Source organism: Ylistrum balloti, unplaced genomic scaffold (genome assembly GCF_031769215.1).
Source record: "Ylistrum balloti isolate Yb309-2 unplaced genomic scaffold, AGI_CSIRO_Ybal_v1 Utg369934, whole genome shotgun sequence".
Lineage (NCBI taxonomy): Eukaryota > Metazoa > Mollusca > Bivalvia > Pectinida > Pectinidae > Ylistrum > Ylistrum balloti.
Genome location: NW_026782045.1, coordinates 436,382 through 493,980, shown reverse-complemented (window position 1 = coordinate 493,980; position 57,599 = coordinate 436,382). Strand labels below are relative to the sequence as shown.

Here is a 57,599-nt window from a genome sequence, read left to right as displayed (position 1 = left end):
TAATTTACAACATCACATTTCGTTCTGTAAAATCTATTGTTTGTGTCCATCAGTAAAATATATATATATAAAAAAAAAACAAAGACACACACGTGAAATGCATTTCTGAAATTTTAATAGAATAAGACACATTCGGGGCAAATGATGAAAAAAACTGTATCGTCCTTCTAAGACTCGTCAGTGGCGCTAAACCAAGAAGCAACTGCGACAAATAGAAAGAAATATCACTATGTATTTGGAGAGGTGTACTAACGGCAGAATTCCATAGTTTTCGTAAATTTAATATATTTTATAATTTCAGAAGAATTTCAGGTACATGTGTATATTCTGAACACTTAATAGATGAAAAATACATGGCAAACCTCTGGGACTTTACCAACCAGCAGTTGTACAAAAGACACGCGGAACACTTTCTCGCATGCAATAATTTACCAAGTAAAGGGAAATAACTCGTGAAATCACTCCAACGACTCGCGTGTCAATTTTTCTGTACAATTGGTGTACTTCATTCAGACACGAGTAAAGTGTAAAGGCGCACAATATTTTGAATATTTAATGATATTCTGTTACGTATAGCGTTTTTCTGAAGACGAAAAGAAGGTCTCCCTTCGAATTTTATAGAATGATTAGGTCTTCATTTTCTTACGAATGACAAAATATGAAGTAAATTTTTATTTACCTACTTATCTATGAATGAATAGTTTGTTACAAATTTCACATTTAACTTCGTGGTACCCCTGTTTGTTTTATATATTCTTAATCGTCGTTATATTTTCCTTCTTTATTTCAATATTGTATCCTCCAAGCGTCACTGAAGACTCCTTAAAGACGGAAACGACTGTATGACGTCGACCGAGTCTCGGTTTCAATCTCTTTTTCTATGTCTCTGACAGTTGTACACATCGATGTTTTCTTTAGAACTTCATGTCACTTTAAACTCTTCGGAATGGTTATACGAAAAAAGGGAGTTCCAACGTTAAAGTGAAGTTTGCAAGGAATACAAGAGGCAGGCCTTAAATAGACTTATCAATGTGTAAATATGACCAATTTGGTAATATTTCTTGTCATTTGATAATTAAAATCTAAAATTATTTGATTTAATCTGATGACGCCACCCCAAAAGTGTCAAAACCAGTCAACATCCTAAATGCCGATAAACCCAACCAGACGTTGACATGGTCATTTTTACCTATTAAGAACGCTAGACAATATTTGCAGTTATTTGATTAAAATAATTAATTGATTAAATTGAAATGTATTTCACTTACCTTTTCTTATATTAGTCATTAAAACTTGTGACACTTTTGTTATAAAATAAATCAAGTTGCTAAATGCATCAATATAACTACGGACTTTTTCAAATATTAGTTTTTTTCCACTTGGACAACAGCAGAATAGATTTGTCGAATTATGGTTATTGATGATACAAAGGATTGTATCAAAAAGACACACAAAAGATTAAAACCTTCCTATATAATTTAAACTACAACGTAAAGCTGTTTCCTCCCTCTACAGGACTTTTCAGTGCTACTTGGCTTCTCAAACCTAAGAGACAACCGCGAGAAATAAGTATTTATCAAAGGAAATATTAAAATCTACATCGGAGGTACGTTAGTAAAATGAACTATTTAAACATGTGATTCGTTGTTTTGTGTTACAATGGTAATTCTGTATCCCCATTTAGTGACGGTTGAAATTTTCACTGTCTTGTTAAAAAATCTAAATAAATCATGAAATGGACAATAGGTTTTCTGTATGTATTAAAGCAATCCGTTTCTCACGATTTTATTTCTTCCCCAGAAAATATCACCTCTCTCTATAAAATATAAGTATACTGCATGTCTCTTAATTCGGCAGAAAATAGTTACTCACCTGTCTTTGATACGACATGTCGATAAGTTCTGCAATTTAATATCAGTGTACCCGCAAAAGTTTTTCATATCTCTTACAACCATGTCTAACATGACGGAGCTGACTTTAACTCTCCTAGATTTCCACTGTTCTTCCATACCGTCACTCACGGGACATAGATGGACGAAAAGGGTTTATTTTTCATTTTAATTCGCAATATTCCGGCATATAAATATACATACATACAGATTCAATTGCAAGGTGCTCCTCTCGAGTGCATTTATTTAATAATTTAAGAGACAATTAAGGAATGTGGCGCTAGATACCGGGGTGTTGATTACTAGGGTACTCGTGTAATCGGATTTACGTTAAAGTGTACCAACGTGTTACAAGCCCAGCTATCTGTTATACATATTAATAACAACTCCATGTTTGCCATAATATATTCAATAAATTATATCTCGTGAAATATTATTTAATTCACTCTAATAACAAGCATCAAATTTCCCTTTAAATAATTCAGTTATATTTAACATTTCGTATTGTTATCATTATTATTATTATGACATTCCGAGTTAACGGGACGTCAACACATTAAAGGTCATTAGGGCCATCAACCGGTAAACACACATATTGGTTATGATATAACTATATATAGACTTAATTCATTTCAACAAAACCCAACAACCTTGTCGAAATTTTTTTATAGCTCTGTTGTGGGTTTTTTTTTTAATCTAAATATTGTTTTATGCGGTACCATTTTTGTACATGTTTTAACTTGAATAATACGACCAATTTTATAGTCGTCTGTGACAATTGAGGAGTGGGGATGTAGGGGGGGGGGTGTTTCTGAAATCTGAACTAAATATCCATTTAACTATTCAATTCGTGAGAATTCAAGATTCACCTCAACAATCATCATAGTATGCACTGTTTAACACATGGCACTAATGGTGACCGACGCCTGCCGAAAGGCACCACCTAATAAGCTGAATATGACACTAATGATGACCGACGCCTGCCGAACGGTAGCGTTAATGGTCTGAACCTGATCTGCACTTGGTGACCCGCCGGAACAACGACCTAGGACAAACCCGTGTTATCTCTGAAAACTTATTGAAAATAGTTGACACTTTTTTATTGCTTTTCACAGTCATGCAGATGACTATCAGCGTTATTGGGGGTAAAATTAGTGTGAATGAAGATATTATCAGCAAATAATACATCTAACTGTATATATATATATATATATATATATATATTTTTTAATTTTAAACTTGTGGCATTTGGAATCATCGATCACTATTGATTTTTAAGACTAATTGATATCGTCACATTTCTCTTATCTCTGTTCATTGGAATTGAATTACCAGATTTTTACTTCTCAAAAAAAAAAAAAAAAAAAATTAAGTGCGTTTTAAATTATTTTTTTAGATTAATTGAAGGCAGGCGTAATTGACACTTCAGAATAATGATAGCAATTTATTTATATCAGTATTCATAGAAAATTTTATTGTAGATGTGCTGCACTTAACTCATCAAATTCCACTTACGAAACATCGATAATTAGAACAACCCAAGACGGATCTTGTCTGGTCAGTTTAAGTCTATAAATGCCATTAAATTTTGGTTTAATTGCATAAGCTTGTAAATGTTGACTAGCTGTTCAGATATCAACGCCAGTTTGAAAGTTTTCTCGCTGATTGTGATGTCTGGAAATCTGTTTTATATGAACTCATTAACAAGAAAAATGTTTCATAATGTGATTTTTTTCTTTATGAATGCAAGGTTAACACATCTACAGGTACAGCGAGAGATAATGTTTATTTATCTATCTAATTAAATCGAGACCTTCCCCTTGTAACATAAAATTGTGTTATATGTAACAAGGTGCTCGTCTTAAATGTAGTTTTTGTCATTTTTGGGGGGAAAAGAAAAAATGTCACTTAACAGAGAGACCTTCAAGACAAAGAGATAAAAGATATTGCTCCTTTCAGGAAAACAACTTTTACTTTTCATTCTGTAAATGAAGAAAATTTAATATTTACCTTCGTTTGAAATTGATAATCCTGTCATATGACCCAGTCAAGAAGCTAGCAAACGATGTCTAGGAATAAGAGCGAAAATACAAGATAGATATACCATACAACTTCCTCCAACCGATTCTTTTTATAACTGATTAACTCTTACAATAGAACCAAGTGGCGATAGACGGAATGTTGTCTTCTTTACTATAATTATTAAAAGACTTTCCAAAACCGCTTTCTCTCAGTTTTGAATCCATTTTTGTCTGAAATTATTTTAAAATACTGAAAATTACTTCTGAAAGCCGGCCTCACCTGAGCTATCAAGACTCGAATTGAATGTCGAATTTAAATGGAGATCCTATGAAAGGAATCAGCACTGTAGAATAAGATCAAATGTTTCGGAAGAATAAGCGTCTTCTGTTTCATCGACAACACCCGCCATGTAAATTTTGGATCAATACAATAACGTATTTCATGCTCTCGTGGAAAACACATGGATTTGTGGCCCTGAAGAGACAACAGTTTATCAACACTTAATCAACGAACAAACTACAAAGGACGAAATATGAACTAGGATAACATCAGTCATTTAAATAGCTTGATCGTAGCGGTGGGAATCTGTGAGAATATTTCTGCATTATATCAAAGAAGACGGTAGCTTGTTGGAACAAATTGCGACAAAATCCATGTCATGGATATTCTTTGATAAAAAGTAGAAACGGAAATAAAAAATCAAGTACAAGCTACCTCGAGAATCTTTCTCATGAGTAAACAAGATTACAGTGCATTCTTGAACATTGTCATAATTTATCCTTTTTTGATTTGTATGTTATTCTTATCTATTGCATTGTTATGTTTTTATTCGCTGTGTTATATCTAAATATTCCACTACTTTTGTATATTCTTATATGTATTCCTTTATTTTGAATATTATTGATTTAAGAGTGGTCAAGGAGAACGATTGATCCCAGCATCAATCCCAGGACATGATTTTATCCTTCCGTAACGAAACTGGACATAACAATAACAATGCTGATTAAAGAAAGGGTTTCAACTGTACAAGAAGATCTGCATGCATCTAAAACATCCTCACTCATAAATCTGAATTTCACTCTAATCTTCTACTGGTTGTGTTATAAGATGAAGGTGACCGTGTAGTCATCAGAACGTCACACTCTAATCTTCTACTGGTTGTGTTATAAGATGAAGGTGACCGTGTAGTCATCAGAACGTCACACTCCAATCTTCTACTGGTTTTGCTTAAAGAAGTTTTATTCTATATATCTATATTACTACCTAAGAAGATTAAAAATTAATTATTCTTTTGTATAGTGGTAGATAGACATTTTAGACTTCCTCAATATAGAGTTTGTCCGGGATCGAAATAATTTATTTTTAATGAAAAAATCCATGAAGTTTAATGAAAAAAATTATCAGTGTGTCGTACTCAAGTGTTTAAAGAGTATCTGTGCTTGAGTAATATCGTTACTCGCATTTAATTCCTACAACGAGTTGAAGGCATATCATTTAGTGTTATGTGATGGCCCTTTAATTTTCCCTCCAAGTTTGTCACCGTTGTTTTTGTTACATGTATCAACCGACTGTAAAATTTGTAATAGTATGCCTGTCCGGACGACGTGAATTAATACAAAGCATGCTGATAATGGCATTGTCATACAAAAACTGTCAATTGTTCACATTTTTTCTGACGACTGGTGTATGTACTTTTAAGGGTTCATCGCATCCGAGTACGTCATCACATATCAGTTACCGACCTTGAAATCTAACTGGAAGGCATGAACAGCTTATTCTACTCTATGGAGAAAGGTCGATGTGACACATAAATACATTGTAATTTGAAATAAGAATATATATTAGAATATATATACATATATTGTGCATCAAAAAGCAAATTTTAAGGTGACATTTCTTAAAAATAAAAAATAAGAATTTAAAAATCCGTTTCTTTCCCGTTTTATTCGTTTGTAGCAGGCATGTTATTTATCAAATTTTCAACACAATAGAACGATTTTTTTATTATTCTTATGAACAAATTCTTAAATTAATCAAGTTACTATTAAAATTGCTGGAAATTTTTATATAATTCATTTTAAACAACTTTGACGCGATATGTCAAAGGTTAAATATCATTTCGGTACAAACAATCGATTTTACCGTACAGGTGAAATTCGTGTCTTGACAGAACAGTGAATGGGAGTTAGAAGTGCTGTTCTGACTTGGGGATCATTTTGTGTTAAAGTATTAAGGACCCACCCCCATCCCCACCCCCACCCCCAACCCACTCCCTTTCCCCACCCCCTTACCCCACCATTTTTTTTTAAAGTAAGTAAGGTTTTAAGTAACATCTTTAATGGATTTATAGTCCCATTTGAGTGGTTGCTACTCAGAATATGTTTATTAATATTCTTAATTCTCACAATCGTTTTGATATACTGCTTACATACAGTATATCTTACACACCCATAATGTAAAGATTAAGGATGAACTTGAAGTTACTACGAACAAGTTTTCTCTCACATATTAAATCTAGGTATCTTAACAAACATCAGCTATAAACATACTCAACCATTATAAAAATTGTTATCTTTAAGACATCCAGCAGGTAGCAACATGAAAGTTCATTGATTAAAAAAAAAACCAGTTGGTATCTTATCGTCAAAACCAAAACAGACGACATGGAGACATGCAGCTTAATGTAATGAAAGCACGGAATAACCATACCATACACATCAGTCTGTCGGATGCCGTAAAGCGGGAAAGATGGGCTCTTATTGGCTGTGATGTGGATATATAGTCAGATATGCTCCAGCGGACTTTTATAACCGAGGTGAACATTATAATGAAACTGGGTACCTGATAGAAATGTCATTTATCGCGATATCTCACCCGTCTCCCCATGTTTCGGTGTCAGGGGAATTTGCTACCCACATAAAAATATTGTGATTGAATAATATGCCAGGAGTTTAATTCACATGTTTTGCTCAATCACATTATTAATTTTGTCAGTTGTAGGTTAAATGTGTTACCGTAATATGTCAGTTTTGGTTTGTTTTATAATAATATCTGCCTAGATCAAATTCGTTTTGTGTATTATACAGAAATATGGAAAGTTATTGCAGTCAAAATTGAAGCGTGACATTTATTATCTACGTACCATAACGCGTAGTTATTTAACTATCTTTCACGAAATATCGCGTAACTCTTTTATTGTACAACACAGAATAACGCGTAACTGTTTTATTATCTAACGCGGGATGACGCGTTACTAGTTTATTATCTAACGCGGAATGACGCGTTACTAGTTTATTATCTAACGCGGAATGACGCGTAACTGTTTTATTATCTAACACGGAATGACGCGTTACTAGTTTATTATCTAACGAGGAATGACGCGTTACTATTTTATTATCTAACGCGGGATGACGCGTAACTGTTTTATTATCTAACGCGGAATGGCGCGTAACTGTTTTATAATCTAACGCGGAATGACGCGTTACTGTTTTATTATCTAAGGCGGGATGACGCGTTACTAGTTTATAATCTAACGCGGAATGACGCGTTACTGTTTTATTATCTAACGAGGAATGACGCGTTACTAGTTTATTATCTAACGCGGGATGACGCGTAACTATTTTATTATCTAACGCGGAATGACGCGTAACTGTTTTTTTATCTAACGCGGGATGACGCGTTACTAGTTTATTATCTTAAGCGGAATGGCGCGTAAATGTTTTATTATCTAACGCGGGTGGACGCGTAACTATTTTTTTTACTAACGCTAACTGACGCGTAACTGTTTTATGTTCAACCACAGGATGACGTGTAGCTATTTTATCATCTTACACAAAAATAACGCGTATCTCAGTTATGACCTATTCAGAGCCAATCTCACGAACTCTGCATCTTGCTCCTGCGGACATCCCTCCGAATACTCCTTTCATTACTTACTTCGCTGTACCAACTATATACAAATTCATAACACCCTATTTACCGAACTGTCGTGGTATCCGGGTGATATTTTGATAAACGTTCTTTTAAACGGGGACGTAAGGCTAAGTTCAGCTGAAAACTCTCTTTTAGCTAGAACTGTTCAATAATTTATTGATACATCTGAGCGATTTGGCTAGTTATCTGCATTCCTTTCCTCCTTTGTACTATATACTCCCTTCTTCCTTCCTCACCTACCCTCCTCACCTACCCTCCTTCCTTCTCTTCAGGCCTTCCGTTTTGTTTCGATCAAAAATGATTATCATATGCATATATTGTCACATTGCTTGTTGTTTAAGTATTGGTATATAAACTATGTAATGGAGAGGGCTTTATAAGTTGGTAAAATTTGTGTCCAATCCTATTGTACGAACTTTCTGCAATAAAATAAATAAAAAAAAAAAAAAAAAAAAACGCGTACCTATTTTATTGTACAACAGGGAATGACGCGTAACAGTTGATTTTAACATATTTTATCATCAGTAGCAGATAAATGGATCAGAGGCAAGTTCTAGTAACTTATAAACTCTTCTCCATAAAGAAAATTACAAATAATTAATATACTGCACGTGACAAAGACTTATACTATAAACAAAAAGATAAGTAATTCGTAGACGTACAATTGTATGTTTAAATCATTTTGTCAAAAGGAAGAAAAGATGATAAGAGAGAAAGAATAATGTATAAGAGAAAAAGAGATAAGATAGATTTTATATCAATTAAAAATAAATTCAGTGCCAACTACAAACAGCTCATAATTAGGTAGTGTTAAAACGCTTTGTTTTATGAACTTATGAACATATCTTACATATTACAATTAGTTTCATATAAATAAGTATCACTGTCGCCCCATAAGATAGTTTCTATGCTAAAATATACGTCCCAATCATACAAAGTATCAAACAGTATGCGTCTATAATTAGAAAAATAATGACCATATAAGGAAATAATGACTTACGTCTTCAATTCCATCACAACACGGACAATTCGGGGATTGACAAATACCTACCCTATATAAATCTGAACGTAAGACACTACACTAATGTCTAATGCGGCCATGAATGACAGAGAGGTATCTATTATTAGAATGTAAATAATCGGAAAATGAAGAGCGTATGCGGGTTCAGAATGTTTATACAGCCGATTTTGTAGAATTGTCTAAATTATTCCACAAATTTATAGACGACGGAACAAAAGACTTTTTCATAATATCAAGACGACTTCTGGGGACTTAATAGTCACGCCTATTAGGTGGTATCAAGCTCTCTAAGTATAGAGGGACGATTTTGTTATGTATTTTGTACAATGTGGTAAGCTTTGACTCTTCTATGTTTGAGCGGATTCCAACCTGTTTCAGTATATAAAGAGTCACGAGAAGCAATGGAGGTGAAGCCAGAGACGATTCTAACTGCTTCTAACTGAACTTCTTCTAGGGAGTCGGACAAGTGTTCCGAACATCCATCCAAACACACGAGACATATTCAATCATAGGTCGTGTAAATGATACATATATAGTATTGAGAATAGACGTATCTACTTAATAATTAAGTTTTTTCAAAGCAATAACTTTTGGAGAAGAAGATTTGATCAAATGGTTTATGTGGTCTTCTATTTGCAATTATTACTGTGAGTTACTCCTAAATGACAATGTGAGTTGTTGAACTCAATCGGCTCACCGTTGCATACCAAATTTGGCTTAATTGGGATATGTTTAGAAGGGAAGATAACTGCCTCTGTATTTGCAGGATTTAACTGCATAATCCATTGACCAGACCAAGTTTGAAGATGGTGCAAATCCCGATTTATTTTTTGCTCGATTTCATTAAATTTTCAGACGATTTTTGAAGAGCAGAATCATCAGCATATAGTCTAGCTATGGAATCACCGGAACCCTTTTAAACTGGCTATCCGATTACTTTCAAAATTGTTCCCAATAGGTCTTTATTCATAATGTTACTTCTCGTACCAAAACAACAATTGCTGGTGTACCACAGGGTTCTGTCTTAGGTCCACGTCTTTTTTTTTTTTTTTTTTTGTATATAAATGATATAACGGATAATCTCGACAGTGTTTCACGCCTATTTGCTGATGATACTTCCCACTCCCTAATCGAACAGGAAACCACCACTAACAGAGATCCTGAAACAATTCAAAACTGGGCAGAAAATTGGCTTGAAAAGTTTAATCCCGATAAAACGGAAGCACTTCTTATTTCAAATACCAGTACGGAACTTGACATAAATTTAGTTTTTGTTAATTATTTCGATTTTATTGAGCATTATAAACATTTAGGCATTTTCCTAGATGCCGGTTGTAAATGGATTCATCATATAGACAACATTTGTAAAAATGTCACGAAGCATATTGGGATACTTCGTAAGTTAAAATATACTTTGGATCCCAAGACTTTGAATAAAATCTATCTTACTTTTATATTGCCTCTGCTCGAATATTGTTGTGAAGTTTGGGACGGATGTACGATTGCGAATGCTGATAAACTGGAAAAACTACAGCTTGAGGCGGCGTATTGTCACTGGTCTGCCTTCATGTGCTAGTAGAGCATCGCTTTCTTTCGAACCTGGTTGGAAGTCTTACCTTAACGACGCACTCGCCGCAAACTTCAACTTTACTATAAAATTCACAACAATACGACTCCCTCATAACTAACAGACCTTCTTCCCCTTTTAGTATCTTCATTAACTCAATACAACTTCAGAATGCATGTGGTAGATATAACGACCAACGTCTGGCCATGTTCTGAAACCATCATAGATATTTGGCGTTAAGATTAGATAAATTATGAATTGGCCATGAAGACTACTCAAATGATGATAATAAGGATTTATTTATACATGTCCAACAGTACATATTGAGTACTCATAGGTTTTAGACATGTCACATTCCATGTTCTTGTGTCTCTCTATGAAATCGTATAATCATTTCTTTCCAATTAGTTTAATTTTGTGTCCTAATTTTCATGGCTTGCTAGCATGCTTGTGTTGTGTGATAGCATGATTCAGTTGGTGCAGTTAAATGTATCATATAGTTTAAAATATATTTAAGATGTATTTTGTAAGAATGTATTTATTTAGCCATGAAATTCGAGTAAATCTCTTTCTCTCTCTCTCTCTCTCTCTCTCTCTCTCTCTCTCTCTTAATTAAAAATGATATGTATATAATTATTTTCAGCCATCTTGAAATGTATATATGTAATTGGTTTATTTCTAAGGGAATGGGCGTTATTGTAACTTGTGCCCAATCCTTTTGCTTAAAAACAATAGAATATGTCTAAACAAATAAACAAGCAAATAGTCTGACAAATGTTTGCATTGGGTCAGCTAAGTTATTAATATAAAACAGGAAGAGAAGGGGCCCAAGTACAGAACCCTGGGGAACTCCTGCAATGACATGCTTAAAAGAAGAAACTTAAATAGTTTTCAAGTCAGGATAGTCGCTTTCTTTAAATTCCATACTGACGAAGTTTGAGCAAAAGACTTTTATGCCAGACTTTGTCAAAAGCTTTGGACAAGTCCCAAAAAACAACACAAGATTATTCATATTATTAACAGCAAGCACATTATCATGAAACAGTTCTATTAACTGGTAGACTGTGTAACTGTTTTATTATCATACGCGGAATGACACTTAACTATTTTATTATTTAACACGGAATGATAAGTCACTGTACTTTAATTAAGAGTTACCGGCCTTCGGTATCTTGACAGTTGGAACATCGCTCTCCGAGAAATGTGAGATTCTTCTAGACTTTGGCCTGCTGCTTGATCAAATCAGCTGGACCACGGTGACTTACAGACAGTGGGATCGATTCGCGTAAATGACCCATTGAAATTTTTATTGCTCTTGGTTAGTTTTCTTGTCAGCCATGTTTTATGACACAGACGTACCTGTTTAGCTCGTGTTTGTCACGCTTGTTGACCACGGTAGTCTACCTGATTACCGCACGTGCCTTACCAGTACAAACCTGTTTCTCTACGTCGTGCGTGTACTGCGCCGGTTCAATGATTTGGCAATGTTATTGTGCCTATTAACTGCATGCTGAATATTTTGCGACATGATGGGTTCCACTACAACTTCCAATAAACATTTTCTGAATTCGTCATCCTCGTCTTCCAATTCTTCCTGATAGTAAGAAAGCCAGACAGGGATCACTAACTGAGGAAGGTCCTCCTACTAAATACGCTATATACCCTGGTCAACCTAGTACATTCAGTTATCTTCCGGTGGGTACGTCGACGCCCTCAGGTCTTTCTGGTAACTACCATACCCATATCGTTTGCTATCCTCCAGGCCACGCCCCTATTCCTCAGCCCTATAACGTAAACCTTTCACCGGACAATATTAAAGGTATAACTGTGGCCGTGAGAAACATGATATCATGACAATGGTCTAACCTGTTTCAGAAGGAAATGGCGCCCCTTAGGGACGACATTGAATCTTTAAATCTACAAAACCAAGATCTCCGGCTAAAACTTGGCGATTTAGAGCATCGCGTTGGAGACACCACCAAAACAAGATTCAAGCGTAGCCAAACCTTAAGATGTCAGTGTCTGTCAACGTAGACCTCGCCAAACATCGGTACAAACTCGCGTTTCACTGCCGACAGTTGGTGAAAAAACCTGCTAGTACGGTGATCCAGACCTCGACCTGGGGCGGTAAGGTAATGATAAAGCAGGAACCACCTTTACTGAAAAGGGCTAAACTAGGTTCAGTCACTTCATCTGCACCCCGGAACTACCCCGCATCACCAGGAAACCTTCGATCATCTCATAAATGTGTCTCTTTGTGCAATGTTTTTTAAAACTAATTACAGCTAGTTTCAACTAACTATACCCTGATTGGAACGTGTTTCCATTCCTGTAATGAGTTTCTCTAACATGTACATCAAATCATTTTTTGATATGATAATGAACGACCGTGTATTTTTCTTGCAAGAAAATGTCAAACTTACATGTAACTATTCGTACATGCAATTGTACCATACAGCACGTGTCTATAGTTTCTTCATTTAAATATCATATGCCTTATATTAGTGACTTGTTATATCCAGTGATGTGTATGCAATAAACAGAGCATTAAATGTTTCATCATAAAAATCTTGTCGATTGTTTCACATCAGAAAATAACGTTTGTGTCCGTCTTTAATCCGCGCACATGCGCGTGAACATTAACTACATGTTGCGCATATAAATGTATGTATGTATATTTGTGTATTGTTGCATATACATATTTGTTAGTACAACATATGTACTTAAAATTGTTTATAGTATATATGTTTTTTAACAGGAATTGAAAATATATGCACACAGGTAAATGTACTACACAGTAACAAAAGATTGTTTTGACTTTTTATGTCTATAATGAGTTTTCTAATCTGATTGAAGAGATCTAGTAATTTTCACATGAACAAATGCTCTTTTCATACATGTACATATACCTACATTTTATAATTCTTCATGTCCCTATAATTCTTTAACTTAAAATTCTACTTATTTGTTGATTTGATTAATAGAGATCTTATATTGGTATACAAGTAAATTCGTATATATCGCACAGGATGATAGAGGCGTTCTCATGTATTGATTGTCTTCAGTCCCACCATGAAACGTTTCATTATATTCCTATATAGTCGATGGTTAATTATGAATCTAAAATGTTACTATCTTAGTGAGTGACGTCATTTTATATATTTAGATATATTTTCATTTGGTGAAATTAAACTAATTTCCTCCCTCTGTTGCTCATTACACCCAACTGTCCTAATCTTATTCTTAATCCTAAAACACAATTTTGTGCACACTGCTTAATTTTCTAAGTTTGCTCCGGGATAACTTAGATGACTATCAATTTTTCGCTATATCGTGCCCGAACTGGTGTTTTTAATAATTGTGCACGTGCCTCAAATTATGTTACTTATGTAACCGTCCTTGACATGCTGTGTATTGGACTATTGCTATGGATTCTATATAAGTTAATAGCTTCTCGCACCTTACACATTGATATCCTACGTAATACCTTAAATAATAGGTTGTGTTAAAATTTTTGATGTTGTTAACATTTTTTATGTATTACCTATTTCATCCAAAATATCACAGCGACATGTACACGGCTCTTTCTATCAATATTTGAATACATATGACTATGTTGTATCATAATCAGGTTTCTGTGAAAAGCATTGTTGTGAAACAGCCCTGTTAAAATTGTTAATACTAAAGATATTGATTAAGGTCTTGTAAATGATGTTATTTCCTTAGATTAAAAAAAACCCTTTTATTTAGTCAACCGTACTTTGTTACTTGAGAAACTATAATTATACAAATGTGATTCAAATACCATTACATGGTTTGATTCATATCTTTATGACAGGTCACAAAAAGTAATTATTGCAGGGAGTATATCCACTGACATGAAAATTATCCATGGGGTACCTCAAGGATCAATTTTGGGCCCCTTGATGTTTTTACTTTTCATCAATGATTTGCCATTACACCTTAAATCTGAAACAGACAGGTATCTGTACCCGATACACAAAGTAAACAACAGAAAGACTCCACTTTAACCAACTCGGGATCATCTGTACCTGATACACAGAGTAAACTACAGAAAGACTCCACTTTAACCAACTCGGGATCATCTGTACCTGATACACAGAGTAAACAACAGAAAGACTCCACTTTAACCAACTCGGGATCATCTGTACCTTATATACAGAGTAAACAACAGAAAGAATCCAGTTTAACCAACCCTGTATTATACACAGAGTAAACTGAAAGACTCCACTTTAACTTATATATACAGAGTAAACAACAGAAAGACTCCACTTTAACCAACTCGGGATCATCTTTACATAATACACACAATATACAACAGAAAGACTCCACTTTAACCAACTCGGGATCATCTTTACCTTATATACAGAGTAAACAACAGAAAGACTCCACTTTGACCAACTCGGGATCATCTGTACCTGATACACAGATTAAACTACAGAAAGACTCCACTTTAACCAACTCGGGATCATCTTTACCTTATACACAGAGTAAACTACAGAAAGACTCCACTTTAACCAACTCGGGATCATCTGTACCTTATACACAGAGTAAACTACAGAAAGACTCCACTTTAACCAACTCGGGATCATCTTTAACTTATATACAGAGTAAACAACAGAAAGACTCCACTTTGACCAACTCGGGATCATCTTTACAGAAAGACTCCACTTTAACCAACCCGGGATCACCTGTACCTTATATACAGAGTAAACAACAGAAAGACTCCACTTTAACCAACTCGGGATCACCTGTACCTTATATACAGAGTAAACAACAGAAAGACTCCACTTTAACCAACTCGGGATCATCTGTACCTGATACACAGAGTAAACAACAGAAAGACTCCACTTTAACCAACTCGGGATCATCTGTACCTGATACACACAGTAAACAACAGAAAGACTCCACTTTAACCAACTCGGGATCATCTTTAACTTATATACAGAATATACAACAGAAAGACTCCACTTTAACCAACTCGGGATCATCTTTACCTTATATACAGAGTAAACAACAGAAAGACTCCACTTTAACCAACTCGGGATCATCTTTACATAATACATAGAATAAACAACAAAAAGACTCCACTTTCACTAACTCGGGATCACCTGTACCTGATATACCTGATACACAGAGTAAACAACAGAAAGACTTCGGGATCACCTGTACCTGATACACAGAGTAAACAACAGAAAAACCTTGAGAATGTTGATACTTGGTGTAATGATAACGAAATGGTCGTTAATGTAAGTTAAACTAAATGTATTCTTATTGCTTCTATACAGAAACTTTGGAGACTCAATGACAATCTCAATATTACACTAAGGGAGGAAATTCTGTCCCAGGTAAAATGTGAACAATACTTGGTACTAAAATTGATGGCACTTTATCCTGGTCAGCGCATATTTCCTCGGTTGTTTCCAAAATCAGCCAATGTTTAGGATAACTCCTGCATATTCGCCAATTTTACCAATAGAAGGTCGCTTGAAATTTTACAATGCTTGTTTTTTCTCAATTCATGTACTGTAATACAGTCTGCTCTGCAAGTACAGAAGCTTCTCTAGACATACCGTCAAAAGTTCAAAAGCATGCAGCCAGATTGATCTTAGAAAAGTCATATGATGCTCTTTCAGCAGAAACACTGGACAACTTACTATTCGAAACAGTTTTATGTATCTGGTTGTCAAGAATGAAACAAACTTCCAAGTGAAATCAAAACTGAAACATCTTTTTCTCTATTCAAACAAAAATTATTGAGCTATTATTTGGATTCTTAACGAAATACGTTTTAGATTTTCTTTCCAATACCAGTTATGTTTACTCTTTGCTATATTAAGGTATAACTATGTCATTTTTTTACACTTTACCATATTATTTGTATGTATAATAGACAAAATTTCCTTTCATGATAAAACAATTTGCACGAATTTTTGTGCATTCTGTATTATTCTTAATTATGTACCTGTGATAAATGTGTGAAAATCTTATCCTTTTGTTGTGAACAATCATGTATTTTAACATATACCATGTTTTACTAACATGACGACCCTGTGAAAGATTAGTTGCGGCTAAACAGGTTCTTAAATCCTCATGAAATAAAATCTATCATTATTATATTATGTTATTGTTGGTAAAATAAGATTTTCGCTGTAAAATGTATTGTGTTTATCTTAGCCCGAGACTGAGATTCCCCGATCTCGCTCAGTAACAGGTAAACATTTTTTTTATTATATTTTATATTTGTGTATGTATATCATCCATTTATCAATGTTGCCGAAGTAACTTATCTCACCATTTTGTCTATAGTATAGAAGTATGTTATATATGCTTACATTGTGCACTAATTCAGTGACATTTCATATTATCTAGTGTGGAGGAGGTAAATCCAGGTCCTTTATCTCGTCCTTGTCGTCAACTACCAGTGACTTTATTGGTACCAATACAAACTATCTATTTGTTCATCTCAGTGTCCAAAGTCTCAAACAAAAGCTCGACATTTTATATACTGAATTAAACAATTTTACAATTTTATCATTTAGTGAGACTTGGCTAAGCGTTAGCCATAATTTTACAGATCTAATTCTTGCCTGGCTACGCCTATCCATTCTGCTACTGTTGGCTCGTCCGAATGGGCGGAGGCATATCTGTTTATGTTTAAACCATATATCTGCAAAAGGAAGGCGATACCCGGAATTACCGCCTATTGGATGTATATAGTTAGAATCAGTCTTTGGTTCAGAGAGAATTTGGTACTTTTTATAGAGCTCCAAACTCTCACATTATTACGTGGTCTCATCTATCGATTACTTATGATACAGGCTTACCTAATTTGTAATAACAGGCGCTATATATGCTAACCTATTCGTTGACCATCGTCTCATTCATGTGATAAACTTATCACCTTTAACCTATCACTACTCGTAGTCTCCAACTTTTTATACGGAAACTTCTACGTCTTTGTTAGACATAGCTTCACTAGTGGCATTTATATTATTGATAATAGTTGTTGGGGAAGGTTTTCTCGACCAACCTGTTAGATATCACTGCCCTACCTAATGCTCTTTTAATACCTTGAAGTCGGTGCAGCATACGTGCGAACGCAACATTTGGCTCTTTGATCCCGAGAATTATGAATTATTTAGAGAGAAGTCAAATGCAGTAACTTGGAACACTCTGATTGAGTTAGAAGATATTAATGTATCTGTTTAAAATTTTACAAATACTCTCCTTGAGATATTCTAAATTGTGTATTCCCAACAAATTTGTTACAATCAGATCAAACAAACCAACTGGGATGTCGAACGAAATACGGAGACTAATTCGGAAACGTAAACGTTACATACTCTACCGAAATAACGATAAACACGAATGGTCTTTTGTGATATAAGCAAACCATTTAATCGGGTTTGGCATAATGGCCTTCTAAAACGTTCAAGCTTTGGAATTCGGGGCTTACTAATTAATTGGTTTGAAAATTATCTTTATAATTGTAACCCCCCTCCCCGTTGTTGGAACGAACATGTTATTAACTATATAAAATCTAAGATCTCACCCAAAATTAACATTTTGAGGAAATGAAAATTTACATTAGCTCGAAGATTTCTTTTAGCTAAAGCTTCAGCAGACTTATTGGAAGATCTCCAATTAGAAGCAGTCCGAATAGTTACTGGTGGCACAGGAATAACTATCAGAACAAAGTGATGTATTGAAACAGGCTGGATGCCATTGGAACAAAGACGTTAATATGAAAAAATTATCTGCTTTCATAAAATGTTTCACGGTCTCGCCTCGCAATATCTACAATAAATTATCCCTCAACGTAACAACCGTATCCACGATCACCATACCCGTGTCGACAACAATTCTCGTCCAATTCCCTTTCGTACGTCTTTATATAGTATTTGTTTCTGTCTTCTGTAATTGAACTTAGGTATTCCATGCCAGATTTAATAAAAACGATCTATCGATTTTTAGACTGAAAACTAGAACTGGGTCAAATCCACCACTCTAGATTGAGAATGGAGTTAAGCTCTTTAAGCTTCTTCTTATACCGTAGAAATCTCGTTGATAGCCCTTTATGTTCGTGTATAGAAAACGAAGAGACTAATGAATGTGTCATGTTACTACTGATGCTATGTTAAGCAAAATGAAATAAAAGTTTATATAAAATATGTTATAATGTAAAACGGAATAACGCCTAATTTTATTTTATTATTCACTAATTGTGACAGGTAACTATTTTATTATTCACTAATTGTGACAGGTAACTATTTTATTATTCACTAATTGTGACAGGTAACTATTTTATTCTATAACGCGTAACTAGTTCAAATCTAACACGGATTGATACTTAACTGTTTTGTTATCGAATACGGAATGGTGCTTAACTTTTTTTTTTAAATAACACAGAATGACATGTAACTTTTTTTATCATTTGACACAGAATGACACTGTTTTATTTTCTAACACGGAATGACTAGTAGCTATTTCTATATCATTCAACACGGAATGGTACTTAACTTTTTTTATAAATTAACACAGAATGATGTTAAACTGTTTTCGTTTTCTAACAAGGAAATACACGTAATTATTGCATTATATAACAGAAAATGACGAGTAGTTATTTTACCATCTCATACGGAAAGACGTTTGACTGTATCTTATGATCTAACAATAGGGACGCGTAACTATATTACATGGAATAAAACGTCACTATTCTACTATATTACATGGAATAAAACGTCACTATTCTACTATATTACATGGAATAAAACGTCACTATTCTACTATATTACATGGAATGAAGCGTCACTATTCTACTATATTACATGGAATAAAACGTCACTATTCTACTATATTACATGGAATGAAGCGTCACGGTATGTTATTATCTAACACGGATTGACATTTAATTATTTTTCTTATATAGAACACAGATGGACGCAAACCTATTTTGTAAACGGAATGGCAGAAAATATAAAAGAAAATGACGCGTAACTATTTCATAGTCTAACAAGGAATGAAACGTCAGTATTCCATTATGCAACACGGAATGACACGTGACTATGTCATTTCCTACAACAGAATGACGCGTAACTATGTCATTTTCTACAACAGAATGACACGTAACTATGTCATTTTCTACAACATAATGACACGTAACTATGTCATTTTCTACAACAGAATGACACGTAACTATGTCATTTTCTACAACAGAATGAGGCGTGACTATGTCATTTCCTACAACAGAATGACGCGTAACTATGTCATTTTCTACAACAGAATGACGCGTAACTATGTCATTTTCTACAACAGAATGACACGTAACTATGTCATTTTCTACAACAGAATGACGCGTAACTATGTCATTTTCTACAACAGAATGACGCGTAACTATGTCATTTTTTACAACAGAATGACAGGTAACTATTTCACCATCTAATCATTTTATTACATAACACAGACTGACTCGTACCCATTTTTACCATTCAACTCGCAATGACACCTAACTATTTTATTAACTAACACGGAATTGCATTTAAATGTATTATCATCTAACAAGGAATGACACCTAATAATTTCATTTTATTGTATAATACAGAATGTACTTATATTTTTTGTCTAACACGGAATGACACTTAACTTTTTGTTACCTAACACTTAACAACGCGTAAATGTTTTATCATCTAACACGGAATGACACTTAACGTTTTGTTACCTAACTCTTAACAACGCGTAAATGTTTTATCATCTAACACGAAATGACACGTAACCTTTCTGTTACCTAACACTTAACAACGCGTAAATGTTTTATCATTTAACGCGAAATGACACGTAATCACCTTAATTATATAACACAGAAGTTACGTGTCACTATATCTTATAATTTAACAATTGTAACGCGCAACTATTTCGATATCTAACACAGAATGACACATAACATAACTGTTTTATTGTGTAAAACTAAATGTCGCATATCTATTTTTTAATTTTATAACAATTGTGACGTATAACTATTTCAATATCTAAAACGGAATGATGCGTAACTGTTTCATCATCTATCAAGGAATGACACTTTACTATTTAATGATCTAACAAGGAATGACACTTTACTATTTAATGATCTATCTAGGAATGACACTTTACTATTTAATTATCTAACAAGGAATGACACTTTACTATTTAATTATCTAACAAGGAATGACACTGAACTATTTAATTATCCAACACAGAATGACACTTTACTATTTAATGATCTATCTAGGAATGACACGTAACTGTTTCATTATCCAACACAGAATGACACTTTACTATTTAATTATCCAACACAGAATGACACTTTACTATTTATTGATCTAACAAGGAATGAGACTTTACTATTTAATTATCTATCTAGGAATGACACTTTACTATTTAATTATCTAACAAGGAACGACACTTTACTATTCAATTACACTTTACTATTTAATGATCTATCAAGGAATGACACTTTACTATTTAATAATCTAACAAGGAATGACACTTTACTATTTAATTATCTAACAAGGAATGACACTTTACTATTTAATGATCTAACAAGGAATGACACTTTACTATTTAATGATCTAACAAGGAATGACACTTTACTATTTAATGATCTAACAAGGAATGACACTATACTATTTAATTATCTAACAAGGAATGACACTTTACTATTTAATGATCTATCTAGGAATGACACTTTACTATTTAATTATCTAACAAGGAATGACACTTTACTATTTAATTATCTAACAGGGAATGACACTTTACTATTTAATGATCTAACAAGGAATGACACTTAACTATTTAATTATCTAACGAGGAATGACACTTTACTATTTAATTATCTAACTAGGAATGACACTTTACTATTTAATGATCTAACAAGGAATTACACTTTACTATTTAATGATCTAACAAGGAATGACACGTAACTGTTTCATTATATGATATTATATAATAAGAAGTGACGGTTGACTGTGTGGTATATAACAAGGAATGGTGTGTAATAAAAATATTGAAATGACATGTATTCAGAAATTACCAGAAATAAGGTTGGGTGACATAAAAATTAAAGCGTCTTCATTTTTAGGATACAAAATGACATTGTCAATCCAAAGTGAAAATAAATATATAAATAACTAAATGAATGAATAAATAAATAAATAAACCACATGTCTCCCTCCATTTTACAATTCAACCTAACAATATAATACTGACATGTTTACCAAACTAGGAATTGTAAAATCAAAGGAAAATTGCAAACATATCGACATGTATACATTAATAATGCACAAGGAGAACAATACCAGAGTTCTTCCGGAAGGTAAGAGTATTCAACTTCATAATATCTACTTTACAAATTAAGACCAAATGATATCAGGTCCTCAAAATGACTATCAGGGAAATAACCAAGAAACAAGAAGATCAATTTCAATGTACATATAGTGTGTCCACAGTCTGTTTCTGCGGGAAAAATGCGAAGGTTAAAAGAATTTCAGAATTTTGAATACAAATTTCTTTACTGAAATAAGACTGATATCTTAAATTTTAACAGCAAAACATACTTTTTTATAATAATAAAATATAATCTTTTTTATTAGGAATAATGGAACCAAAAGAGATTGAAACATTGACTTTGATAAATAATACTTGTAAAAATAAGTTATTATGTTAAGTTATTTCCGTGTAATTTCGATTAAAGTTATGATGATATTAAGATAAATATAATTTTTAATCTTACTGTAATCAACATGAACGTCAGTTATTTTAATAAAGATATAAATATAGAAATAAAGATGTGTTAAACTTCAGCTAATGTATTCATTCACTGTAGTGATCAATGTTGCGCGCAGCGTTATGAACATGTACAAGGCTACACGTTGTATCGTATATAACTGAATACTACGGTAGAAAATAGACCCAACACCGTTGACCCAGAAAAATATACGCTGGTTTTGTTGTGTGAAAATATATAGATCCCTCACTTACCTGAAAGGGAGTGAAGATTCATACATCGTCAAGAAAGAAATTTGCAATATGTCTGGGAAAAATATGAAATTATACTGGATTTCTGGAAGCACTCCGTGCTGGAGAGTGCTTATAGTATTAGAAGAGAAAGGTTTTCACGATAATGCAGAGCTAAAACAATTGGACTTCGTGAAGCAGGAGCACAAGAGTGCAGAGATCGTTAATCTTAACCCCAGAGGCCAGGTAAGTTAGGGGTTTAATTATGTTTGGAAGGAAAAGTTGGAGAGGGGTTATAACCTTTGGACAATCAAAATAGTTTTTGTTGTATGCATTAGCAACGAATAGCTTTTAACAACAGCTATCATTGTATGTGTGAATTCGAAAGTAGATAATGATAAAGCATTGTCAGCCGTACGTGTGTAAAGCGCCTTGTAGATAGTTTCAACGCCAAGTAGAGAAAACATTAAAACAACATCCTTATATAATAATTTATATAATTTTTGTTCCTAAAAATATCACATGTATCAGAATGGTAGACAAAATTAATTTCACAGAAGAACTATTAGAAATATTCAGCTACAGTACAAGCAGAGAAATAAGTACATAGTTTGAGTTCGGTATGTAGGCAAAATATCATATTAGTTTTACAGAGAATGCCAGAATTCAGTTCGTCTTATCAGTAAGCGGTATGCTTAAGTGCACACGTCTTTTGATATAATATAAATTGATTTTCAAAAAATGAGGAATGTTCTTTCCCTTTTTTCTATACAACTTTTTTTTCTTACAAAAGACCGACCTATATCCTAAATGGAACCTGTATGAGAGATTAAGATTATTGATGGTTTAAAAGAGAGATATGTTTCTGCGTTTGAGGTTGACTCTGTTATCTGATTGTCGAAATTATTTCAGTGACCCAATTGCTGGAGTTGTTTTGTCTTTTTAAAAATTATGGTCATATAACGACAGTTTAGAAGATTGTTGATTACTCAATGGGTATTTGAAAACCAGAGGACATTTTAGCATGACATCTAAACCCGTCGTTTCGTTTTCATATGAAGTAAACATTTACCAGGACTGTGAAAAGAACTGAGGCCCCATATGTTGTGACTATTCATGTTTGCAGTATACTTGCTACCTGAAAATTACGAAATTTATTGTATTGGGAAGCTAGTGCATTTCCTTAAGTTTCAAATTTTAGGACGGTACAGTTGAATGATACAGTTTAATTCATAATTTGGTTTCATTGTGCCTACGTCTTAATTAATATTTTTGGGCAAATATTCGTAATATTAGGATTTGTTTGAAGTGAATCGTCCTTGTTACCTCAGCTTAAGTCTGGATCGAGTCGATGCCTCGCATGAACATTTCATTCGTTGTTTATATAAAATACTGGTCATTTTCTTGATTGTAACTTCTAACCAGGGCTTGTAATTTTTAACGTTTTCTACAGAGTGAGTAAGTAATTCTATCTCCATAAAAGATGCAGTATGTATAATCTGTTACAGTGTTTACACTATCCAGTTTTCATGATATGGCATGTACAGATCTTTCAGCGTTTGTAATAAAATATGCCAAGGCACAGATGTATTGCGAAGACCTACATTAGGCGAATATAATGAGAACAATATCCGGAACTGTTTAAAGGATGGAAAGTCACAGGTCATTTTATAAGGGGATGGGAAATCACAGGTCAATTATGCAGAATATCATGGGTCGATGTAATCGAGAAAAAAATTGACCACACTTTTAGAATGTAGAAAAGCATAGCCCAACATTTAGATGATAGAAAGTCATGACCGAAACTTTAGATGATAGAAAATCATGGCCAAAACTTTAGATGATAGAAAGTCATGACCGAAACTTTAGATGATAGAAAGTCATGACCGAAACTTTAGATGATAGAAAATCATGGCCAAAACTTTAGATGATAGAAAATCATGGCCAAAACTTTAGATGATAGAAAATCATGACCGAAACTTTAGATGATAGAAAATCATGGCCAAAACTTTAATTGGTAGAAAATCCCACTCATTCAAGTTAAGAAAATCATGGCCGAACCTTTAGGGGGTTGAAAATCATGGCGGAACCTTTAGAAGGTTGAAAATCATGGCGGAACCTTTAGGGGGGGTTGAAGATCATGACCTTATATTTCGGGGCGAGAAGATCATTGCCAAACCTTCAGGAGATGATAAATCTTGGCCGAAACTTTAGGGGATGGCCGAAATTTTGTAAGGTAGAATATCAAATATCGAATCTTCAGGAATAGGAGTAATGTAGCAATCATTAGGGGAAGACAATTCACAGAGGATGTTTTACAGGAATCGGAAATCATATACCTGAGGTCTATATGAAGAGTCTACAAACAAATTATCATATTGTAAAGCTTTATATCGGTGATGAGTAAGGACAATCAAACTATTTCTATTTTTGTCTATAGTAATATGTATGATTAGTTGACACTGAGTAGGCATTACTTTATCACAGACAAATGGTGCCCTGTTTACTAGATGTGATATTGGCTATTCAAAACTTTTCCGAAATTGAAATTAACGCCAACAAGGCCTTAAAGGGTCACGGATGAATACTCCACCTTGACTTACTTAACACTACCACATCACACGCGCTTACAATAGAAGTAATTTGTAAGCTAACATATTGTAAATCTAGAGGTTTCACGGTCTAGTGCACAATGTATGCTTAGTGTATGGGTTTGGACACGCCGAGTAAATATATGCTAATTTGTTAAAAAAAAAAAAGAAAAAAAATAGACAAATAAATAAATACAAATGTCGTCAATTCAAAGTGAAACATAAATACTACGTTAAATGCAATATATGTGCATATATATATATAATTATTGACTTGTTTAAGTTTAATATGCTTTGAATCATAAAGTTCTATATTAATATCAAATCTCAAATAAATTGGATCCGTTCAAATGATTGCGGTACGTTTAAAATAACTTGACATCTATTTTCGCATTAGAAAAGGAAAAAAATATCTGATTATAAAATCGAATTCCTGAGCTTGGGATATATCATTTGAATAAATATCTCACAAGTTAACATCATGTGTGAACTGATCGAAATGACTTCTCAGATTGACAAACTCAGGTTGATGTTCAATATATCGTCATTGGGTTTTTCAGTAGGTTATATCTATGTCAAAGTTTTCAATCTGTTTCTATGTTGTTTCAATATTGCATTTTTTCGATAATCATGATATCCTTTGACATTTGAAATAAGTATTTTTTTATCTTTGGTAATTAATAATCTTACTTAATCACACTAGTGCATAAAATGTACGGAATTACGTCATTGCAGGAAAAAAATGGATTCTTTTTTCAAAGCAGTAAAATATATTTGTAAATCAAGACTGATTTTAATCACAAAAATGGAATATATTACATACATGAAAGTTTGACTTATAAAGCAAACTTTGGAATTATTTGCACTTTATTGCCCCTCCCCTCCCACTCCCTTTTGTCTGGGTAAATCTTAGTCTCAATATGTATAATACCATAAATTCAAATTTCGGCGCACCTACTTTCTTTGCGGTTTTTATGTGTAGATTTTTGGGATTGACGCCTCAGTTCTCGCTCCCCATGTGCTGACGCAGTGATTTATAGTTAAGTTCCTTTGTAGAATTTGCCAAGATTTACTTTAATTCTTTCGCTCCTCATATCTACCATTGTTTCCCTGTCTCCGTTATTCTTGTTTTTTTAATAGAACAATAATTCCGATATATTGGGATGGTTTTGCCGTTCCATAGTTTCCATAACCTCACATTGAAAGAAAAAAACATTGAAATTAACGAAAACATAATGAATATAAAAAATACATTTTTTATTGAAACGAAGAGTTAACAAAACAATACAGTGTAATAATATATATACATAAAAAGCAAAACTTTATCCTACAGTAGGACTTATCAACAATGCAGGATAGAATTAGCTATCTGCAAACTATTTCTAAAACACTCACTCGTAACACTTCCTCGGTAAATGCATAGTTTTAACCCTAGTACAAACAGAAAATTAGGATAGTACATTTAATTTACCCGTATGTTGTACAAGCAGACATATGTTACAATCCAAATCACTTAATTAAGATGTAGCATCAAAGAAATGTCGTTTGGTGTGCTGCCAAGATGTGAAACACTTAATAATAACAATGGATGTTTTATATATAGATGCTTATGCTGATCTGTCTCTCTCTGTTAAAACATTTATGATCAAAGCTTTTGATTATTCAATAACACCACAGACAATGATTAATACGTACATAAATATAAATTAACGTTTATCAATTAATTATTTGTTGTTTTTTTTTGTATGGTATCGTTTTAAGAAATGCGACCTAAATGTGAATATGAAATAAGAAATTACATGTGGTATATAGGGTTGTCGGTACTGACAAGGCCTATCATTGTTATGGATTGTACAACACTCACATCAGTTATCATCAGAAATTCATACAAAATAATAAGATGGTAGCATGGAATAATGAGAAAAAAACCGTATAATCTTCGTTCTCCAAGGATTCGCTTAAAATGCCAACAGAATAGATGATCAATCTGAATCTAGGGAAGCATTTCTGGTTCTGCAAGATCGGCGAAAACAGCCATTACACTATCTCACATATCGCCTTCATCCTCCAATGTGTCTGACCATGTGCACCCTTAGTCGGTGAAGGGTTCACGAGGTACAAGCAATTACACAGATAAGAACGTGTACAGTAGCCTATTATATTAGACTGCACAGCATAATGATGATAAACATTGTCATTTAATTCATTACTTATTTCAATGGGTTTTTGAGATTTTCCAGTAATGGGATGCAATTTTGATATATTACTGCTAGAATTGATTACCTTCATTAAATGAATTTGCTTTTGTTCTCGAGTAAAATTGATTAGCGTTTTTAAATGATTTATTCCAGTGTATCACGGAAGTAAATATTTATGACATAGCTGACTTTTTCACTCATGTGATACGCCCATGTTATTAATGTCGTAAGACATACACGTAATTATGACGTCATAATTGAATAACGTCATATGATTATATCGATTTGCAAAATTTATCTGTGGATTAATATACAAATAAATGAGGTATTCAACCTTCCTCTTTGCTCTGGATGGTTGGCTGACAGGTTTTCAGTCTCCGCGACTCCTCCCGTGTCCGGGTATCGTCTCGTCGACAAACCTCAGTGTTCTGGCGACGTGTTCTTTGGGCTCTATAAATGCTTGTTCTTTATACATGTAAACATTTTACCCGTTCCCTCTGGCGCTTGAAATTTATGTAGATTTTCAGGCAGTGGTTTCGTCGTTTTCAAAAGCTCAAAACAACGATTAGCTGACTTCAAGTAGTGTTGTATATATTTAGAACGCATTCAATTTTAAAATATGTTTCAACAGAGTGCTGACAATCTATATATACATCTTTGTATAACAGATGTAGTGATATAAACGTACTGAAAATCTTAGTTCAATTGATATCAGCAAGTAATCTTACGGGGGTATTCTTTATCTTGTATATTGTGTGGACGAGTACATCGTCAAAGCAAAACAAATTGGTCCGTTTCCAAAAATCATGTTAGTGCGAGATATTTTCAACTGACAGAGAAACTTAGACACAGTGTTTCTAGAGATCCAGGTTGATGAAGATTACGGGGAAGCATTGTGGTCGCCATTTTAGAAATATTCTATTTTTTTTTGTGTGTGTGATATAAAGCTGGACGTGTTTGATGTTCGTTAGTTTGCCCGTTGATTCCGTCCTTATATACCTTGTTCTTATTTGAGAACGTGACATTACTTACTTTGAATTGACTCTAATATTTACATGGCAGGTGCCATCGATAAAGAAGAAAACGCTTACTCCTCCGGAACACCTAGTCTTATTCTCCTGAACTTTCTTGATTAATGTCCGTGTGGAACATTCTTTTTTTCATGTTTGTTATAATATCATCGAATTTGTTGGCATTTCGGTATTTGTATATTTAAAATGCGTAAATTTTGTAAAATATACAATTATATGTAAACTGTGTATTGTGTTCCTTGAACCCATTAAGTTTGTTGAGCAGTAATGTGCTATCATACTTACAGACAGGTGTTATTGTGTTGCTTTGTATTAATTGTTAACAACCTTATATTGTAAAAGAAAGTAATCAGGTTTTACGGGTTTTAGGGAAAATCAGGGTCCGTGCTATCTCAAGGTTTATTTGAATTAGAATAATTATCTTTTCTAGAGTATTCAGAATATAAAGTCATTGAAATACTTCATAATTACGAATACTTAATAATTTTTGACACCCTGGTAAATTATCAATTCTTAACTTGGTACAAAGATGTGGCTTATGATACAGGGTTCATATTTAAGTCGTTCATAACGACAATATCTCAGGAATTCTTATCGACTGGTCCTGTGGTCCGGTCATGTAGATACGAATTTAATAGATAAAGGTCATTAACATGATCTTATAAATTTCTCTCATCACAAATGGACTATTAACACGAACCACCATGCAGAACCTTACAAAAAGCGTAGAAATGATTGATTTACATCAGAAACTAGATGAATAATCTATATATAATGTTGGAAAATGAAATTGTAACTATGGTAACTATAGAGGTATTGACTGTAAGTTGGAGAAGAAGTGAAAAGAGAAAGCGAAAAATTTGCAGATTATACGAAATGGTACTGTTTCAGTTGAAAATAAGAACAGATGGTATAAAAGACATGTACAAGTAAGCGAATGATACTTTTCAATGGAACTCTTAAATAAGATACAGTATAACAAGACATTTTTAACTGCATCATATAGTCATATCGTCCTTCTAGAGCTCGTCAGTGGGGCAAAGGGCCTTAATCGGGAGACCTTGGAACCAATCAGAAGATACAAAATCTATCGAAAGAAATGTGCTTTAACTGGAAACGTCGTTCACATTTGATAACATGTCAGGACACGGACACATCGAGATTTATATTGCAGCTGTCGTCGATGAAACAGAAACGCTCACTCTTGGGGAACTCTTGGTCTTGTTCTGCTTGTACTTTTGTCAATGGTATCCATGCATTTTCATTTTGTCTTTTTCCCATCATTACATTGATTTTTTACTTGAACTGGTGAATATTTCGTTATTTTCTGTTTTTTTTTTAATGTTTTACATCATGTTTATTTGAGATCATGTTTGCATGCGTTTGCATTCTGCACAGATGTAACAATCCTAAAAATGATTTTACCTTGATGTTGAATTCATAAAATCTTATTTATATAAGCAATTATTTTATTTCAATAATGCATTTCTGAAAACATCATAATTCAATTGTTATTTTTATAATAGGGTTAGGGTTAAAACTCTGTGCGGTTTATGGTCATAATCGTTTGGGTGATGACAGACCTATAGTGTTCTATCCGTACAACACGATCTCGTTCACACTTGTCGTTTAACTGTATTCGTTTCCAAATCGATCGACACGGTGAAGCGTGACAGTAAACTGTTTCATTGATAAATCTGTGTTGGGTGAAAGCGAGGCTACTGAATACTACACCACAGCTTGAAGAATGAATGGTATATGTTACTATCTCTTACCACAGTTAATTGGTAAAGCATTGTCAGTTTAACATCGATAAAATTTTAATTTTTGAAATCTATCTAACTTTGATAATTCGAAACCTAATATTTGTACGTAACTTGGTCTGATAGCACTATTCTTAAAAAGCAAATACATGCTTATAAAAAACTGTTGCCCGAGAAATATTCAATTTGTTGGGAGGTATTCAAGTTAGAAATCTGTGAGATAAAAAAGTTCTTGATTTCTGACATCAGCACTGCACGACTCCATTCTGATTGATAAAGTCTTCCTTTACACATTACTGGGTTATTGAGTGTACAAAAACTTCACTTCGTGGTTTTTTTTCCACGTTAAGCCAATATCCTGCTCCAATAAACGATTTTAATTCACGAAAGTAAACAAATATTAAGGATGTTTTGAAATCAAATGAACACTGTTATATTAACTACAAGATAGATCAATTTACCGGTATTATCAGGATAACTTTGATTTTGAATTTGATGCCTTGAAAATATTTCCATTCCATATGAATGTGGTGGCAGAACAAACTAATTCATTTTTGTTCTTCCTGTTAACACTTTGACACCATTTAATATATAGATAGATAATTGTTTTGCAGTTTCAGTCTTTAAGTGAAAAAATTCTCCTCTTTCATGTGATAACAATGCTACCATAGTGTTCGAAAATCCTGATTATTAAAAAAAAAAAAAAAAAAAATGTGAATTTTCCATTTCTCGATTTCCGTATGCCCGATTCCCCATTCTAAGGTGTATTAGTATTGATCCGACATTCAAGGATTTGTCCCCAATAGTAAAGGCTGACGGAAAAATAACATCACGAACTTTGGTTTGATATCTGCCTATAATGTTTACGGGGACTACATAATGATTATATTGATAATTTTCATGAGAACTTTATTATGATGTTTAATTCGACGTGTTCGATGCCCTTTAACATGTACGATTGTTATTGTCCCGGCGGTTCCTGTTTGAACATATATGAGTGGAGCTCGACTTATTAATGGCCGGTATCTCCGATAAAGAAATAAACACCTTTCATCCTTTAAAACCTATGGTCTTAATATTCTTCTTCCTTTTAAGAGTTTCTTTCGGGTATTTTGAGTGATGTTTTTTATACTGTATAGATTGTAAATTTCTAGTGTTTCTCTTTCAGTATTTTTGATTTCAGAATTGCAGAAACATTGAAAATAAAGTTAAAATAAAAAAATACATATTCGGGTTTATGCTTCCATGAAATAAATCATTTTTACTTTAAACATTTGATAAAAAACATTAAACTATCGTCTCGATGTTGTTGATTTACAATGTTGTTTTTCATTTTGTTGTCATTTCTCTCGTACTTTTGCTAATCACTTGTCTCTTTGAATTTCCGAGATTAGGCCCTTAGCATCATTGACGAAGTCTAAATGTAGAGAACAGCTGTATTATCTAGTCGAATGCATTGTTTGGCTCTACTTCATCCACTTTACAGTTTTTAACGAATGGTGCTATTCACTTGTGGGTCTTTGGTGCTGTTTTATTAATGTGTTTGGCTATACCTTGTGTCCACCGTATTATCGTCTCTCACACAGCATTCAGAGGTAACAATAGAATGCATGCTGTCAAACTTTAGTTCGCACCTGATTTCAAGTATCTGGCATTTACGGTCAAATTAATCACTTTAGCATCACTTGATACCAAGGCTCTGTATCGAGTTGATGGAATTAGGTTCATGTTTCTCGTAAATCTTATTAAGTATTGTTGTATGCATTATAAATTTCTTGCTTTTTGCTATTTTTTATGTCTTTTTCTGAACTAGATTATCTCACAAATGCCCAAACTGAGGACCGTGTTGGTTTGATACGTGAAAATAATGTTTTCCTCAAGCAGTTTAGAGTTATGACGAACAAACTGGAAAAATGTTGAAAACTCAATACCTCAAGGATACTATGTTTCTTTAATTTGTCCTATTTTGTTGTTTCAAAATTTCAAAATATCTTAATTCTTATTGACTGAACTATACCATGATCACAGATACCAGATTTATTTGCACTTGGAGAGGTTACTCGTGACCTGAAAACATTCATGGAATGGGGTCACAGTATGGCGGGGCAACATATGGTGACGAGCCAACATGACGGGTGCCACATGTGATAAAGGGATACATTGTAACGGTAGCCACGTTTTGTGACAGGAAACTTCATGACGGACACCATATATCAGGAATTTGTCGGCGATTTTATGACGAGACAACATATGATGGAAAATATAACGGGTACCACTTGTTGTAACGAGTGACGTCACAACGAATGAAATATGAAACAACTTGACGAATGCCACTTTTGCTGACGGAAATGCTAAAAATCTTGAATTTTGTTACGGCGGGAAACGTTACTGAACAGGGGTCACAATAACATTGGAAATAACTCTTGAACATGTTTTTTTTCCCTAACTGGAACTGATTTGATATATTTTTATATCTTCCTCGTCATTGTCCTCTTCTATATCTCCGAAGCCTAAAACACACTACCCACAGGTTACCCAAAGAAGGCTGTCAGTGGGCAATATAAAAAAAAGTCGAATTTGTAGCATAGGGCTGTGCATGCAGCAAAGTAAAAACATTTATTTAAGCTGACATTGAAACATTTACATATTAACTGGTAAACATGTATGTCTACCGTCATTACAGGCCAAGTTTAATATGGGTCAATATGTTATGTGGTGTCCGTGTAGCGCCACCACCGTTCAATCACGATACAGTCACCAAAAGGTTATATGTAAACTAGAATAGTTGAATCGCTTGATCGAACCTTTAAATGCTTGGTTATATTTCAATGATACATGGAAATAATGTTCTTCATATTGTCATTGTTTGAACAGTTACTAAGTACACGCACTATAAGCATTGTCAGAAAGGCAGGATCTGTACAGGTACTGATACTATAACAGGTCACGTGATTGGTATGACTTGCATCAGAATCAGCATCTTTTTGGACAAAATAAACACGCATTTCAATACACATTTAGGGTTAGATACAGTATAGACAGATAATGAAATGTGCTACATCATACAGCTGTTTCGTCCTTCTAGGATTCGTCAGTGATGCTACATCATACGGCTGTTTCGTCCTTCTAGGATTCGACAGTGTATAGGGGACGAAATTCTGGAATACAAAAATATGAGTGAACTGGTCGAATAAATATACCAGATGGGAAGGTGAGTGCAAAAGAAGACTTAGGGCGCGTGCATATTCTGATCCGTGATATTATTCAGATGGCAAAGAGGAATAATATCTATATAAATCTCTATATTTTATCTCCAAAAATGATCGCATCACACCTAACTCTCGCGAAAAGTACAATTTTATTATATTGTATAGAATTTTTGTTGTTATAAAGACACTGTTTTAGTAATAGTCGCGATGTTTGGATGTCGCTTGAAAAATAGAACCGGCGAATCTGATTTAGAGATTTTACTTGAAAGACAGGTATAACATGATCAAAGGGGATTTAATCGTAAAATTTACCCAATAAAATTTGATATTCACTAATAATATTATATCATCAGGTTTATTAAGATTTTGGAACTTTATTGCTGATACAAGAAAGATAAAGAAAACATGCATTGTCCCGTGACATCGATATTAGTCTACATACTCATCGTAGTTGAAGATGCTTTGTGATGTCAACCAATGTGTTTAGTACTGAACGATCTATATAGCACTTTTAGTATGTTCTAATGATGCATCCTGTGACGATATGTAATATAAAGGCAGTTAAGCAACTGTATCTGACAGTAGATTTCAAATAGACGGATCTTAAGTTCTTAAGATCTTAATATAATAGATGAAGTGATGTTAAATACAACAGATCTGATCATTACGAAAGGCAATATTTCATATTTTCATATCTGGGCGCGGAAAATGAAATGAACTACTTTGAAAAATATGAAACGGTATTTTTTCACGAAATAATACAGAAGGGTTTGTCATAACAGATACAAATTGTTGAAAGCACTTTATATTGAACTGAGAACTCCCAAATGATTTCAAAAGAAAGAGAAAATAAAAATAGTAATGTCATTTTAAAGTGAAAACAAATCAAGATGTTACATTTGTTTGGGATCAGAAGAGGATGGACTAAAAAAAAATAATAATTTGAATTCCATCATGAGATCGTAACATGGAATTGTCTATAAACTATTTGTTTTCGTTCTATATATAATTGTATCTGTATAATTGATGATTCATAGATTGAAGACAAATCGTTTTTTATATCTAATTTCCAAACAACCATAACACAATACGGTATGTTGTAATCTGCCTCGTAGGCAACTGTTGTGAATGTGGATGTACTATCAGCCTTCAATATGACATGGGGGTTTATATGAAGCCTCCAGGGTTTGTCCTGTTGTAAAAACCAAAATTAGGCACCATGTCTGGCATTATCTTTCATGTTTATCCCCATTGAACAATCGGCCTAGTCACCTGTAGATACTGTTGTCATATGCTACAACTATTGAGGAGCCAAAAAAATTGAGCTGGTCAAAAGTTTGCTTGTTAGCTACTTTCAGATCGGTGACGACAATAGCTGCATAAATTACTGTAAAACAAGTATTTTCGTGGAGGATTTTTTTTAGTAGACTTTGTTGTTATTCTTATTCCACGAAGTTATATGTTCACGAAGTGTTAAGTTAGTATACGTAAATTCAGTGAGGTATACCTATCAATGACAATAGATATGTTTTGGACAAACCACTATCGGTCAAAACACCAATTATCTGGCCGCCCAACTTCTCTGGTCGCCCTATTAATAAACCACCCTTTATTTGGCCGCCCCACTTCTCTGGTCGCCCTATTAATAAACCACCCTTTATTTGGCCGCCCCACTTCTCTGGTCGCCCTATTAATAAACCACCAATTATTTGGCCGCCCCACTTCTCTGGTCGCCCTATTAATAAACCACCAATTATTTGGCCGCCCCACTTCTCTGGTCGCCCTATTAATAAACCACCAATTATTTGGCCGCCCCACTTCTCTGGTCGCCCTATTAATAAACCAACATTTATTTGGCCGCCCCACTTCTCTGGTCGCCCTATTAATAAACCACCAATTATTTGGCCGCCCCACTTCTCTGGTCGCCCTATTAATAAACCACCAATTATTTGGCCGCCCCACTTCTCTGGTCGCCCTATTAATAAACCACCCTTTATTTGGCCGCCCCACTTCTCTGGTCGCCCTATTAATAAACCACCAATTATTTGGCCGCCCCACTTCTCTGGTCGCCCTATTAATAAACCACCAATTATTTGGCCGCCCCACTTCTCTGGTCGCCCTATTAATAAACCACCAATTATTTGGCCGCCCCACTTCTCTGGTCGCCCTATTAATAAACCAACATTTATTTGGCCGCCCCACTTCTCTGGTCGCCCTATTAATAAACCACCATTTATTTGGCCGCCCCACTTCTCTGGTCGCCCTATTAATAAACCACTATTTATCAGGTCGTAACACAATTGAATTGCGACTTATCTCATTAGCCACTCAGTTGCACTGCCTATTAAAATCCCACTTACTTTACAATTGTACCACCAGTTATCTGGTTGTCCCACAATTGTACCACCAGTTATCTGGTTGTCCCACAATTGTACCACCATTTATCTGGTTGTCCCACAATTGTACCACCACTTATCTGGTTGTCCCACAATTGAACCACTAGTTATCTGGTTGTCCCACAATTGTACCATCACTTATCTGGTTGTCCCACAATTGAACCACCACTTATCTGGTTGTCCCACAATTGTACCATCACTTATCTGGTTGTCCCACAATTGTACCATCACTTATCTGGTTGTCCCACAATTGTACCATCACTGTTCTAGTTGTCCCACAATTGAACCACCAGTTATCTGGTTGTCCCACAATTGTACCACCAGTTATCTGGGTGTCCCACAATTGAACCACCAGTTATCTGGGTGTCCCACAATTGAACCACCAATTATCTGGTTGTCCCACAATTGAACCACCATTGATCTGATCCTGGTGCAACAGAATCGCCATTTATGGGGTTACGTAATAGAACCATAATGAAAGTTGTTTAATATTCTCTGAAATCACATCTAATTTGTTTAATATACTATACCACCATTTGTCTGTATATCCTTCAAATTGTCAAAACATTAACAATCTTTTCCAACCTAATGTCAATCCAAATAAGACTAGCATATTATTTTTGACAAAATCCTATTTGTTAAAATGTATGTCAAATGAAACATTTGAATAAAATCTAAATAAAAAGTAGCGCTGATCAACTTTGTAATTGACCTTAATGTAATTTAATAAATCTTAGCCTAAGAGTCTTGTTGATTCAGTTTAAATCTTCCCCATCTAGACTAGTTCTAGAGATCCACTAACATTGTGTTGATCTTACATTTAAATTTCCCATACTGGTAAATTTTACACATAGAGGAAAGAAGACTCCGCTGACTATTCTCGATTACATTACTTTTACATTTCTTTACAATAATTTTACGACAATTTTCAAAAATTCGATGATACAAATATGACTGTCTGATTAAGTCCTGCGGAATAAATGTTCACTTTTTATCTCGAGCCCACATCCTGTTTCATTACACCCTTCTTAAATCTGAGTTGTTTAGAAAGTCATTAAACCCGAGTTTCAACAGTACATTGTATATATATACGGAGCATGAGATGACAATATCCTGGTTTTATAGCAAGTTCTATACAAGAAATAACCATTAAAAGATTCAATTGAAAGAATCACTATTTAAAATTACATATCCGTTGAAAAGGCGAGCCGTGTGTGACTGGCAAATCTAAAGCCTATCTTAAGGATATTCCGCACGTATTTTCTATTTTTTTTTTTTTTTTAGATTTACATATAAACTGAATTCTCATTTATAACAGTGAGACTAGAAAGGATTTGAATTTAAACAAATGCATTTTGTTTAAATAATACTTGATCAGTCTTCCTATAATATTCTCTGTATTAACGTAACTTGAAATCTTAAAATATTGATGATACATACATTTATTTGGTTAGTGGTCTTAATCTTGAAGTCTTTGAGTTTGATGTACCAATTTCGATTTTTCTCATTCGCTTCTTAATGTTAACAACACAGACTGCTTGAAATACTGACAAGCCCTTCAAGAACGAATTACCTTTATAAATGAGCTCATTATTCGTCTCTTCTGTGTCTAGTTTGTATCAAAACGTTTTATTAAATGTCTTTTTGTACAATCCAATGAGTGTGGACTTTAATTATAATTAACTGATATTTATCTCCACATTGTTATAAAGTTATAAAATAAGTACAAATAATTGTTATTTATTAAACTATAAACGACATCGATTGTTTCTTCATCATCATCACATTGTGATTTTATACAGCAAGAGGGAACAGGACATCCGCCTTTGTCAGTTTCTCTCTCGCTGAATCCAATGAAGTTTGTAGCTAGATAAACATCCTTTATAAGTCGATGAACTTTAAACAGGATCTTTTTTATGCACGTAATGAAGACTCTAATTCGTGTTCTTTCCCAGCACCAGATGCCGTACAATTAAAGCATAGATGAAACTAAAAGTGTCCTATTAACATAGGTATATAGGTATGAAATCACGCCCAATTGCCTTTTCTCTAAAGGAAACCTAACCTTTCTGAAGATATTTGAGGCAGCACCTAATACCCGAGGAAAGCAACAAAGATAGAAAGGTAACCCCTTCTAACTGGGTACATCCTGCACGTTTACGTTAGAACATTAGAGTAATTTTCTTCCGCAATATAGAAACATGATGCCTATCGCTTACGATCAGGCAATAACAATTTGTAAAAGTTTAGCTTTTTTTTGCATTTCTCACCCTTTTCACTGACATGTACAGAATTTTTATTAGATGTATCAACTATTTTGCAATTATGACCTAAACAAATCGTCAAAGCATTCATAAAAAAATCAGAGTTTATTTAGTCAACTAAATAGTTAAACGAGTATATTTGAGACATGGTCTTTGTCAAAAAGCAAGAAATGCACTCAAGTTAAACTATTTATATCTTTAAAACGTATTAATTTATCTTTACACATATATAATATGATCTTCTTCAGTGCAGGTGTGTTCACACGGCATCCGCCATGAAATAAGAGGACTTGAATGGAGATATTATGATATTATCAACAAATACCGAGAGACTATCAAAACTGTACTTTTATATGAAAACTTAACATGCTCTACTTCAGCTAAACTATTATAATAGTATTAATGTCCAGTTCTTACATTATTGTTACAAAAAATGTAACATCACTTCAATTATTTCCATTGTGACGTCATAATAATGCATTTTCACTCTGACTCCATCACAGAAAATGGTATGCATTGAGAATATCGCCAATTATTATTTTGTATCTCTGTAGTAAAGTTATAATTAAGTTCACATTGATTATATTGAGAAAAGTCTGTTCTGTTATCCGACACGAAGCTAGACGTGTTTGTGCTGATCATAATAAGTATGTCTGTGTTGTTATCCGACACGAAGCTAGACGTTTTTGTGCTGATCATAAGTATGTCTGTGTTGTTATCCGAAAAGAAGCTGGATGTGTTTGTGCTGATCATAAGTATGTCTGTGTTGTTATCCAGCATGAAGATGGACGTGTTCGCTGATCATTAGAATGTCTGTTTTGTTATCCGACACAAAGCTAGACGTGTTTGTGCTGATCATAAGTATGTCTGTGTTGTTATCCGACAAGAAGCTAGACGTGTTTGTGCTGATCATTAGTATGTCTGTGTTGTTATCCAGCATGAAGATGGACGTGTTCGCTGATCATTAGAATGTCTGTTTTGTTATCCGACACAAAGCTAGACGTGTTTGTGCTGATCATAAGTATGTCTGTGTTGTTATCCGACAAGAAGTTGAACGTGTTTGCTGATCATTAGAATGTCTGTTTTGTTATCCGACACAAAGCTAGACGTGTTTGTGCTGATCATAAGTATGTCTGTTTTGTTATCCGACAAGAACCTGGACGTGTTTGCTGATCATAAGTATGTCTGTTCTGTTATCCGACAAGAAGCTGGACGTGTTTGTGCTGATCATAAGTATGTCTGTTTTGTTATCCGACAAGAAGCTAGACGTGTTTGTGCTGATCATTAGTATGTCTGTTCTGTTATCCGACAAGAAGCTGGACGTGTTTGCTGATCATTAGTATGTCTGTGTTGTTATCCGACAAGAAGTTGAACGTGTTTGCTGATCATTAGAATGTCTGTTCTGTTATCCGACAAGAAGCTGGACGTGTTTGTGCTGATCATTAGTATGTCTGTTCTGCTATCCGACAAGAAGTTGAACGTGTTTGCTGATCATTAGAATGTCTGTTTTGTTATCCGACACAAAGCTAGACGTGTTTGTGCTGATCATAAGTATGTCTATTTTGTTATCCGACAAGAAGCTGGACGTGTTTGCTGATCATTAGAATGTCTGTTTTGTTATCCGACACAAAGCTAGACGTGTTTGTGCTGATCATAAGTATGTCTGTTTTGTTATCCGACAAGAACCTGGACGTGTTTGCTGATCATTAGTATGTCTGTTTTGTTATCCGACAAGAAGCTGGACGTGTTTGCTGATCATTAGTATGTCTGTGTTGTTATCCGACAAGAAGTTGAACGTGTTTGCTGATCATTAGAATGTCTGTTCTGTTATCCGACAAGAAGCTGGACGTGTTTGTGCTGATCATTAGTATGTCTGTTCTGTTATCCGACAAGAAGTTGAACGTGTTTGCTGATCATTAGAATGTCTGTTTTGTTATCCGACACAAAGCTAGACGTGTTTGTGCTGATCATAAGTATGTCTATTTTGTTATCCGACAAGAAGCTGGACGTGTTTGCTGATCATTAGAATGTCTGTTTTGTTATCCGACACAAAGCTAGACGTGTTTGTGCTGATCATTAGTATGTCTGTTCTGTTATCCGACAAGAAGCTGGACGTGTTTGCTGATCATAAGTATGTCTGTTCTGTTATCCGACACAAAGCTGGACGTGTTTGCTGATCATAAGTATGTCTGTTCTGTTATCCGACAAGAAGCTGGACGTGTTTGTGCTGATCATTAGTATGTCTGTTCTGTTATCCGACAAGAAGCTGGACGTGTTTGCTGATCATTAGTATGTCTGTTCTGTTATCCGACAAGAAGCTGGACGTGTTTGCTGATCATTAGTATGTCTGTTCTGTTATCCGACAAGAAGCCGGACGTGTTTGCTGATCATTAGTATGTTTATTGGTTCTCTCATTGTTTACTTTTTAACGGGATTATCGTCGATGATGAAAAAGAGGCTCTTTCTTCTGAATCACGTTGCCTGATTCTTCATATAATTTAGCATTTTCTGTGTTTATCTTAATTTTCACTTTTTGTATTTTTTGTTTTGTTTGTTGTTTGTTTTCTTTTTTAGTTTTTTGTTGTTGTTATTTTTTTGTCCTAGTTTCGTAGAATTTGAATGAGGATTTTGTTGACATGTCGGTATTGTTTTAATCTATAAATAAACTTGACGTCATTTCCCCTTCTCTACCTATATTACTAACTGTACCCGCGCCGTTAAACAGTTACCCACCTCCCCAGTTGTCATCAAGTTCATTTGCTCGGCAATGTTGTCTTCCAACCTATCTCAAAATTCATTGTAGTCTCTACATATCATGACATTTTAAGATTTAAGAAACACGTACATGCCAGGTATTTTCTGACACCTTCTCCTATTTAACACGACTTTGTATTATATAATAAGCAGTCTGGCGTAGAACTTACGATACGCCTCACGTTACACCGGATAATTTATTTCGGAAGCTTTTCAGGAGAATACAGGCACGTATTCATCACCTGTTTAAACATTTTAGTTTTCTTTTGTGTTGCTGTCTTTACAAAATTTTACAACAAAATTTTTCTTCAGTAACGTCGACTTTGAGAGCTTTCACAATTCCTCTCATTACAAGAGCTTTCTTCCAAGAAAGACGAACAGTAATTCAAACACCGATATTGCAGCTTTTTCGTTTAAGAAAAATACCTTCAAATCAAAAAAAAGATCTTGGTGAAAATACCTTTTGGCAAGTCTGTCTGTAAGAACTTCCAACTAACTATTGGCATACCTGTGGTTGTCTGGTTTTTGTTTCCGTACGCGGCTAAATTTATCGAAGAGCTTATCAAACATGTCATAAACAAATTCCAAAGGCATTGCAGTCCTTCCATTTCCCTTTCAGATATATTGATACGTCTTGTCTGAATGTAATGTTATTGACCAGGTCAATCGTATATAATCACCAGGACTGGAAATCAAGGCCAGGACAGACTCTTCTATATCTGCCTCGATCTTAACAACATGGACAGTTTTCCATCAAGCTGTATGATAACCTCGATGATAACAGTTTCCTGTTTGTGAAATTTCCATTTCTGGATAGCAACAACCCTACATCCCCAACCTATGGTGTTTACATGTTGCTGTCTTTTCGAATTCTTAGGGTATGTATGTTCCCACTATTATGCTTTTCGTGTAAGGTGTCGACAACTGGCAGACAAACTCCCACCAGAACAAGAATAGTTTCCATGGAAATCTTTCTTTTGTTAATATTTTGACCTAGATTTACTGACTCTGAGTTTAAATTACGAATTTCATTCACGCACAGAAATATGATGAACATATAGTCCCTTAGAATCAGTGAAAACAAAAACGAAACAGCTGTAGTATCCAGTTTTATTAATTGCTTGGCCCTACGGTATCTACATTTTAGCTCTCTCTGTACTGTTTCTCGTCTGTACAACTTAATAGTTACAAAGATTTCGCATTCCGTGCTATTTTCCATAATGCAAACGATAAAGCATTGGTATCAGTATGTGTCCTGTGTACATCGAGTTTTTTTACTTATTGGCAAGTAAAAAGTTTGTAAAAAAACCTAGCATTTCCTTTATGGGGATTATGACTTGGGTAATGATTCTGTTACAAGCGGAATCAGTTGGAATGTGAATATATCGTTTCAGTGGAAAGTTAAGTAAGTGTGACGGACGCTTTCATGGCTCAATCACACTGGAATGCCATGGTCTGGACACAGTATCCCGACATCCTACCGTTTTACATAATACTGTCTTCGGAGACACTTTTATAGTGTCATCACACTGAAATGACAAAGCATGGACACGGTAACCTGACACTATTATAGTGACAGCATATTGATGTTTACCAGCCCTTTTACATTCAAATCAACGTGATTTTGGAATGTCACGACATGGAGTCAATGTTTCCCCATTTGAGCGGACTCTTAATTGAAAGCCGGATTATATAAGAAAGGAAACTGGTCATTCAAAAAAAAAAAAAAAAATTAATCAATAAATCAAGAAAACAACATAAAAACAAGACGGGACTTGTCATGGCGAGTCGAACAAATACAAAATGACCTTAGAAACGAACCGTCAGGGTTGCCACTGGCAGTTGGTTGCAATACCACGCGAATGTATATATATATCAACTTATGTAAATATACATAGGGAAAAACGCACGAGAACCTTACGGTTTTCCAGAAAGCTATTAGATAATGCTGATAAGATGTGGTAGGGTATAGACTCGTAACACAGATATCATTCTCAGTCAAGATACCGAGATGAACCTGGTATTTTAGTACAGCACTCCGTGTTCACTGACACAAACCGTCTTTTGTACTTATTTATTTACAGATGTGTTTAATTCAAGACTTAATTTTATATCTGGCACAATTTGTTTTGGTTTCATTTCGAAGTACTAAGAACATCATTGTGGAATGTTGTTAAAGTTATTCGATTGGTACACATACTTTTAAAATCCAATATTTCTCTATTTAGTTGTAACGTGTAAAGTTCCCCGAAGTGGCGCTCTTAAAAGTAATTGGTTAAGAAAAATTAACAACAACTATGTAAGCTTCGGTTAAGCTGGTAATTCTTTTACAACTGTAAAATGTATTTAAAACAACAGTTTTGGTATATATGGCATAAGAAATATTGGTCGGTGCACAAAGGTTACGAAATAGATGTCTGGTGTTCTATTGATACGCACAGAGGAAAGGTATATATGTGACTTTTCCCATTAGGTATTGGTAACCCCTTGGCTACGGTTGCTATGCATTGACAACCCCTTGGTTACGGTTGTTATGTATTGGTGACCCCTTGGTTACGGTTGTTATGTATTGGAATCCCCTTGGTTACGGTTGCTATGTTTTGGTAACCCCTTGGTTACGGTTGTTATGTATTGGTAACCCCTTGGTTACGGTTGTTATGCATTGGCAACCCCTTGGTTACGGTTGTTATGTATTGGTAACCCCTTGGTTACGGTTGTTATGTATTGGTAACCCATTGGTTACGGATGTTATGTATTGGTAACCCCTTGGTTACGTTTGTTATGCATTGGCAACCCCTTGGTTACGGTTGTTATGTATTGGTAACCCCTTGGTTATGGTTGTTATGTATTGGTAGGTTACGGTTGTTATGTATTGGTAACCCCTTGGTTACGGTTGTTATGTATTGGTAACCCCTTGGTTACGGTTGTTATGTATTGGTAACCCTTGGTTACGCTTGCTATATATTGGTAACCCCTTGGTTACGGTTGTTATGTATTGGTAGGTTACGGTTGTTATGTGTTGGTAACGCTTTGGTTACGGTTGATATGTATTGGTAACCCATTGGTTACGTTTGCTATATTGGTTATCCCATGGTAACATTAGCCATTTTGTTTTCCTTATCGACTTTGAATTTTGGTTCCTGGGCGATGATTGAGCGGTATATACTATTTTACTGCACTCTCTTACATCTATCTATTCCCTAACTCTTGTGATAAGATATTTGTGCAGCCAGCAAACATTTCAGACCACCTGGCGGCCCTGCACTAAACCACCCACCCCTGGATAAGGCGGATAAGGCACTTTATCATTTCCGCGTGATGTTGACACAACCAACACAGACTGCGAAACTGCAATCTGTTGGAAGTCATTACTAAATCGCTACCTGCAATATAGAAGGCCATCGTTTACATATTTCCTTTTTTTCAGCAGTGCGAAAGTTTTGGTTATGTTTAAGCACGGCGATGATGAAAACACTTTTTTTATTTGATAATTTGCCACTGAGAGGAGATGGCGCTTCAAACAGAACTTTTCTTGCACAAGGCTGGTAAAGAAAGGGGCAAACAAATCCCAAATAACACACAGTAAATTCTACTGCAAAATAAATCTTAAAATGTCCAGGATGAGTGTAACAAATATATCTTTGAACGATAGACACGTATACAATGTATATTATAACATCATAAATGACATATGTAGTATATAGATATGGAATCTGAAGTGAGTTTTATATTACATAACGAGTCTAAGAGACAAGGCAACCATTTTATTGCACAATATTCAATTCATATCATTGTCCATCTTAACCAATCACAATTGATGTCTTGTTGGCTCAGCCAATCAAAAACGTTCTTGGGTATATTACACTAATGACATGAGCAAGGTCACTGGGTAATAGGCTTATTACATATTAAACAATGGTTATCCGAAGATATCAAAACAAAATACTAATCCCATATCTCAATATTTTTTTTTTTTTTTAAATATGCGGTATAAGACAGTTTTGAAAAGAATGTCAAATACACGTGAACATTCAGAACAGTAACATGGGAAGTCAAAGTGTATATTGAATTTAATTATGTGCTAAAGAAACGATACCTCTACAGGCTGATGACCCGTATTAAATATATGTCATGCTTACAATACGTTTTAACACCAAGAAATTTCTATGAACACTTTATCTTTAACAGACGGAGAGCCTCAAGGGGAATTACGGGAGGGAAAAAAAATACCCCAGTTTGTCCAATGAATTATTAGCATGACTAGTGAACACTTAGTGAGAAAACAAGCGAGTGCAAATAGTACACCACGTGAATGATCACTTCCTTATTGAGCCGAACAGATGTAATTTACAATTACATACTCAGCTGGTGGATTTAAGTTTCTGTGGTTTGCCGTGCGTAACCCTGCTAACTACGTTTTTATGCAAGTAAATAGTAACATGATTCAGGTAGTAGTTATGGTTTAGATTTACACATCCAGTATTGAAAATATTGAAATTTTATTGAAATACATGGTTAATGTTCCGTTCCCTCTTAATATTTTAGACTTCTAACACGATTAACGAGTTCTTGAAAGACCAAACAGATTTGTGTGTATTATGGTCAAGGATTTAAGACATGTCAAAAGGCACACCCTCGAATCAAAATGACTTGCAGACATTTTTCCCCAGTTTGCGGCATTGCTGTTGGTGTGTCTTTTTCAACTTTTGACGTTTTCGTTTCTTTAGAAGCTAAAAACTTATTTTTTTTTATAAAGTTGATAAAAACAATTGAGTATTAGATGACTAGTCAGTGTATATTATACCTTGAGTTAAGAACTACCAATGAAATTGAGTTTACCTTAAAATGGTTAAATAACTCTGGATGTATCAAAGATTGTTGTTATCAGTAATCACTTCGTGTATGGAGTTGTCGGGTTCCATCATGGCCGGCCCAAACGGCTCAAATCTTGATTAAAGTGAAGTAGTCGATAATGGAAATATTCAAATATAGATAAAATTAAATTAGGAATATTTTTCGTCATTTCACGGCTTTAAGTATGTTAACATAGGTCGGACTGATATCTGTGAGTGTTAATTCGGATTTGAAAGGTTTTGGAATTTCAGTGACGACAATTAGTTTCTTAGCTAACCACTTTTTAAATCTAATGAAACTTGTAGATAAAAGGGCGTCACGTCTAAATATGGTTCATGGTTTATCTGCTAGATTTTAATTGTTGGTATCTCTCACGACAATTACTTTTGTTGTTGGTATCTCTCACGACAATTACTTTTTGCTGTTGTTGTGTTTTTCTAATTAACGTTTAAGAAATGAAATTCGGCGAGAATTGTGCCATCTTATGAACCATAATGATTTTTATAAAGATGTGTTTTGATAATGAATTATGATAATAAGAATAGAGAACTTTGTTGATGTCTTAAATGTTCTTACTTGTTATAATTACGTGTATTTTTTTCTTTATTTACAGGTTCCGACATTTGTAGACAACGGTGTAAACATTTTGCTGTTGTTGTGTTTTTCTAATTAACGTTAGAGAGAAAGAGAGAGAGGGTGAGAGGGGGAGAGGAGAGAGGAGAGAGAGGGAGAGAGAGAGGGGGAGAGAGAGAGACGGAGGAAGAGAGGTGTTTTGATAGAGAGAGAGAGAAGGATAATAAGAATAGAGAACTTTGTTGATGTCTTAAATGTTCTTAGAAGGTTATAATTACGTGAGAGGGAGAAAGAATTTAGAGGTTCCGAGAGAGAGTAGACAACGAGAGAGAGGAGAGAGGGTAAACATCAGGGAGTCGAGAGAGTGATTAGAGAGGGGAAGAGGGAGAGGGAGAGAGAGGAGGGAGAGAGGGAGAGAGAGAAGGAGAGAGGGGGAGGGGGAGAGAGAGAGAGAGAGAGAGAGAGAGAGAGAGAGAGAGAGAGAGAGAGAGAGAGAGGGAGAGGGGAGAGAGAGAGAGAGAGAGAGAGAGAGAGGGGGGAGAGAAGAGTGGGGGAGAGAGAGGGAGAAAGAAAGAGAGAGGGGGAGAGAGGGATAAAGAAAAAGAGAGGGGAGGGGAGAGAGGATAGAGAGGGGAAGAGGGAGAGTGGGAGAGAGACGGAGGGAGAGAGGAAGAGGAAAGAGAGAGAAGGAGGGAGAAGGAAAGAAAGGGGGAGATAGAGGGTGAGAGGAGGAGAGAGAGAGAGAGAGAGAGAGAGAGAGGGAGAAAAGAGAGAGAGAGAGGGAGAGAGAGGAGGAAGAGAGAAGAAGAGAGAGGGAGAGAGGAGAGAGAGAGGAGAGAGAGAGAGAGAGAGAGAGAGAGAGAGAGAGAGAGAGAGAGAGAGAGAGAGAGAGAGAGAGAGAGAGAGAGGGAGAGAGAGAGAGAGAGGGAGAAAGAGAGAGAGGGAGGGAGAGAAAGACGTGGAGAGAGAGGGGGGAGAGAGAGGGATAATTGGGGGGAGAGGAGAGAGAGAGAGAGAGATGGGAGAGAGGAGAGAGGGGAGAGAGAGAGAGAGGTGAGAGAGAGAAGGAGAGAGGGAGGGGAGGGAGAGAGAGGTGGAGAGAAGGGGAAAGAGAGAGAGGAGAGAGATGGGGAGAGAGAGGTGGACTGAGAGGGAGGGGAAGGAAAGGGGGGGAAGTGGGGGGGGGAGTGGAGAGAGGGGGAGAAAGAGGGGTAGAGAGAGGGGGGAGATGGAAGGAGTGGGTGGGGAGATAGGGGAATGAGAGAGAGAAAAGAGATACAGGGAAAGAGAGAGAAAAAGGTGAAGAGAGGAAAGAGTGGGGTTTATACAAAGCAGAGTGACACACTGAGGGAAACAGACACATATATAAATACATTAAAAATATTGCATATTGTAATGGAGGAATATTCCTTATCCCCTTTTCAAATAAGGACACTCCGACATGGCAATGATAGATTGTTTAGTTATGAATACATTGCCTTGTCTGGGGTTCATGTCATCACAGTTTAAATTCGGTCATGAACAGTGATCATTTTACACTTTTTATAAAAAAAAATTCAAATCAAGTGATAATGTACCTACTTGACTCCTAGATGGAGGTCACATATTTGCAAACTCACTGTATTCCTGACATACCGATTGGATGATATGACTTTGTTGAAATTTACGCTAACCTTCAACCTTTCCATATGTTGTTGTCTTAATGCCCTTTATAACCTCGACGACCTCTAGTAAATCATTGAAATGTTCAGCCCATTGATATTGATGATGTTGTATTTATATTAATATAACAATAGATAAATTCTCCATGTCGTTTATATCAGGTATACAGGTGTTTTTATCAATATCGATCGCAGAATCAATATCATAGATCTATAAATAGATTACTATCAACAAACGCACGATATCAGTGTATGTTTTTTTCATGAATTCGAATATAATATAGTATATCGTATAGATTGTTTAGGAAGGCTGCATAACTAAAAAATGCACCTCCAAAATCCAAGGGTTCCGGTTCTGCTTTTGTAAGGTTGGCTATCATACATAGGTTGGTACGCTGAAAATGAAAGAGTTATTTATCAGCGATCTAGCTCGAGACACAAACGTGTCGATCCTACATTTGGCCTGCTGCAGGATTTCCTGTCATATTTCATCACATTTTACGAACTATCTCGAAATCAGAGGTGTACCGAACAGGTCAGGTCGAATTAAAGGGAAAGTCTCGGGTACGATGACATTTTTGTTGTCAAGAATTCGTTGCAGGTTCAAAAATTATAAGATGCTGAAAGGTAAACTCCTGTGTTTTTGATCAGATTGTGGAAATGTTACTATAATATATTCTATCATTAAAATCAAAGGTTTTTTTTCTTAATTTTAGTCTTATTTAGAGCGACCTATTTCTTTTCAAAAGCATTAAACCTTCACAGGAGGGACAGGAGGAGTTTAAGTTACAGGTACAACGAAAATACAACACAGAAACTAGGTGAATACACATTTATACACTGCAGCTTCAGGAACAAACTCAATGTTACCTTCGTTGTAGATTTAAATAACAGTTCTCGCTTTGAACTTCATCTTGTGAACAATGTACTTTTCACAGTAGCTGGGCTATTTCACCCTGTTATGTGATACATTCCTCAAGCCGTGATATTTTGTTATTTAGAAATTCCACATTTAAATGGACGCATGGTACATACGACTGTAATTATGTACGGATAGATACGTTAAGATGGCTTCTGTGTAACTGACCTCTGATTGACTTTCAGACGTGCTACGGTGATTGTGGCAAGAAACTCATCCCTAAGGAGAAAACAGCAATGTCAAAAGTACTACAACGGATGCACGAGGTAAGACAACAATATGTATGTACTTATGTTTAAAGTAAACAATAAATAAACAGCAACATTGAACAATAACATGACATCAATTAGTAAACTCACAGAAAACATATTTGATTTAAACCTTACTGTACAATTTGTGATTTAACGTGATGTCGCAGGTATATATGTTTCATAAGTTTCAATAGTAGAAAAACACGAAAATTAGATAAATGAAAATAAATAAAAAAAAAAAAAAATAAAGAAAACAGTATTTTTCATGATATCGGTTCGAACCTTTTTGTTTAAAGTTTGGATAAAACCGAGAAAAAGCATTGAAAAAACAACCTTCAAAGCCATCGAATATTGCACATTGATGTGTAGAAAATGTTTAAAATGGTGCTATCATTACCGAGGTGTTTACGTGGAGAAAATTAAGTCACATCAGAGTCGAGATGAGACATTTTATCCTAACAAGCCTGTCAACTCACATTTATTTTTCTTATTCAAATCAATTCAGTTTTATGTCGATGTCTGTAGGTAAACATGGGGACGCTTACCTTTTCGGAACGCCTGGTCTTACGTCTTTGGTACCTTGCTAGGGATATATGTGTAAAGTTTTGCTTTGTGTCTTGATCTCGTTTTTTCTCGAATTATCTTGGAATTGGTTTTATCTAAATATTTTTAGTTTAAGGGAACGACGCTTATCCTTCCGAAACGCATTGTCTTATTATCTTTGTAGGTTTAAAGATTTTGTATTCAAATTAAGATTTTATTAACCTGTTATCATGTTGTTTTTGTTACCAACATCAAATGATCTGTTGAATATATGAAAAATATATAAAAACACACAAGTGAATAACACCTCTCAACAAAAAATAAGAATTAGATATAGTAGAGTCAAAAAGTATAAAAAATTAAAAAAAAAAGGATTTGATATCATTCTACTGTAACTGTACTGCACGAAAAACAAAGCTCAACAATATCAACACAACACAAATGCTATACAACATCGGATTTAAGCAAACAATATCGACAAGACTAGGGGAGTTATCTCCCTTCGCTAAACTAACTCGGTCATAAGAGTGTCCCCAGAAGGTGGGTAAAACTCGAAAAAAGTCCCCTTAACTACGATCGAAAGAGACAAAGGTGCCGATGAAGAAAGGTTATCGTGCAACCATAGATCACGTGATATTATCGACAACGTTTCTTGTATCAATTAAAGCTAAACTGATCTAACACAACAATTATTAGAGGTGACGTAACTCCAAGACTCAGAATCAGTCAAAATTTGTCAATATGAAGACCACAAAGGCATAATATGGATCAAAAAACGATAATTTCCTCGAATCTTAAACATCGTTGTCTCGAAATCTTTTAACTCGAAGACCCTGTATAATTCAAAGGGCTTTTTTTCCTTTTTTTTTTTTTTTACACTAAATCGGTCTTGCCGACCTCGAAATACGATGTTCGACTGTAGATTCGAAGAAATCATCGCTTTTTGATTCAAATTCTGTCTTAAAAAAGTTTTGTGATTTCCATCATGACGAATTTTGAACAAACATCTGACATTTGAAGTTAGGAAGCCTGTTAGATACTCCTATATTAACCGTAAAAGCTACAGACATTGATGACACGTGGTTCGTGAACCTGTCTAGCTGCATAATATATCATATTAAGTATGATATAGTAAATGTTATGGCAAATGTTTAGTGGTATAATGTTTAAAAGTAATAATGTTTTCTCCGATCAACAAATGCACCACTTAAAATTTTATTGACAACTTATGTTCTTAAAATGACGTTTCCTTTTCTTTATAGGCACATAACAACTTCCAGCGCAACATTATAGAAAATCTCATATACTATTTTATGGGAACTAAACAAGAAAAATGGGATTTGGTGAGTAGAAACAGTCAAAGAAAGACGAAAAAGTACACAGTTGTAAAATTTTACTAAATTTGATTTCCCTTGTTCATATTTTGCCCTAGTTGTATTACCATGAGATCACATTATGAATATGATGACATGATGGTATTTTCTGGTGTTTTTTCATAAACGCCTCTTAACTTTGATAAATTTGATAACGTAAATTTAGACCTACAATGTATCTAACATTTCAGAATATGCACACGTTTTAAAACATTCTCCAAATATATTGCGAACTTTTTTTTTTTTTTTTTTTTACATATAATGGAGTTTGCGAACCTTTCAATTTTGATTAAGCTTAATATGGCTGGTGTCCTCGATGTCATAGGAGAAGTTCTTACTCTTCTGGAAAAGCCGGTCTTATTCTCCTCGTACTTTTCCGAAAATCTCCGTGAAAATATATTCATTTGTTCATATTTACTGTAGGTAAACCGATACTGATTAAAAATCTATGCCGTTTTCTGTTTTCACGGATTTAAAAGCTTTCGAAACAGTTCATGCTACTTTACTAATATTATCAGTGACCTATCGTGTTAAATCTCTGTTTGTAATACGGGCAATTATTTGAAAACTATTTATTCTACTTAACACAGGAACTGTTAGAAACGAAATATGAATACGCCAGAAATGAACTAAAACGCTGGGAAGAATACCTTAAGGAGGCAAGTATTACGACTCATTTTTATAAATAATAAATCAAACGATATTGATCGCGAATTTGTTGCTGGTTATCGGCAGATTTTATAGCTGTGTTTGTTACGCATTCTTCTTGTGTCTCGTGTAGTTTATTTGTCCCGAGTTACTCCTTTTAACTTTTAAAAAAATTATAATCCTGTTTGAGTTCTCGTTCCTTATAATCGCAAAAAGTTAGTAAATATGGTTGCTATAAAAGGCAGTGTAGTGCATTCTGGTATTTTGTGGTAAAGATATTTGTATACTATACAAGGCAATGTAGTGCATTATGGGAGATTTTGTGGTAAAGATAATTGTGTGCTATAAAAGGCAACATAATGCATTCTGGGAAATATTGTGGTAACGATAGATGTGTGCTATAAATAGATATGTAAATTAATGTGACATTGTTTAAGGTAATGACGTGGTTGTTTGGAGGATCTATTTTATGTATGTTTGAATACTTTAGGAAACAGGCGGGGTCGTGATAACTCAGTCGATACAGAATCGCACAAACTCAGAAAGATTTGAGATGTGTAGGCTAAGCTCTATTCAGGGGAGGTTTGTGCTTCCCAGCAAGATCTGAGACGTGTAGGTTCAGCTCTTTTCGGGGGAGGTTTGTGTTTCCTAGAAGATCTGAGATGTGTAGGCTAAGCTCTATTCAGGGGAGGTTTGTGCTTCCCAGCTAGATCTGAGATGTGTAGGTTCAGCTCTTTTCGGGGGAGGTTTGTGTTTCCTAGAAGATCTGAGATGTGTAGGTTCAGCTCTTTTCGGGGGAGGTTTGTGTTTCCCAGCAAGATCTGAGATGTGTAGGTTCAGCTCTTTTCGGGGGAGGTTTGTGTTTCCCAGCAAGATCTGAGATGTGTAGGTTCAGCTCTTTTCGGGGGAGGTTTGTGTTTCACAGAAGATCTGAGACGTGTAGGTTCAGCTTTTTTCGGGGGAGGTTTGTGTTTCACAGAAGATCTGAGATGTGTAGGTTCAGCTTTTTTCGGGGGAGGTTTGTGTTTCCCAGAAGATCTGAGATGTGTAGGTTCAGCTTTTTTCGGGGGAGGTTTGTGTTTCCCAGAAGATCTGAGACGTGTAGGTTCAGCTCTTTTAGGGGAAGTTTTTTTATTTCCAGCAAGATCTGAGATGTGTAGGTTCAGCTCTTTTCGGGGGAGGTTTGTGTTTCCCAGCAAGATCTGAGATGTGTAGGTTCAGCTCTTTTCGGGGGAGGTTTGTGTTTCCCAGAAGATCTGAGATGTGTAGGTTCAGCTCTTTTCGGGGGAGGTTTGTGTTTCACAGAAGATCTGAGACGTGTACGTTCAGCTCTTTTCGGGGGAGGTTTGTGTTTCCCAGAAGATCTGAGATGTGTAGGTTCCGCTCTTTTCGGGGGAGGTTTGTGTTTCCTAGAAGATCTGAGATGTGTAGGTTCAGCTTTTTTCGGGGGAGGTTTGTGTTTCCCAGAAGATCTGAGACGTGTAGGTTCAGCTCTTTTCGGGGGAGGTTTGTGTTTCCCAGAAGATCTGAGATGTGTAGGTTCAGCTCTTTTCGGGGGAGGTTTGTGTTTCCCAGAAGATCTGAGATGTGTAGGTTCAGCTCTTTTCTTGGGAGGTTTGTGTTTCCCAGAAGATCTGAGATGTGTAGGTTCAGCTCTTTTCGGGTGAGGTTTGTGTTTCCCAGCAAGATCTGAGATGTGTAGGTTCAGCTCTTTCCGGGGGAGGTTTGTGTTTCCCAGCAAGATCTGAGATGTGTAGGTTCAGCTCTTTTCGGGGGAGGTTTGTGTTTCCCAGCAAGATCTGAGATGTGTAGGTTCAGCTCTTTTCGGGGGAGGTTTGTGTTTCACAGAAGATCTGAGACGTGTAGGTTCAGCTTTTTTCGGGGGAGGTTTGTGTTTCCCAGAAGATCTGAGATGTGTAGGTTCAGCTCTTTTCGGGGGAGGTTTGTGATTCCCAGCAAGATCTGAGATGTGTAGGTTCAGCTCTTTTCGGGGGAGGTTTGTGTTTCCCAGCAAGATCTGAGATGTGTAGGTTCAGCTCTTTTCGGGGGAGGTTTGTGTTTCCCAGAAGATCTGAGATGTGTAGGTTCAGCTCTTTTCGGGGGAGGTTTGTGTTTCACAGAAGATCTGAAACGTGTAGGTTCAGCTCTTTTCGGGGGAGGTTTGTGTTTCACAGAAGATCTGAGACGTGTACGTTCAGCTTTTTTTCGGGGGAGGTTTGTGTTTCCCAGAAGATCTGAGATGTGTAGGTTCAGCTCTTTTCGGGGGAGGTTTGTGTTTCCCAGAAGATCTGAGATGTGTAGGTTCAGCTCTTTCCGGGGGAGGTTTGTGCTTCCCAGCAAGATCTGAGATGTGTAGGTTCAGCTCTTTTCGGGGGAGGTTTGTGTTTCCCAGAAGATCAGAGATGTGTAGGTTCAGCTCTTTTCTTGGGAGGTTTGTGTTTCCCAGAAGATCTGAGATGTGTAGGTTCAGCTCTTTTCTTGGGAGGTTTGTGTTTCCCAGAAGATCTGAGATGTGTAGGTTCAGCTCTTTTCGGGGGAGGTTTGTGTTTCCCAGTAAGATCTGAATTTTAGTTCGAGCTGTTATTGGGAATGGATTTTCTTTCCCAGGAAGATCCGAGATAACGACCAGTCCTTTGTCAGACAATCCTGGTTGTTCCCGGAGCAATACACTATTAAGAAGACAAACAGTTAAGATGTGTATTTAATCTATTGACAGGCTCACGAATCCGGTCACGATTTTATCGTGGGGAACGAGTTCACAATGGCGGATGTGTACCTCTATCCTCACGTAGCATTCTGTGTTCGATTTGGACTTGATATTTCTCTGTATCCAGAAATGGAGAAGTATTACAAGAGACTCGGTCAGTGGCCTAGCATTGATAAAACATGGCCGCCATCATGGAGGACAACAAAAGACAACTATGGATATCTTAAGCACATCTGATCATCCGCCATTGCCATGACGTCAGTGAAAGAACAGAGTCACACCCGGATGTTGACAAATAAGGAATCAATATGATTGATAAAAGCTATGAAAATAGTTTCAAAATTATTAAAATCAAATGTCGATCAGGGAATGATGGTGCGCACGTGTTAGATGTCACGTGATTATCAGGGTACTGTTTAGAAAGGGCCTTATATTTTTTGTTCTGTATAACATAATATATGTGTAAGTGCCATATAGATTCATATTAAACGATAAATTAATTTTGACATATTTTAGACGTTGCCAGCTCAGAATCATCACTGTTATAAAGATATTTTGCTATCATATCCAAAGAGTTCGTCACACTCTCGACTTATCAAATCACACATTGAAGTAATATTGGTCACTCTCTTTTTAAAGTTTAATGAATATTTTGAAACTCCTGTATCACTAGAATATATTAGTTTAACTAACTGGCTAGGTGCCAGAAGAACATGTTGACTGTACTTGATTGTTAACAATAAGAATATTAGGATTTTGATATAAAGTTTTTTTGGATGAGAAGAAGTCAACATGTTCCAGATAAACTGATAGTTCCTGTCTTTTCTGTAACAATATTGAAAAGGAGATTTTTTTGATAAACTGATGGTTCTTAGCTCAGGACAATTGGACCAATAGAACTGCAATATATCTACATAGATCATAAGTACATGTGACCTGGTATATTTACATAGATCATAAGTGCATATGACCTGGTATATTTACATAGATCATAAGTACATGTGACCTGGTATATTTACATATATCGGAAGTACATGTGACCTGGTATATTTACATAGATCATAAGTACATGTGACCTGGTATATTAATATAGATCATAAGTACATATGACCTGGTATATTAACATAGATCATAAGTACATATGACCTGGTATATTTACATAGATCATAAGTACATGTGACCTGGTATATTTACATAGATCATAAGTGCATATGACCTGGTATATTTACATAGATCATAAGTACATGTGACCTGGTATATTTACATAGATCATAAGTACATGTGACCTGGTATATTTACATATATCGGAAGTACATGTGACCTGGTATATTTACATATATAATTAGTACATGTGATCTAGTTTACATAAAACATCAGCTGCATACCGAGTATATACAAGCAAAATATTTATTGATTATTATCTGTTTATCATTTTACATTTTATCAGTAAAGTTCATAATGCCACTTGTACCTGTATAACTAGTATTATTTTAGAAGTGTATTGTCCATCATTATTTCAATTTAAGCTAGAATAAGATATCTTTTGTTTTGAAAACAATCACGTCTCTTTTTAAACAGATCACATTTCTTTTATTCGGTGTTAATAACGATATCTTGTTTATTTTTCACAAAACTCACCAATCCAATATTTATATAGGTTATGGCTGTAACTTATGTATTACTGGATTTTCACAAAGTGAAATTTATATTGAGATCAAAGGCATGTCACTAAACATGATTTCTTAATTAATATAGAGAGAGACAGAGAGGGAGATATATATAGAGAGAGGGGGTAGGGTTAGGTCTGGTAAAAACCGTATTTAAGGGGACATTTTTCTGATTTTTACCCACGTTCTAGGGTCACTCTTATGACTGCCGGGACATGTCCCCACTATTATGATCACTTATATTGCATTGAAATTGCACGAAATTCCAGGAAAAACCCTTTCATTAAGTGTCCCCACAAACTTTGTACTATTTCAATAGTGTCCGCAAAATCATATTTTCGTCTTCTCACCTGCTCAAAACTATGCCAGGACATTATATCACATTTCTGTAAGGAAATTGGTTTGAAGCCCTCGTATCCACGGAGATAAATATGTGTTCACAAAGTTTGTCTTACAAATATATTATATGATGCACCAGATTTTGATCTGATCAGTGTATTCGATTCTCGATTATGTGTACACAACACTTGTAGTTTTATAAAGGTACATAAGTTCATTATCACAGCAACAAACAGCTGTACAAACAGGGACTTGTGATAGTATGATACATGGAAAAGTTCTATTGCCAAAAATATCGATTATTGTTGAATTATATACATATTTTGCCATAAAAAATTTCACTTTGTTAGTCTTACGACTACCGTTAATAAGGCGGTAGTCTTAATCTTTATACACTACGAGTATCGATTCTAAAGGGTAACAAACCAACCTTCAGTATGATACATAAAAATCTGCATCAGGTAAAAATGAAATATTGATATTTTCATATTCTGTCTTTATGTTGCTGACTTGAAGTTTAGTTAACTTACAACAGATCCTAAAGTATTTCTGCCTATCTCCACTTAGTCTGAATTTTTATCTTTAAGCCTCATTTCTTCATATAAATATATCGTCCGGAGACAACAGGTCAATTGATAAAAAAATAACACATCGAGCTCTCCAAAATAATAATAAAAAAACATTTATGATTTTATTCCTTACAGATTACACGCTATTGCTAAGGGAGACAACTCCTTTGAGAATTTTCCCTGATATATACCTATACCATCCATGTATTATCGTTATTTAAATTGTATATATATATACGGTGTTTTGTTTTGTTTATACTCAAGGGAATTATATACCTCACTAGAAAGTAGGTTTGTATTTATTATAGTGTTGTCAAGGTAACGTTTACCACGTCTATTTCACTACTAGTATCCGTCTTCTTCTTTACTGGAGTCTACAATAGCTCACTCAAGAAAGGAACGATTTTCAACATTAGTTTTAGATCAATCCAAGTTTTATGGTTCGTGTCCTTTTCGGGACAGGTTGTGTCCAGCAGGAAGATGGGATCAAGTCCTGTGCAAAAATTGTGTCTATAGTTATTTTACCTCTTTTGTTCTTGATAACATGCGGCGGACCTCCTGCATGATGTTCAGTCATGTAACCACCATAAGTCGTACCGTAAGATTTTCGTTCACACTGTCTTTACGGCTTATATGATCACAGCGTTTATGTTACAAAAACAGGAGTAAATTTGAGTATATCTAGAACTGTCTCAAGGGGCAATAATTCTTGAGTTATCTTCACATATAGCTGAAAGTGATGACATACAGTATTCAACTATCGTTAAGAATTTATCAAATATTCAATTTCCTACCAAGTGGCTACACTTGGACCCCATTTCAAACTTTTCAACTTTTTTTTTCAT

General features: G+C 35.0%; 1 protein-coding gene and 1 pseudogene across 1 annotated transcript; both read left to right on the top strand.

Annotated features, from left to right (window-relative positions):
- Window positions 1-12,444: 12,444 nt before the first annotated feature.
- On the top strand, window positions 12,445-15,521 carry LOC132547101 (mucin-1-like). The gene is made up of 2 exons (XM_060210856.1): window positions 12,445-12,564; window positions 14,703-15,521. The coding sequence occupies exons 1-2, from the start codon at window positions 12,445-12,447 to the stop codon at window positions 15,519-15,521; spliced, it is 939 nt and encodes a 312-aa protein (XP_060066839.1).
- Window positions 15,522-22,516: 6,995 nt separating this feature from the next.
- Window positions 22,517-54,600, top strand: LOC132547079 (glutathione S-transferase A-like; annotated as a pseudogene).
- Window positions 54,601-57,599: the final 2,999 nt, after the last annotated feature.

Coding starts and splice junctions, on each gene's coding strand:
- LOC132547101 (XM_060210856.1), top strand. CDS start 12,445: ATGTCAGTGTCTGTCAACGTAGACCTCGCCAAACATCGGTACAAACTC. Junction 12,565..14,702: donor CCTCGACCTGGGGCGGTAAG/GTAATGATAAAG, acceptor TTATATATACAG/AGTAAACAACAGAAAGACTC.